At 38.0% G+C, this 72089-nt stretch overlaps 1 protein-coding gene across 1 annotated transcript; it reads right to left on the minus strand.

Moving 5' to 3' along the window:
* Nucleotides 1-2280: 2280 nt before the first annotated feature.
* LOC142858422 (killer cell immunoglobulin-like receptor 3DL1) lies at nucleotides 2281-34911 on the minus strand. Its single transcript, XM_075987635.1, has 13 exons — nucleotides 34624-34911; nucleotides 32041-32334; nucleotides 31245-31295; nucleotides 29906-30073; nucleotides 27553-27599; nucleotides 27332-27463; nucleotides 15605-15722; nucleotides 14331-14615; nucleotides 13705-14010; nucleotides 10864-11157; nucleotides 8856-8954; nucleotides 2908-3017; nucleotides 2281-2424 (listed from the first exon to the last, which is right to left on the minus strand). The coding sequence occupies exons 1-13, from the start codon at nucleotides 34838-34840 to the stop codon at nucleotides 2281-2283; spliced, it is 2265 nt and encodes a 754-aa protein (XP_075843750.1). The 5' UTR covers nucleotides 34841-34911.
* Between the last annotated feature and the right edge of the window lie 37178 nt (nucleotides 34912-72089).

The raw sequence follows: 72089 nt of genomic DNA on the forward strand, positions 1-72089 counted from the left end.
TTTTTGATTTTTTTTTACTGGCTAAAACTTTCAAGTTACATGCCATTCAAAAACCTCTCTGCTGCATTCTTGAAAGGAATTTAGATTAAAGATACTTAAAATAAAATTCCATCTTCTGAATTCTCATAGCCCCTGTACCTTTGACTCTTGGGAGGATTAAGCAAGACTACGCCAAGTTGAGGGTACTTAGCAATTTCCAGTTTCAAATCAACAGTCAGACAGAGGGACACACAAGCAAAGATGTATTTTACAATACTAGCATGGAAGTGCAAAAGAGAATAGAGGGGTAATGTTCTAGCTGATTATTTTTCACTTCACAAAAGTTGTAGTTATTTGGGAAGTGGAACTCTCATTTGAGAAAATGCATCCACATGATTTGTCTATAGGCAAGTCTGCTGGGCATTTTCTTGAGTCATAGTTGAAGAGATGGCTTAGACCACTGTGATGTGCCACTGCTTGGCAGGTCATCTGAAGTTGTATAATAAAGTAGGCTGAGCAAAGCATGAGGAATGATCCAATGTGATGAACTTTGTTCCATCTGCTTCAGTTGTTGCCTCCAGGTTCCTGGCCTTGGCTTCACTGAATGGATTGTGATCTGGGGTATGTTAGATATGTAATCCATATAGATACTTTGCACCGATTAGCTTTTGGTCAGGGTTTATCCCAGCAAGAGAAACCGTATCTAAAATTGCTACTCTGTACATAGATTGTGTGACTCTTTATTGTGAGATGTGAGCAGACATCTGTTGATCCCAGATAGGTCACCGATGACAGATGCAATAAATGATCCACCCAGGACTATTTTACTGAACTCAGGAGTTTATTAGGGTAGCTTACAGGATCATGGTTCTAAGGACAAGCATGCTTGTTTAGAGATTCAACACTCTGACAATTAATACATTCTAATAAAGCAGAGGCTTTTATTCATATCCCGACACCAGGCATACATCTAGAATTCCAAATGGCAGCTTTGAGATACCTCAGTCAGGTGATTTATAAAGGCAATGACCTAAAGTTATATTCTGTCTAGAAGAAAGCAGGTCATCTGGTACAAAGCAAGGTTTCATTTGTAGAAACAGAAAGAGCAGTTTTGTTAAAGTTGTACAAGACCAGTCAACTACAAAAAGAACTGTTAGCAGGCTTTAACATTCAAGTCCAATTTTGCTCTATAGTTCTCTTGAGCTCAGAAATTTTAAACTTTTAAAAGTAAAGTTAGCCATCCATGTGACACTAGCCATGGCCCTGTATGAGGAGATAATAATGGGAGCACGGGTGACTCAAAAGTGTCTGTACCTCCACACGCTTGTGAGAAAATGGGTGATGCTACAGGAAAGCGGCTCACCCGGTGCTCCCTCGCTGCCTTGCAGGTGGTTTGGTTAACTGGAGGGTCTTCTATGCTCTGCGATTGTTATTACTCATAAAATCTTAGGGGGGCACATTTAAGTTTTGTTTGTTTTAGGATCTTGCTGATACTTGTAAGGTTTTGTTTACCTCCTGAGCCTTAATGATTTTTCTTCCAAAAGACTTAGACTCAGAGGAACTAACTTCTCAGGTGCAGAGTAACAGACTTGGCAGAACTAGATGGTGCCTTACTTCAATCATATTTTTTAAAAAAACTTTTCTCAATAGAGGAGTCTACATTGAAAGATTAAAGAAACACATGGATGCATCTGATGAGAGACAACCATGACGAAGAGCATTTTGGATACACAGCACAGCATATGCTAAAGCCCTATGTTAAGTGCTGGACTCTGGAAGGACATTAGAAGGAGTATTGAAAAGCCAATATAGGATAACTGGGTTTGATTATGATCAAAATACAGATTCATATAAGAAAATGTCTTGAGACTCAATGTGTTGTATAGCATTATTACATATTCGTAATATATACTAATAAAAGAGTGAGTCTGTTGCTGATATGAAAGTGTGAGATACTCAAATGATTACAGCTTCAAGTAGGTCTAGAATGTACAGCTATTTAGGTTTTACAGGTTGGTAGACGTGAAAAGAAATAAATACCCATAGACTGAGGAAAAGGTTTTGATTTCTATCTAAGGAAAAGTGAGAGTCCTAATATTTTTAAATGAAAGAAAGCCACATTCAGATGCAGACCAGAATAATGATGGATGATCCTGAAGTTAGAGACCTCTGTTATGATTTCAATAATTGTTTCATTGCATCTGCTCGTTTGTGCTGCCAAAAGTGCTGTGGTCTCCACAGAAGAATTCTTCAGAACTTTCTTTGAGAACTCATGAGCTACAGATAATCTTTGTTCTTAGATTATTGTTTCATAACTACCATGTACACACTGATCTCTTTGCAAAATTCCTGGGGCTGCTCGGTATTGGGCATGGTCAATTGTTTGAATGTCCATTGTTCAAATTCTGTGTATGTCACCTCCAGCATTTCTTTTCTTTCATGTTCCTAGAAAGAGGTAAATGTTAAGTGATGTTGTATGCACATATTCTAGACAGTATGGGGGAATGTAGGACCCATCATATATGGAACAAGCTAGGTTCATGAGAATCTATTTCTTTCATGTTCTTTTAACTTCATACCCTTGGTCATTTATGACTGTAGTTTTTGGGGAGCAGAAGTAATTAAAGACACCTAAAAAGCACTTCTGCAAGCTCATTTCTAATACTGATGTTTTAATGAGAGATATGGTAAACTCCAAGGTGGCTCTTCTTCCCTAGAGCAGAATCAGCTGTTCTGCATCTCTATGTTCTAAGCCCCATCTTATCATTTGCTACGATACTCATTCTCATGTTAGTTTTTTGTCTTTCATAAGACCTTCTCCTAGATATTAGTCTGCTTTGATTGTGAATATACAGTGAAGAATTAGTCCCTACTTTGAAGGCTTAGGGAAAGAATAAGGACTTACCTTTTGTATTTGTAAAGCCCTACCTCAGTGGCCCTCTCCTGGCCTAAGTCAATGAAGATCACATACCTGTTTTCCTCCAAGTTCAGTTTCTCAGGCTCCTTAGATGTCTCTTTCTGGCTTCTTTTTAATATTCCTTTTGGCAGAGGTCCAAGAACAAATGATGAAGATGAGGAAGACAGCAATCATGAAAAGTGATAGTCTAATCAGAATATCCTGGAGTCCATGATTGTCTGATGAAAGATATGAATCAATAAGATGTCAGTTTTAGGATATCTGTAATAGAGTGCTTAATATTTAATGATAGATGGATAAGTAATGGACTATTAATCTTCAGGAATTTTTTTTGTTGAAGAACCTAGTATTCTTTTTTCTGCTAAATGCACACAGTATTAAAATGACATCTAATGAAATTTCTTTAGACTCTATATTAATGCATCTCTCAACCCTCAGCAGGGAACTTTATACTTGCAATAAGTCGTGATCAATACAGATACCCACAATTAGCCAAACTGCAGAGAATAAAAGACTGTAGAATTTTTGGCTCTAAATGGGACATTTATACCACTTCCACCTCTGTAATGTTCAGTGTTCATTGTTAAAAAGCTAGACCAAAAATGATGTTGATGATAACAACCAAGAAGAGTGTCTCCTGGACATAGGAGGGCAGTTGCATATATGAACTCATAAGCAATTGTGTCTACATGTACAAAATCATTATATACTCAAGTAAACCAAATTCCATCATGCCCTGGGAATGTGGACATGAAGTCTCAGCCCTAGCCAAGGAGCTGTAGGTTAATGATAGCTGCTATGAGGATCAGTTTCAAGAATGTTCATGTATGTAAATTAAACTTGCTTCAGTATTAGACCACATGTCCCCTAATTTTTGGTCATCATAAATTGAACTTAATGGACGAAAAGAGATAACAGAGTTGAGTGGGTAAATTCAGGAAGAGTTAAAAAAGAGGGTAAATTTGATCAAAGCTTAATATTCTCAAATAACTAATACAAATAAAATAAAATAAAAGAATCTAGAGGGCATATATTGGTGTGGGAAGTCCTTTTGCATATGTGTTGCTCTTATTGGTTAATGAATAAAGGTGTTTCACCCAGTAGCTTAACAGAATAGAGCAAGGTGGGAATTCCAAGCGGATAGAGGAGGGAAAAAGTCAGAGTCAGATAGAAGCCATGTAGCCACAGCAGGAGACAGACGCCTGATGCTAGCCGGAACCTCGCCAGTAAACCATGAGTCCATGATAAAATGTAAAGTAATAGAATTGGGTAAATTCAAGATGTAAGACACAGTTAGAAATATGCTAAGCTATTGACCAAACAGTTGCATTTAATATAGTTTCTGTGTAATTATTTAAGTCTGGGCAGCTGGGAAACAAACAAGCAGCCTCTAACTGCAATATATCATATAACTACGTGTTCTGTATTTTCTCATATGAAATTCTAAGAATAAATATAGAATGTACTATAAATGGTATAAATTGAGGCAAGGAGAAACCATCCAGAACACCTTGGGCTCTGTTACTATCTGTACTACAACATGCCTAATGGTTTAGCTACATGCTCCTATGGCTTCAGTGTATAAATCCAAGATAGGCAATCCTTAATTTCCATGAAGAACTGTGCAGGGGGAAAGGGCTGGTACAATTTCATCTCCAATCTCCATAATTTCTTAACCTTGACAGACTTCAATGAAAGGAAACCTCAATTCTTGCCTCATAATTAACTTCTATTTCATGTGATTGTGCATGAGTGTTCCTTTTCAGCAGCCTTATGCCACCGACAGAGAATAGGCAAGACACTATGTACAGGTCCTGTGTTCTGTTTCTTATCATAATATTTACACCATTGCTCAGCTAATATGCTTTGGAATTTATAAATCTATAACACCCCTGCACCAAACAATAATTCTCCAAAAAGAAAACATGAAGTCAAGACTATTCCATCACACACTGTGTTTGTTTACTATATTCCCTTCGTCTTGCTTTCTTAACACTTTAGACCCACTCACCCCTCCAGGATGAATAGAGTTAGAATTAGCACTTCACTGTTGGTAGGAAGGAAGTGAAATTACCCTTTCTGATCACTTAAAGGAGTCTCGTGTGAAAAAATTATAGATGGAGAGTCCCTAAAGATTTCATTGTGCCTCTAAATAACTTCTGATTTTGCAGAGTTTGAGAATCAAAGATATATGATGGGGCTAAGATTACAGAGCTGCAACGCCAGGACAAGGATGACTGGATAATTATTAGAACATAAGTGTCTCAAAAGTGACTGCCAGCTTGGGCGATGACTCATTAAAGCTGCATCCCTGGAGCTGTTACTGGAGGCTTGGTTCATTGGAGGGCCTCTTCTCAGCTATTTCTATTTCTCATAGAATTTTGGGGGAGGGCCCTTGTCAATTATGTATGTCTCAGGGTCTTTCTGAATTTTGTGAGATTTTGTTTACTTCCTGAGTCTTAATGAGTTCTCATCCAACATGCAATATTTAAATTTAGAGAAGCTAAAATTTCAACAGAATATTAATAGAAATCTGTGACAAAGAGGAGATGCCATGCCTCAATTACATCTTAGAAAATGTTTCTTAATAGAGGAGACGTCCACATTGAAATATTAAAGAAATATATAAAAGCTTCTGAGAGAAGACAAACAGCATTTGGTGTACAGAAGAGAATATGATAAAGGCCAGAGAAAAATGTAGAGCTAAATAAAAATCAATAAAAAGAGTGGGCTTCTTGAATGAAAACAGCTGGAGTGATAAAAAGTCAAGATAGGATAATTGGTGTGAATATGATTTAAAATACTGACATATAAGAAGTTGTCATGAGACATAATATGTTGTATGTCATTCTTTCATCCTGGAAATATATACTAATAAAAATAGCGAATTTATTGTTGATATGGAATTGTGAAACACTCATCATGTATATAGCCTCAATTAGGTTTAGAATTTGCAGGTACTCAGGTCATAAAGGAAGGCCAGAATGAAATAAAAAAGAGACCCCTGGACTAAGCAATAGATCTCATTTCTGTTGAGTGGGTAGTGAGCGCTATCACATTTTTAACTAAAGGAAAGTCACTTTGAGAGTCATATTGAAATAATGAAGGATGGTTCCAGAGTAGGAGACTTTTGTCCTCAGATTGCAGCTGTTATTTCACTTGTATTTATCAGACTATGCTGGAAAAATGGGTGTGGTCCCCACAGAAGATCTTTCTCTGAGAACTAATGGGGTGAAGAAGATCTTTCATTTCATCTTAACATTTCCTGACTTCCATGTACAGACTGGAATCTGGAAAATTCCTTGGAAATCTGGGAAATGGGAGTGGTCAATTGTTGTTTGAAGATTATTCGCTCAAATTCTAAGTATGCTATCTCCCACGTGTCTTGTCTTTCAGGGTCCTAGAGAGAGGTAAATATTAAGTGATACTCTATGTGTACAGTCTTGCAGAAATGAAGGAGTGTTAGACTGTTTCAAAGAGAAGACTCAGGAGGACCTACCTGTCTATTCAGTATTGTTTTCACTTCAGACTCTTGATCCAAGTTTGATGTATTTTCAGAGGACAGAAGTAATCAAACACACATAATAAAATACTTCCACACTATAATTTCAAATTCATATTTACTGTTGTCTGGGAGTCATCCTCCAGCAGCACAGGGCTTTGATAGGAATTCACAAAGTAGTTGAGGCTAGACTTTTCATTCTGAGGTGGGGTAAGGATGAAGGCACTCACAAATTCTCTTGATTTATTCTCTTTCTTTATTCTCTCTCTATTCTCCCTCTTATTTTTATGTTCTCTCTCATCATTCTCTCTCCTCTTATGTTGTTTTATAGTTTTTATATCCCAACAGACTCTTCAAGGAAGTACAAGAGTTAAAAGAGTTTCATTCTATTTATCAAGTATATAGGTAAAAACATGCCCCTCATATGATTAAACATTTTGTGTATTGCAGGTGAAAAAAATTATCCCAAGAGCCCACATACAGTCATACCCAAGCAACTTGTTATAGATTAATGATATGAGCAAGCAAGGTGTTTTTGTTAGGTACTGGCAGCCTGCATTTTGCAGTTACAAATCAAGGATCAATTACTCTATTACTTTTCATGGAAAAGTCATATAAGGAATCTTAAAGAAATCACAAACTTAAACTTTTAGATATGAAAAAGAATCAGTCACTTCTGCTTTAAATCTTTAGGGTACACAACCATTTACTAATAGTTTTTTATATCAGGAGAATGAGGAAAGAATTGGATATAAGGAATTAATCATTACCTTTGCTCATCAACCAAACCTAGCAAAAGGAGCACTTCAGCCAGTAATAATTGTGATGTTTTGTTCTTGTTCTCTGAACTAAAAGAGTTTTTCATTCAGCTATGTGCCTTTCTAAAACTTTAGATGGTCTTTTTGGGTTTTTCACCTCAATATTATTTAGCAAATACTTCTTAATCTAACTAAGTTTTATTTCTACTGCGAAGCACTCTGAGATCTGGGAACACATCTCCCAACATTAAGGTAAAAAGAATTTAAACTAGCTGGGCTACTGGGACTCAATTGTTAGTCATTAACTTGAGCTACAATCCATGCAGCTCCTTAGGTGAAACTGACAGACCCTGGCTGTGAAACATATCCTTGTATTTATTTTTATTCATCAAAACTCTGTGTAAGTTATTACTATTATTACCAAATTAGACAGTATATCTTAGGGAGGGATGGTCTTCTTGACAATCCACAGGTGAAAATGCCCAGTAGAATGGGATGTTTCCAAGAAATAAAGGCACTATATTACAGGCAGTGGAGATCTCCCCACATCCACTCACACCATGCTAGATATCAGATAAAGGACCACGGAAACATGTAAAGGCCCAGCCGAAGCAAAAAAAATATTCTGGAGTCCATAGTCTGATGGCCTTGCCTAAATGAGATTGGCTAATCAGAGGATTCCCTTCTGGTGGGCTGACACCTGGAACTTCAATTGTAACTTGCAGCTCTTCTATTAAGGACAATGGCTCAAAGTACTTAGGAGAGATATGGTAAAATCAAAGGTTGCTCACCTATGGCAGTTTGAATCAGATGTTCTGATTTTTTATCTCCACAGTTCTACCCTACTCAGGCTGAACTCTAGTAATTCTTTTTTTTTTTTAGCATAGTCTCTCTCTCTCTCTCTCTCTCTCTCTCTCTCTCTCTCTCTCTCTCAAAATCTCCTAGATATTAGTGTTTGCTTTGAATGTGAAGATGCAGAAGATGCAGTGAGGAATTAGTCAGTAGTCTGAGAACTGAGAGGAAGATGAAGGACTCTAGTTCCTCTCTCTAAAGTCCTTCCCACAAGAACATGCACTCGATTATGTTCATAACAGAATTGTTTGTCATAGCCAGAACCTGGAAACAACCTAAATGCCCCTACACTGAAGAATAGATAAGAAGAATGTGGTAAATTTGCCCAGTGGAGTATACTACAGAGAGGAGAAACAGAGTGACATCTTGAAATTTGCAGGCAAATGGAAGAATCTAGAAAACATCATATTGAGTGAGGTAACCCAGACCCAGAAAAATAAATATCATATGGACTCACTCATAACTGTCTTTGACATAAAACAAAGCAAACTAGCCTACAATTCACAATTCCAGAGAACCTATAAAACAATTAGGACCCTAAGAGAGACATACATGAATCTAATCTACATGGGAAGTAGAAAAAGACAAGATCTCCTGAGTAAATTGGGAGCATGGGGACCATGACAGAAGGTTAAAGGTGAGGGGAGAGGCAGGAAGGGGAGCAGAGAAACGTGTATAGTTCAATAAAATCAATAAAAAATGTAAAGAATTCCTGTAAGTCCTTCCTCAGTTTCCCTGTATTGGCCTAAGTACCCTTTTGTAAATGTAGAACACACACCTGTATTTCTCTGGTTTTGTTTTCTCACACCACTCAGATGACACTCACTGGCTTGTTTTAGGGACTTACTCTTTTTGGCAGAACAACAAGCATAAAGGAGGATGACAAAGAAGACAAGGATCATGGTCACTGATAGCCCAATTGACATATGCATGATTATGTGGTTATCTGGAAGGAGACATGAACCCCAAAAGAGGTAAATTATAGCATCCCCATTTTAATAGATTGCATAATTTTGATTGGAGATAGTTATTATAATATTTCTTTGTGATACGAGTTTTGATGGAGAACCTATTAGTAATATTCTGCTCAATGGAAACAGTATTTAACTGACTCCTAAAGACTTACTATTATACATAATGCATTTCTTAACTCTCAACAGTGGATTCCATATTTGTGATAGATGGTGATTAATTCAGATACTCACAACTGGGAAAGTTGTGGAGAATAAGAGACTATTGAATACTTGGCACTAAAAGAGATATTTACATCTCATATACTTCTCCAAATGTTCAGCATCACTGTGAAAGAGATGACGAAGAGGTTGCAAAAAAAAAAAGATCTGGATGATTATAAGGAAACTGTCTTTTGAACACTGATGTTAGCTTAATATGGGAACTTCAGAAGAGGGCAAGATAACATGCCCAAGAGCAGTGCAAGATCAAGGTAGACAAAATCCCAGCATGGAAAAGGGAGGTGGACATGAATCCCACCCCTAGTCAAGGGCCTAGGGGCAATTGGTAACTGTTGGCAGAAGGAGTGTCAGTTATAGCAGTGTTGTTGCTAGTAAGTTGACCATACACCAGCAGAAGTCCACACATGCAAGAATATATGGACATTCTGCCTGTGGCAGAAAACTGCAGGACACTGGGTAAAGGTCATGTGCTCATTATCTTAATCTGAGATTGATACCAGTGCTCAATTAATCTGGTTAACAACTTCTACATCTACAACACCCTTGAACCAAACTACTAATTTTTCCAAAAGGCTAAAGTAAAGTCTAGTATAGCCTGTAACAAGTAATATTTTTATAAAATTGTCCTTTCTGCTTGCTTACTTCCTTTTTTAGGCTCTATGGTCTTCTCTCCAGGAAAAACTGAGCTAGAAAGAGCACTTCATTGTTCCTGGAAGGGGGCTAAATCTGCTTTCCCTTTTACTTGTAGGAGATCTTGGGTACAGTTCCCATGCTGCTCCTAAAACCTTCTGGAGTTGCAGAGTTTAAGAATAAGAGAGAGGAGATGATGATGTTAAAACTACTGAGATGTGAGGAAGTCGAGTCAAAATATGAGCCCAAGAGCATTTGGTCCCCAAGTTTCCACAATAGAGAAGGGGAAAATTACTCACTAGTTTTGGAGTCTGATTCGGTGCATGAAGTGAAATTTCTTGATGAGTTTACTAGGGAAGAGGAGAGGGTTAAAGTTTATCAAAAGACTGTGCCTTCCCCATATACAAAATCCTTTAAATTAAGAGATTAAGCAGCACCCACTCCACCTCTTAGTGCAGAGCCTTTAGAATCATAGGATGCCATTATGTTTATTTCAAGTTGTGATGAGTCAATAGGAATACTGTGGAGAGATCTATGTGAGGGACAGATCAGGAGGCTGCTTCATCTGTGTTCTGTCCAAACTGATGGCAATCTTATCCTTAATGAGTCTGTCCTGACCTTTTTCTTATTCTCTATGGATACATACACATCCGAGTGTGGCTGACCAATCAAGATAAGGATTCTTTGAGAGGCTTCTTATCTATTACTTTGTAATTTTATATTCATTCTTAAACTCGATGTCTTTTTTAAAAAGTTCGAAAATAAAATATAATTGTATCTCTTTCCTTATTCTTCTCATCTCTTCAGAGCATCTCAGGTATCCTTCCTCCAGGCTTTTCCATACACTCTCTTATGCTGATAGCCTATTTGTCTTTGATTAATATTGTTTTATTTAGTAACACACACATATACACATATTGTATATATGTATATGTTACTGAGTCCCTCTATCGTCAGTAAATGGTTCTCAGACATGGTTTCTTCAGGATCTCCTTAGTCACAAGATATGAGATACATATAAGACTTTCTTACCTGAGACAGAAAGGAACAATGGGTCACTTGGGGATGACCACACATGGGAAGAGTTCCTGAAAGAACCATAGCATCTATACGTCTCTGCCTGGATCAAAGGAACAGGAAGGAAGTTGGCCTTGAATGTTCCACTGTGGCTTTGCTCTGCAGGCAACCCATGTCCCAGAGGCACTCCTTTTATGGACAGATGGAACAAGTCAAACTGTTGGTCAGAGGTGCAGGACAAGATCATGTTCTCTCCTGATGTCATCTCAGGTTGCCTCAGGGCAGACAGAGATGGTTTCTTGTATAAACCTAGAAGGAAGGAGGTAGAGACAGTCGAGGAACAGTTCCTTACCAGTGTTCAGTCACTCCTCAGTGTTCTCTCTTCCTGCTTCCATTTCTGTGATCTCTCTCTACCCCACATTTATCTCTGTCTTTTCTACCTCCCCTTGTCTTCCCATATCCCTCTTTTCTTCTAAATTACCTTACTCATCTCTGACTTCAATCCTATACCCACATATTTTATTTCAGTTCTCACTTTTAGACAGTTTCTGACTCTATATGCATTCGTTCATACCATTTTTCTTTTTAATTTGTTTTTATAAAACAGATATTTAATTTATGTAGCAATCAGATTCATTATGAAACATTCAAATATATTTTATATTTGTTTTCATTAAAAATTTGAAGTTAAGGGAGCCACCTTAGGGTTGGCAAGAGATTTGAACCTAGAGTGGCTCCCAGGAGCCCAAGACAATGTCCCCAGTTAGTTCCCTAGGCAGCTGAGGGTAGGGAACCTGAAATGACCCTATCCTATAACAATACTGACGAATATCTTGCATATCACCATAGAACCTTCATCTGGTGATGGATGGAGATAGAGACAGAGACCCACACTGGAGCACTGGACTGAGCTCCCAAGGTCCCAGTGAGGAGCAGAAGGAGGGAGAACATGAGCAAAGAAGTCAGGACCACGAGGGGTGCACCCACCCACTGAGACAGTTGAGCTGATCTATTGGGAGCTCCCCAAGGCCAGCTGGACTGTGACTGAAAAAGCATGGGATAAAACTGGAATCTCTGAACATGGCGAACAATGAGGGCTGATGAGAAGCCAAGGACGATGGCATGGGGTTTTGATCCTACTTAATGTTCTGGCTTTGTGGGAGCCTAGCCAGTTTGGATGTTCACCTTCCTAGATATGGATGGAGGGGGAAGGACCTTGGACTTTCCACAAGGCAGGGAACCCTGACTGCTCTTCAGATTGGAGAGGGAGGGGTAGAGGAGTGGGGGGAGGGGGAGAAGAGTGGGAGGAGGGAGAGGGAAATGAGAGGCTGGGAGGAGGCAGAAACTTTTTTCCTTTTTTTCAATAAAATAAAAAAATAATAAAAATAAATTATAATTACATCATTTTGTAACTTCTTTTTCTTTAAGTTTTGTTACATATGTTTATATATGTAATCTTGATCATATTTATGCTATCATTCTTTCTTCTCCATCAATTTCTTTTCCTTTCCTTTTCCCAATTGTTCTTCTTTATACTTTTAGTTTTTTCCAAATGTTTTGTCAATCAATGGGTTAATTAGAGGTACTTATTATTTTGTTTAATTAAGATATAAAACAACAAACTCCATTAAGGCATTCTCAAACAGTTCATTTTGTAAATTTTCTTCCCAATCACTTCCCTTATACCACCTTTGCTGGTCCTTTCTCCTCATATCCTCTTTCATGTTATGTGTATTTCCCATCCCACTTTGTTAATATTCTTCCTATTCTCATGGTTTGTTCCCAGTTTCATGACTTATAACTTATTAATCCCATGTATATCAAAAATGTAGACTCTGACTTCATTCTAATTAATTATTTTTATATCTTGTCCTTTCCCCCATATCTGTGTTAATGGATCTCTCTTTTCAAAGGACAGAATATTCCATGAATGTGTTTGTTTCCTTGGACAAAGGCCATGATGATATTCCCTCCCGTGTTTTTCCTAGTGTGTTTACTGCTCAAGAATAATCTACCATATGCCCCCTAATTTATGCTTTGAAATATCCAATATTTGCCATTATTTTTTATTTCTCAAATCTTCCTTTCAAGCTTAAGACTTTTTGCAGATTTTCTCTTCCCACACATGCCTTGCTTACTATTTCCTTAGTATTTGAATCTTTCTCTCAGTCTACCTGTTTGTATATATTTCCACGTCTCTGTATTATTTGGCTATGTATATCCAAGGGGGAACCACTGTAGGATTTTTTCACCCATCCTAGAATGTGTGAATGAATTTGGAACATGGGCTGACAACATTTTGGAAATGTAGAGAACAGACAGCGACTGGTGGTCTACTTAATTACCTAGGGTTATGCTATTCTTTGATGAATAGTTAGTCAAATACAAGAATGGAAGAACTCTCAAACTTGACAGAAATTATTTGGGTGCCATCTGTACCAAGACCTCAGCACCCATGAAGAAGCAACCCCAGTCAGCACATGAACACAGGTCAGACTTATATGTCTAGGTCTTCCTACAGGTGTCTTTTAGAGGAAGAAGCCAAACAAAATTCTGAACTTCTTGGCCTTTGAACATTAGTAGAAGGATGTCTTTGTTTCTGAGACATATCAATCTCACCAACCTGCCCCTTTCTCTTTATTTCTAGGTATGATTCCTTTGACATCCCTGCATCTGTGCTTTATGCTATGACCAATGGTTTGTTCTTGTACCTCTGTTTTCATCATCTATGTCCGCAATATAATTTCCAAGTCTGCCTTTTTCTAAGTTTCTCACATTCACCTTCTAGGACATGCTTTCTATATAATAACTGTTCTGCATTACAGAGAGGCTGGTGACCAGGGAGCACCCTCTTACCTGTGATCTTTATGTCAACAGGGTCACTGGATTCAGACCACTCATATGGTATTTGCTTGTAAGAACCATAGCATGTGTAAGTTCCAGTATGGTCAGTTGTCACAGGACCTATTGGGAAGTTGGCACGGGACCCCCCATGATGAGCTTCTGCAGAGAGCTGGTAAGAGTTCTTGATTACTCCCATTCTATGTGAAGTCAAAGTGAAAGTGTCAAACATAATTTCTGATAGGCACTTCAATGTCGCCTTCTCTCCTAATTTTACCAGGGGAGTTGGTAGGGCCAAGAGGAAAGGTTTCCTGTAGATTCCTAGAAATAAAGAGATTGTGATCATGAACCTGCTATCAATTCATGTATCCCAGAAATCCTATGCTATTTTCTCCCTTAATCTGTCCTTTCCATCAGTGTCCCAGTGTCCTTTTCATTTTTATGTTGGCTCATGCACAGCATCCTCCATCTTTCTATGACCATTTCCCACTTATTTGACACTGGTAACAGCACAATATTTTCCAATTTGATGTTTAGCATATTCCTTTATAATGCTGAGATTCTGATTAGAACTTGTTTTAAAAATTCTAGCATAGGGAGGTTTGGCAGAATGAAAAGGCACAGCAAACATGATCTCTGACCTGAAATTATGATCTTCAGAGGCTCACTGGGTGATGAGAGTTCATTATGGTATTGACCTTTATAACTATAGCATCTGTAGGTTCCTCCAGATTCTGGGGTCACAGGTCCCAAAACAAGACTTCTCTGGACCGTTCTTTTATAGACCTGAAGTTGAGGATCCTCATGCTCTTTGTAAAACATTACTGTATTAAACTTATCGTGAGTGTCACAAGTGAGGGTCACATTCTGTCCTCGAGGAACAACATGGCTTGGCCAGGCAGACAGTGAAGGTTTGGCATTAATTCCTGTAGAAAGATACACAGAATTAAATATTTAGTGATTCGCCTTCATTCTTGAGATCTGAGTTTCTGAATTTTACTTCTTCAGGGTCCATTATTTGACCTATTTCTCTGAATGAAAACGTCTCTGTTTCAATGTTAGAGCTTTAAAGGCTCAGGGGATTCAAGAGGTAAACAAACATTAATGTATTGGAGGGCTGAAACTTGCAAGATTCACCAGTGTCCCTTCCCACTCTATAGAAACTGTAAGTTACTTTTCCTGCCGAATTCTAAAAGGAGATATCCAAGACCCATTCAGCTGCCAGCAAGTTGTGCAGGGAGCTCCATGGTTTTGACTTTCATGAAAATCACCCATATTGAGGTGCGCTTTCAGTAATGCTTTTGGGTCATCCCTTGTTTCAGCGAATAAACCCTTATCCATACTGCTATTAGTGATCTCAGTAGACCCACTAGTTCAAAGGTTTGGACATTGATGCAATCATTGTTTGGTCTGTTCTGTGTTTCCTTTATGGAGTGACCAGAAATGCATGTGTTGTATCTTCCCAAGGAAAGTCTCAAACAAAACAATGTCATTTTCATGTCTTGTGTGTCACCCAACTACCATGTACATATGGAATATCTTTCTATGCTAAGATATGTTTATTGAGAATTTTGAATAAATATTAAATAATGAAGTAGATTTGGTCATGAAAAATGTAATCTAAGAGGAAATTATATCAGAGGACTTTTGAAAAATTCATTTGTGAGAAGACAGATTGGAATTATGGCCAACAAGTTAAAAGAAAAGGAATGCTTTTGACTCACCTTCACTGACTCTAGAAATTTAATAATACTGGATTAGAAATACATTGTGAATGTTATAGTTCTCAGGAGTGTGGAGAGTCAGCCTCTAGGACCACAGAAGTGAGAAATTGACAACAAAACAGGAGGAACAAAACAGGTACTACTCTGTCTCTTATGTTCTACTGTACAGAGCTTCATCACAGAGTTCATACCAGCACATGTTTCTACATTGAGTGACACGTTAGAGGCAGACATATAGTTTTTCAACCATTTCAAGGCTCCTTGCATGTGGAACATTGCAAAAATAGCATTGCTCTGCCTCTTGGGACACTAGATGATAAAAAGATTTGGACTCGTGATTGCCAGCCCATGAATCTTGGTCATTTTCTGTATCGACTTGGGAGATGTTTCTGAGGAAAGAGACAGTAGCAAAACACTGTGGTAAAGTCCATATAGACTCCAGACTATGTGGACATCTTGAAACACTGCTCAGGCAGAGACTTTTAAGTACCCCATGAAAAACTGTACATGATTGTGATAAATGGCCAGTAATTTACTGTATCAGGAAGCCCAGTTACCAAAAGCATCTGATCTCAAAACAGAGGAAGCAAGTTAGTGAAACATGGGAAACTAACATCAATGCTATCCTGTTCAGGGTTGCATCCAATTTACACAAATCTGTTCTCAGGTAAGAATTAATATAAAAGATCTATTAACATCCACAGAACATCTGCATGTGACAGAGATGAGGGTTCTCTTCAATATGAAGGTGTCTTTTTGTAAGAACTTGTGCATGAAAATCAGAGAAGTCAAACATGCCAGAAAATGGTGAGGCTCTGGTAGTAAAAACCGAGGAAAGGAAGATTTATAAATCTCACAACAGATAATTCACTGCAGTATTTTTAAAACAGTAACAGAATTATAAGATACCATCAATAAAGTTTTGGAGCTAGGTACATGACATAAGAGAAAATGTGGCATTTTTTATGGTTTATGTAATCTCACTCAGTAAAATATTTTCTAAGTCCATTTATTTGTCTGAAAATTTCATGGTTTCATTGTTACTTCCCAATGAATAGTATTACAGAGTGTGCATGTGACACATTTTTATTAGCCATTCATCATTTGAAATACAATTAGATAGTTTCCTTGTCTTAGTCCTTGAGAATAGAACAGCAAGAAACATGACTGGGGAAGTACCCATGGCATAGGGTATCAAGTTCTTCAGATGTATTCAAATGGGTAGAAATGATGCAAATATACTACTCAAGAAATTAAATAAAAGAACAATCTTTTATAAAAGAAAAAGATGGTATCTAACTATAAAAATTAAACTCTGATTAAAATCTTTTTTTTAAAGATTTATTTATTTGTTTATTATGTATACAGTATTCTTCCTGCAGGTCTCATTACAGATGGTTGTGAGCCACCATGTGGTTGCTGGGAATTGAACTCAGGACCTTTGGAAGAGCAGGCAATGCTCTTAACCTCTGAGCCATCTCTCCAGCCCCCTGATTAAAATCTTTTATAAAATTTGGAAGCAAATCATTGAACATCATAAAAAGTTTGGCAACATCCTTCTTAAACAAAATATGCAACTACTAAATTGGACAAACTTGTTGCCCAGTTTGATGTCTAAGGAGGTAAAGCTGTTTCTGCTATGTCTGACCTGCTGGATTCCTCCACTGGGACCCACGTTGTGAAAAGAGAAAACTGATTCCAGAAGTTTTCCTTGACTTTTACACTTGTGTCAGCAAATGTACACACACACACACACACACACACACACACACACACATGCACACACAAGAAAACATAAACACACAAGCACACACAAAAACATGAGTGTATGTATGTGCACATGGGTACACCACAAATACATGCAAAAATTTACTAAGTTAATAGATTGTCTCAATAGTACATATGATAAAATAGGAGGAAGAATGTGCTTAGATCAGGCTTTATATAATGATGGGTAAATGCAGAAATGAATGAAAATTCAATAAAAAAGTCAGGATTTTTTGAGTGACTCCCAATACCAAATTATCAGTCATAAAAATTCAAGAAAGAGTAAAGGAACACAGAGCTTCCCTTTGGTGTCTAGTGGATTGGAACTAGGATGATCTTACACAGCATGATGCATATAATTAAAATACATTGTATTAAATTATCAAAGAATCAGTAAAGTATTAACAAAAATACAGGAATAACAGCTAATAAAAATAAACAAAAAATGAAGAGAAGAATAGGAAACTCTTCAACTTGGAATAAAATGAACATGATTAGGTCCAAGAAGGTCAAATGACACAAAATAAATTCAACCCAAATAATTATGATCACAGAACATATTATTTTCATAAGAGATCCTGAAATCAAAACAATAAGAGAAATAAAGAACATATGAGGGACTTCCAATTACAGCTAATGGAAGACATACAGGCCACAAGAGGCCAGAATAATTATTCAATGAAGTGAGTGAAAAAAGAAAAACCCTGCCTATAAATGTCAGCAACACTGTCCTTCAGAGGTCAAGACAATGAATTTCTCAGAAAAACAGTAGCAGACAAGAGTTCATCATTATAAACACTGGAAATGCTGTGAAGATCTTCAAGCAGAAAGAAAGGCTGGTAATGAGTGACCTGACATCCTCATGTGGAGAAAGTAACAGTAGCTCAGTAAAGCAAGCAAAAATGAGATGTGTCAACAGTGTGCTGGTGATACACAAATTCTATCTGTAGCAAAGTTGTTTGAAGAAAAAATAACTTCAATAGCTTGTCAAGTGACACACATATTCAAAAAGTAATAAATTATAGCATCATAATATCAAAAATAAGTGGTGATGGTCAGGTGAGAGTGTAGAAAGGGGAAGACTATATTTTATTTAAAAGTATTGGTTATTCTTCAGGTGTTACGCACCACTCTTAATTTTTTTTTTAATTTTTCAAGACAGGGTTTGACTGTAGCTTTTAAGCCTGTCCTGAAACTAGCTCTTGTAGACCAGGCTGGCCTCTAACTCACAAAGATCTGCCTGCCTTTGCCTCCCAAATTAAATTGCCTACTGGAATTAAAGGCATGTGCCAACCACTGCCCAGCTATGTCCACTCTTTTAATCCCAGCACTTGGGTGGCAGAGACAGGTGAATATCTGAGTTCATGGGCAGCCTGGTCTTCAAAGTGAGTTCTAGGATAGTAAGAGCTACATAGAGAAACTCTGTCTTAAAAAACAAAAAAACAAAAATATTTGTGTGATTGAAATTGATGCCTAACTGAGCCAGGGGCAGTGTCCGGTACAATCTGGGACAGGACTGAGAGGTGTGTTTTCAAGGTCCTAACTTCACAGTTCAGGAGACTAACCAAAGAATCACTCACAGATTCCACCAGACAACACACCGTGATGCCTACTCTCCTGTTAGAATGAAACTTCTCTATTGGCACAGGTAGTAGTATCTCATGGCTGAGGCTGGACTCACCTGTTTGTGCCAATGTCCTCAGGAGTAGGATGAAGCCTGGAAAGAAAAAGCTCATGATGGATGATCTATCTCCTTCCAACAGCTTAGTGATCTGATAACCCTGTTTCTGTTGGGCCTCTGTACAATAGAGTCAGAGCTCACTTCATTATGATGAACTCATGTACTAGTATCAACCATCGAAGCCACTGTTTTTTCTGTGGAAAGATTCAGCCTCCCGTGAGATATTTCCACCCTGTTATTGCACCCCCTTCATTCCCAGCAGGACTCACCAGTACACATAAGATTTAGGTGCACAGACAGCATGGTGCTGCTTCAGTTGACAAGAGGCAAAGCCAGAATAAAACTTACAGGATGTTGCAGGAGGCTTGATGCAGCTACCTGACCACAGCACGGAAAGCTGATTAAGAAAGCATATCTGCCCAAGACAGTTTCTCTGTTGCCATGGCTATCCTGAGATGCCCTTTGGGGGCCACGTTGACTTTGAATTCAAAGATTTACCTTCTAGTGCTTTGATTAAAAATGTGTGTCCCCATTTGAGGGTTCATAAATTCTACCCCTTTTATGATGTTTTATGATTATCCTTCTAATGGTTTGCATATCTTGCTTTTTAAATCTGAGACTCAGTGCCTCCTTTGGTGTTCTGTGCAACATGTCCAATTCATAGTGTAACAGAAATCTTAATATGTCAATCAAAATGATTATTCTGCTAAAATTCCATTGTCAGGTTTGAATTATTCAATTTCTTTGCTTATTAGTTGTATATTTATTTAGAATAAAAATATTTCACTTATTTTATAAAATCAATGGAAGAAAGAAAATATAGTTTTCTTTCAACTGAAATTTGTATTAAAAATTAGCATTCATATTTAAAAAATATATTTTAAATCATGTGTAAACACTTTAAAAAATAACTGTCTATATACTTTTTTCTCTCTTGCCCAAGCCTATAGGTATTTTTATTTATCTTTATTTTTCTTTTAGTTTTTAAAATTAATTAATTTTAATAAGAAAGCAATCTATTTTTATTTGACAGATCAATTCCAGTACTGAGTCCCTCCCTTCCTTCCCTTACCTCAATCTATTCTCCCCAACCAAGACCCCCATCCACTCCTCAGAGAGGGTAATGAACATTGCTTTGTGTAAGGTCCAAGGCCCTCTCCACAATGTCTAGGCCGAGCAAAGTATCCATCCAAAGAAAATAGGCTCCAAAAAATCAATACAAGTATTAGGGATAAGTACTGGTGCCATTACCAGGGGCTCTTCAGTCTGCTCCAACCATACAACTGTCACCCATATTCAGAGGGACTAGTCCAAATCTATGTGGTTTCCTTCCCTGTTCATCTGGAGTTGGTAAACTCTCATTAGTTCAGGCAAACTGTTTGAGTGGGTGTCCCCACCATGGTCTTGACCTCTTTGCTCGTATTCTCACTTCTCCCACTCTTTTAATGGTCTTTGAGAGCTTCATCCAGGGCTCTGATGTAAGTCTCTGACTCCATTTTAATAAGTTTCTGGATGAAGGTTCTATGGTGATATTTAAGATATTCATCAATCTTACTACGGGGCAAGGCCAGTTCAGGCACCCTATACTCTATTGCCCAGGGTCTTAGTTGGGTGTTGAAGTAGGGGCTGCTTATCCTTCCTGGCTGCCTGGCTAGCTTAGACCTGATATAATCACATGGAAACTGTATTAATTAAATCACTGGTTGGCCCATTAGCTCTAGCTTCTTATTGGTTAACTCTTATATTAACCCTTTTCTAGTAATCTGTATATTGCCACAGTGGCTTATCAGCAAAGATTCCGCATGTCTGACTCTGGGGGCTCCATGGCAGTTGAATTTTGTCAAATGCTTTGTCAGCACCTAATTAAATGATCACATGTTTTTTTTTCTTTCAGTTTATTTATATGATGGATTATATTCATAGATTTTCATATGTTGAACCAGCCCTGCATATCTGGGATAAAGCCTACTTGATCATAATGGATGATTTTTTATGGAAGATTTTTTGATGTGTTCTTGGATTTGGTTTGCTACTATTTTATTGAGAATTTTTGCATCAATGTTCATGAGCGAGATTGGTCTGCAATTCTCTTTCTTGGTTGAGTCTCTGTGTGGTTATTATATCAGGGTAACTGTAGCTTCATAAAAAGAGTTTGGCAATGACTCTTCTGTCTTTATTATGTGGAACACATTAAGGAGTAGAGATATTAGCTTTTCTTGGAAGTTCTGGTAGAATTCTGCACTAAAACTATCTGGTCCTTGGCCAATTTTGGTTGGGAGGTTTTTGATGACAGCTTCTATTTCCTTGCAACTTATAGGTCTATTTAAATTGTTCACCTGGTCTTGATTTATTTTGCTATATGGTATTTATCTAAAAAATTTCTATTTCCTTTACATTTCCAATTTTGTGGCATACAGGCTTTTGTAGTAAGACCTAAGGTTTCTCTGAATTTCCTGTGTCTGTTGTTATGCCCACCTTTTCATTTCTGATCTTGTAAATTTGAGTGTTCTCTCTCTGCCGTTTGATTAGTTTGGATAGGGGTTTGTCAATCTTATTGATTTTCTCAAAGAACCAACTCTTTGTTTCATTGAATCTTAGGATTGTTTCTGTGTTTCTATATTGTTGATTTCAGCCCTCAGTTTGATTATTTCCAGTCTTCTACTCCTCCAGGGTGAGTCTGCTTCTTTTTTTCTAGGGCTTTCAGGTGTGCTGCTAAGTCTCTAATGTGAGCTTTCTCTGTTTTCTTTATGTGGGCACTTAGTGCTATGAACTTTTCTCTTAGCACTCCTTTCATAGTGTCCCATAGGTTTGGATATGTTGTGTCTTTATTTTCATTGAATTCAGGGAAGACTTGGATTTCTTTCTTTATTTCTTCCTTGACCCAGGGGTGGTTCAGTAGTTGACTATTCAGTTTCCATGAGTTTGTAGACTTTCTGGGGTTGGAATTGTTGTTAAATTCTAATTTTACTCCATGATGATCTGATAAGACTCCATTTTTTGTATCTGTGGAAGTTTGCTTTGTTACCAAGTATGCAATCCATTTTTGAGAAGGTTCCATGAGATGCTGAGAAGAAGGTATATTCTTTCCTATTTTGGTGGAATGTTCTATAGATGTCTGTTACATCTATTTTATTTATTACATCTGTTAGTTCTCTTATTTCTCTGTTAAGTTTCTGTCTGTTTGAAATGTCGATTGGTGAGAGAGGAGTGTTGAAATATCCTACTATTAGACTGTGTGGTTTGATGTGTACTTTGAGTTCTAGTAATGTTTCTTTTACATATTTGGGTGCTTTTATATTAAGGGTATAGATATTCAGGATTGAAACTTTATCCTGATGAATTGTTCCTGTTATGAGTATAAAGTTTTTTCTCCATCTCTTCAGATTGATTTTAGTTTGAAATTAATTTTGTTAGATATTAGGATAGCCGCAATGCTTGTTTCTTAGGTCCGTTTGATTGAAATACCTTTTCCAACCCTTTACTGTGAGGTAATGTCTGTCTTTGAGGTTGAGGTGTGTTTCTTGTAAACAGCAGAATGTTGGATCCTATTTTCATATCCATTCTCTTAACCTGTGCCTTTTTATAGGTGAATTGAGTCCATTGATATTAATTGATATTAATGACCAGTGTTTGTTAACTCCTGTTATTTTTTTGGTGGTAGTGTTTGTGTGTTTCTCTTCTTTGAGTTGTGTTGATGGAGAGTTGTCAGATGTCTGTGTTATTATGGGTGTTGTTGGCTTCCTTGGGTTGTGGTTTTTCTTCTAGTACTTTCTGTAAAGCTGGGTTTGTGGCTACAGATTGTTTAAATCTGTTTTTATCCTGGAATATCTTTTTTTCTTCATCAATGGTGAAAGAAAGCTTTGCTATGCATAGTAGTCTGGGCTTGCATCCATGGTCTCTTAGTGTCTTCAGCACATCTATCTAAGACCTTCTGGATTTTACGGTTTCCATTGAAAAGTCATGTGTAAATCTGATAGGTTTACCTTTATATGTTACTTGATGTTTTTCCTTTGCAGCTCTCAATATTCTTTTTTTATTCTGTATGTTTTGTGTTTTGATTATTATATGGCGATGGGATTTTTTTTCTAGTCTATTTGGTGTTCTATATACTTCTTGTACCTTCATAGGAATATCCTTTCTGTTTGGAAAGTTTTCTTCTATAATTTTATTGAATATATTTTCTGTGCCTTTGAGCTGTAATTCTTATCTTTCTTCTACCCCTATTATTCTTAGGTTTGGTCTTTTCATGGTGTCCCAGATTTCCTGAATGTTTTTTGTTAAGAATTTGTTGGATTTGATATTTTCTTTGATTAATGAGTCTATTTACTGTATAGTATCTTCATTGCCTGAGATTCTTTCTTCTATCTCTTGTATTCTGTTGCTTATACTTGTCTATGTAGTTCCTGTTTGTTTACCCAGATTTTCCATGTCCAGCCATCCCCTGGTTTGTGTTTTTGTTATTAGATCCATTTCGGTCTTCAAGTCTTGAACTGTTTTCTTTACCTGTTTGCTTGCTTTTTCTTGGTTTTCTTGGGTATCTTTGAGGGATTTATTAATTTCTTCCAACTTTTTGTTTGTCTTCTCTTCCATTTCTTTCAGGGAGTTTTTCACTTCCTGTTTAAGGGTCTCCATCATTTTCATAATGTTCCATTTAAAGTTGATTTCTTATACTTCTTCTGGGTTAGGATGTTCACGTCTTCCTGTTGCATGTTCACTGGAGTCTGGTGTTATCATGTTGTTTTTCAGGATGTTGGAGAAATTCTTGCATTGGTGCCTACCCATCTCTTCCTTCAAATGAGGCCAGCAGAATCTCAGCGTCTTGGTTCAGTCTTTGTTGTGGCTGACTATGTACTTAGGAGTTTTTCTTGGTCTGCCCTCTCTTAGGTCCTGTCAGCACTGTAACATGCTTTCAGATTTCCTCTCCTCTTAAGCAGGCTGTGATGTGGGATCCAAAGGCCCCCTCCATATCTGAATTCTGATTTTCTAACCACAGGATTTCTACAGCTTTTTTTTCACTACAGGCAAAAGGAACAGTTCATTTTTGAAAAGTTCTCAGTTGCTCTTGAGTGGACTCTTAGAAGAGAACAAGAATCCTTCAGACATGAAAGGAGTATTTTCTTCAATGCAATGTATAATGATGCTCAAACTCTTATTTCTTTTTTTCACCTGAAATTTCTTTTAATCTTTTCCTGGCAGCCTCTATTATGCAGCCCAATATAACCAGAACTCACTAAGATTGGATTCAAACTGAGTCCTTCTCCTTCATCTTGACAAATGTTAGAAATACAGATGTGCACAACCACACTTGGTTTTAACTTTTTAATTTCTGTTTAAATAAAGAAAATGTTTATTTGACCTACAGTTCCATTATTTGGGGTAAGCTACAGAAACAGACTCTCAAGTCAGATAATTGGTCACTTCAATCCATAGTTAGACAGGAGAGATCTAGATATGCATGTGTATTCTCAGCTTACTTTATTCAGTTCAGGATATCCTGCTTAGGAAATGGTGTCATTTCCTAAATAATGGGTATTTAATTAGTTATTAATTAAACTAAAGAGGGATAATTTCCCCAAATATGTCGAAAGGCCAACTCTCTCTGATTTAGACAAACTCTCGCTCAGACTCTGTTTTGAAGTGATTCTAGATTGTGGCAGGATGACCTTTAATACTAAAGTTTAAACTAGCAGAAATAGCAATCATATACCATTGCCTAAAATATTTAGAAACAAGTCTCACCATTTTATCTGGATACACAATTCCTGAAAATATACCTGAAGGACATTTAGTCATCAGCACACCATGGACACAGTTGCATATTCATGATTATTGACCCACTAGACAATCTCAGCTACTGTAGGTGCATATTTGTAATTTTTCTATCACATTCAGAGACCATCATTTCGTATCACTCCTTCATAACCTGTGGCTTTTACATTTGTTTCCCTTCCCCATTCAATTATGTTCCCTGATCCCTGGAGTATGTTGATGTAGACTTTACAAGAGAGCGATTTGTGGTATAGGAGTGAGCCTGAATATGATCTAAATACACGGCATTCTCATATGAAATTTCCTTAAACTTAAAAATCTTATACTAAGAAGAAAGCTTTCTGTTTTCTTATGGTAGTGTTTTTTCTTTCTCTCTGTCTCTCTCTCTGTCTCTCTCTCACACACATGCACACATCCACCCATAAACATACACACACACACACTCACACAAACACACTATGACAAATATATATGAAGACTCTTAATGAAACCAAGCACTTTGTGTGGTAACCTAAAAAGTTAATACAAAATTACAAAGTAAAAACACAATTCAAAATCTATTTTCCACATATAAGCATATGAATGCATTTTTAATTCTGAATCTGGTTTATTTTGTGCCATATAATGATTATTTCAAGTTATATCCATTTTTCCTAAAATGATCTACTTGATTTTTTTATTGCTAAAGATTTTTTTTGTCACTTGGACCTAAGAGCATCTGTCTTGTGCATTCTTGGAAGGGAACTTGTATTAAAAAGGCTTCAAATTAAATTCCATTTTCATGATGCTCACAGTTCCTGTAATCTTAGTCTTGAGGGGCAGAGATAGGAAGGTCACAATTTGGAGCATAACTATCAAGTCCTGATTCAAAACAGCAAATATCAGAAAGACAGACATAGAAACAAATATGAATCTCATAGTAAATGCAGGAAATGCAAACAATAACATATGGGATACGAGTTAAGATTTTGATAAGCGTGATGTAAGCTATAGTCACTTGACAAGTGGGAGTCTCAACTGAGAAAAGGCATCAATATGATTATCCAATAGGCAAGTCTATTGGGCATTTTCTTGATTCATGACTGATGTGGGAAGGCCTGTACCACTGTGAGTGGTAGCATTACTCTTGTGGTCACCCTAAATTGTGTAAGAAAGTAGACTGAACAGGCACGGGGAATAATTCAATGTGTGGTAAGACTTCATTACATCTGCTTCAGTTTCTGCCTCCAGGATGCTGCCTTGGCCTCTCGTGATAAATTGTATAAAATATGTAATCCAGCTGGGCAGTGGTTGCACACACCTTTAACCCCATCATTTGGGAGACAGAAGCAGGGAGATCTCTGTGAGCTGGAGGCTAGCCTGGTCTACAAGAGCTATTTCCAGGACAGCTAGGGCTGTTACACAGAGAACTCCTGTCTTAAAAAAACTAAAAAAGGAAAAAAAGATATATAATTCATATAGACCCTTTACCACATTTAGTTTTTGAATAAGGGGTATTATCATAATAACAGAAAACTTGTCTGTGATCATTGATATGAATGTGTGCATAGATTTTGCCTCTTTCTGGAAAGAGATGTGCAAACATCTATTCTTCTCAGATTGGTCACTAATGACATATCCAATAAATAATCCACTCAGGTCTATTTTACTGAACTGATGAGTTTAATAGGATTAACTGCAGGACAAGGGTGATTGGATAATTATTAGAACATAGGTGTCTCAAAAGTGACTGCCAGTTTGGGTGATGACTCATTAAAGCTGCATCCCTGGAGCTATCGACTGGCAGCTTGGTTCATTGGAGGGTCTCTTCTCAGCTATTTCTATTACTCATAGATCTTTGGGCGAGGGACCTTGTCAATTATGTATGTCTCAAAGCCTTTCTGCTTCTTGTGAGATTTTGCTTACTTCCTGAGTCTTAATGAGTTCTCATCCAACATGCAATATTTCAACTCAGAGGAGCTAAAATTTCAACAGAATATTAATGGAAATGTGTGAGAAAGAGGAGATGCCATGCCTCAGTTACATCTAGAAAATGATTCTTTATGGATGAGAAGTCCACATTGAAATATTAAAGAAATATACAGAGGTTTCTGGTGAGAGAAGACTTTGACAAACAGCATTTGGTGTACACAGAACAGTATATGATAAAGACCAGAGTTAAGAGTGGGCTTCTTAAACGGGAACAGCTGGAGTGGTAGAAAGTCAAGATAGGATAATTGGTGTGAATATGATTTAAATACACACACACACACAGTTTTCATGAGACATAGTATGTTGTATATCATTCTTACTTTCTGGAAATATATACTAATAAAATAGTTGATATGGAATTGTGAAATACTCATCATGCTTACAGCTTCAGTTAGGTCTTGAATTTACAGATACTCAGGTGGTAAAGGAAAGACAGAGTGAAACAAAATAGAGATCCCTGGACTAAGCAATAGAGCTGATTTCTGTTGAGTGGGTAGTGAGGGCTATCACATTTTTAACTAAAGGAAAGTCACTTTGAGAGTCATATTGGACTAATGAAGGATGGTTCCAGAGTAGGAGATTTTGCCCTCAGATTCCAGCTGTTATTTCACTTGTATTTATCAGACTATGCTGGAAAAATGGGTGTGGTTCCCCACAGAAGACATCCTTAGATCTTTCTCTGAGAACTAATGGGGTGAAGATCTTTCATCTCATCTTAATATTTCCTGACATCCATGTACACACTGGGATCTGTTGAAAATTCCTTGGGAATCTGGGAAATGGAAGTGGTCAGTTGTTGTTTGAAGATCATTGGCTCAAATTCTAAGTATTCCACCTCCAGCACTTCTTGTCTTTCAGGGTCCTAGAAAGAGGTAAATGTTAAGTGATGCTGTATGCACACAGAGAATGGAGTGTTAGACTGTACTGAAGAGAAGACTCAAGAGGACCTACCTGTCTATTCAGTATTGTTCTCATTTCAGACTCTTCATTCAAGTTTGCTGCATTTTTAGAGGACAGAAGTAATCAAACATACATAATAAAGTACTTCCACACTATAATTTCAAATTCATAGTTACTGCTGTCTCAGGAGGGGGCAGCCTCCAGCAGCACAGGCCTTTGATAGGAATCCATGGAGTTGGTGAGGCTAGATTTTTCTATCTGAGGTGGGTTAGGGAATAAAGCACTCACAAACTCTCTTGATGATTTCCTTCTGTATTCTCTCTCTCTTTATTCTCCTTTTTTTATTCTCTCTCTCTCATCATTCTCTCTCTCTCTCTCCTCTCATGTTGTTTTACAGTTTTTATTCTAACAGACTCTTCAAGGCATTACAAGAGTCAAAACAGTTGCCTTCCATTTCTCAAGTAAATGGCTATAGGTAAAAACATGTGCCTCATATGATTAAACATTTTATGTATTACAGGTGAAAAAAATTTTCCCAAGAATCCACATACACTCATACCCAAGCAACTTGTTATAGATTAATGATATGGGCAAGCAAGGTGTTTTTGTCAGGTATTATCCTGGCAGGCTGCATTTTGTTGTTACAAAGAAAGGACCAATTACTCTATTACTTTTCTTGAAAAAGTCATATAAGGAATCTTAAAGGAATCACAAAACTAAAACAATCATTCATTTCTACTTTTAATATTTAGGGTACACAGCTATTTTATTAATACTTTTTTATATCAGGAGATTGAGGGCAAAAATGGATCTAAAAATGGATCATTACCTTTGCTTATCAGCCAAACATAGCAAAGAGCCCTTCAGCCAGTAATTATTGTTTTGTTTTTTTCTTGTTCTCTGAACTTAAAGAGTTCTTCATTCAACTATGTGCCTTTCTAAAACTTTAGATGGTCTTCTGGGGTTTTTCACCTCAACATTATTTAACAAACACTTCTTAGTCTAACTAAGTTTTATTTCTGCTGTGAAGCACTCTGAGATCTGTGAACACATCTCCCAACATTAAGATTAAAAGAATTTATGCTAACTGGGCTATTAGGACTCAATTGTTAGTCATTAACTTGAGTTACAATCCATGCAGTTCCTTAGATGAGATTCACAGAACCTGACTATGAAACATGTCCTTGCATTTATTTTTCATCAAAACTCTGTATAAGTTATCATTATTATTATCAAATTAGACAGTACAGCTTAGGGAGGGGAGATTTGACAATTCACAGGTGAAAATGCCCAGCAGAATGGGATGCTTCCAAGAGATAAAGACACTATAATACAGGCAGTGGAGATCTCTCCCTGTGCACTCACACTATGTGAGATACCAGAGAAAGAGCGACAGCAAACATGTAAAGGCCAAGCAGAAGCAAAAGACATTCTGGTGTCTATAGTCTGATGGCCTTGCCTAAGTGAGATTGGCTTATAAGAGGATTCCCATCTGGTGGGCTAACACCTGGAACTTTAATTGCAACTTGCAGCTCTTCTATTAAGGACAATGGCACAATGTACTAATGAGAGATATGGCAAAATCAAAGGTTGCTCACTTATGGCAGTTTGGAATCAGATGTGCTGATTTTCTATGTTCACATTTCTGTCCTACTCAGGCTGAACCCTAGTAATTATTTTTTAGAATAGGCTTTATCCTTCTCTCCCCCATCTTGTAAAATCTTTTCCTAGAAATTAGTGTTTGCTTTGGATGTGAAGATGCAGAGATGCTGTGAGAAATTAGTCAATAGTCTGAGAACTGAGAGGAAGATGAAGGACTCTAGTTCCTCTCTCCAAAGTCCTTCCCACAAGGATATGTGCACAACTATGTTCATAGCAGCATTGTTTGTCATAGCCAGAACCTAGAAACAACCCAAATGCCCCTAGACTGAAGAGTAGATAAGAAAAATGTGGTACATTTACACAGTGGAGTACTACACAGAGGAGAAAAAATAGTGACATCTTGAAATTTGCATGCAAATGGATGGATCTAGAAAACATCATATTGAGTGAGGTAACCCAGACCAGAAAGACAAATATCATATGTACTCACTCTTAAGTGTTTTTAGACAGAAAGCAAAGAAAACCAGCCTACAATTCACAGAGAACCTAGAAAACAACAAGTACCCTAACAGAGACATACATGGATCTAATCTACATGGGAAGTAGAAAAAGATAAGATATCCTGAATAAATTACGAGCATGGGGATTGTGAAAAAGGGTTTAAGGGGAGGGGAGAGGAAGAGAGGGGAGCAGAGAAAAATGTATAGCTCAATAAATCAACAAAAAGTGTAAAAATCTAAAAGTCCTTCCTCAGTTTCCCTGTAATGGTCCAAGCATCCTTTTGTAAATGTAGAAGACATACCTGTATTTCTCTGGTTTTGTTTTCTCACACTACTCAGATGACACTCATTGGCTTTGTTTTGAGACTTACTCCTTTTGGTAGAACAACAAGCATAAAGGAGGATGACAGAGAAGACAAGGATCATGGTCACTGATAGCCCAATCAACATATGCATGATCCTGTGGTTATCTGGAGGGAGACATGAACCCCCATAAGAGGTAAATCTTAGGATCCCCATTTTTTATAAATTTCATAATACTTATTGATTGAAGATAATTATTATAATATTTCTTTATGACAGTCTTGATGTAGAACCTACTAGTAATATTCTGCTAAATGAAAATAGTATTAAACTGACTCCTAAAGACTTACTGTTATACATAATGCATTTCTCAACTCTCAACAGTGGAGTTTATATTTGTGATAGATAGTGATTAATTTAGATACCCACAAGTGGGCAAATTGTGGCGAATAAGAGACTATAGAATACTTGGCCCTAAATGAGATGTTTACATCTCATATTCTTCTCCAAATGTTCAGCATCATTGTAAAAGAGATGGAAGAAGAGATTGCAAAAAGAAGCTTTGAATAACTATAAGAAAACTGTCTTCTGTACACTGAGGACAGCTTAATATGGGAACTTCACAAGAGGGCAAGATAACAAGCCCAAGAGCAGTGCAAGGTGAAGCTAGACAAAATCCCAGCATGGAGAGGGGAGGTGGACATGAAGTCCCACCCCTAGTCAAAAGGCTATAGGTAATTGATAACTGTTGGCAAAGGTGCATCAGTTATAGCACTGTTGTTGCTAGTAAGTTGTCCATGCACCAGCAGAAGTCCACACATGCAAGAATATATGGACATTCTGCCCATGGGAGAAAACTGCAGGACACTGGGTAAAGGTCATGTGCTCATTATCTTAATCTGAGATTGATACCATTGCCCACTTAATCTGGTTAGCAACTTTTACATCTACAACACTCTTGAACCAAACTACTAATTTCCCAAAGGGCAAAAGTCAAACCAAGTCTATTCTATCACAGGTAATAATTTTATAAAATCATTCTTCTCTTCAAAATTAGACCAATCTGCGTGCTAAGCTTCTTTCCAGGAGGAACTGAACTAGAACGAGCAGTTCATTGTCCCTGGCAAGGACTAAAATCTGCTCTCCTTTCCACTTGTAGCAGATGTCAGGTACAGTTCCCATGCTGCTCCTAAAATCTTATGATGTTGCAGAGTTTAAGAATCAGAGAGGAGATGATGATGTTAAGACTACTGAGTCATGAGGAAACTGAGCAAACACATGGATGCAAGTTTTTGGTCCCCAAGTTCCCACAATACAGAAGCAGAATCATTTACTCACTAGTTTTAGAGTCTGGTTCTCTGGACAAAGTGCAATTCCTTGATGAGTTTACTAGGGAAGGGGACAGGAGAATGAGAAAATCATCAAGAGGCTATCTGTCTTTCCCTTGTGGACAGTCTTTTAAATTTGGACAGTAACCAGCACCCACTCCATCTCTTAGGGCTGAGCCATTAGAATTATAGGATGCAATTTGCTTTAAGGTGTTGACTTTGGTTTAAGTTGTAATGAGTCAATAGGAATACTGTGGAGAGACCTATGTGAGGGAGAGCTCAGTAGAGCTGCTCCATCTCTGACCTGCCCAAACTGATTTTTTTAACCTTATCCCCAATAACTCTGTCCTGACCTTTTTCTATTCTTCCTGGGTGCATACATATCCCAGCATGATTGCCCAAGCAGGAAAAGATTGTTTGGGTGGCTCTTTGTATATTATTTTGTAATCTTATGTCCATTTTCAAAATCCATGTCTTTTTAGAAAAAATATTAAATGAGATATAATTATCTGTCTTTCTTTTTCCCTTGTTTGTCTTCAGCCCATCCCAGGAAACCTTACTCCAAGCTTTTCCTTACATTCCCTTAAGTGGTAATCTCTTTTTCTTTGTATAACACACAACACATGTATTATGCACATGTCTGCTATATGTGTGTGTGTGTGTGTGTGTGTGTGTGTATCTTATTACAAAATGACTGTCAGCAACCCTTTCTTTTAGCTGCATAAGATACCTTTTCTCAATTAGTAGGATGGTTCTCAGACATGGCTTTAGGATTTCATTAGTCACGAGGCATGAGATTCTCTTACCTGTGACAGGAATGTACAAGGGGTCACTTGGGGACGACCACACATGAGAGAAATTCCTGAAAGAGCCATAGCATCTATAGGTCCCTTTCTTGATCACAGGATCAAGAAGGAAGATGGCCTTGGATATCCCACTGTGGCTCTTGACTGCAGGAAGCCCATGTCCCTGAGGTACCCCTTCCCTGGACAAATGGAACATTTCGAACTGATGGTCAGAGGTGCAGGACAAGGTCATGTTCTCTCCTGACATCACCACAGGACACATCAAGGCTGACAGAGAAGGTTTCTTGTATAAACCTGGAAGAAAAGAGACAGAGGGGCAGTTTTTTTTAGCAGCATTTAGGGCTTATTTATTTTTCAGTGTTCTCTCTCCTTCCATGTCTGTGTTATCTCTATCTCTTTCCCTGTATGTCTCCATATCTCCCTGCCTCTCTTTCTTTCGTTTGCTCTCTCTTCCTCTTTTCTTCTACATTATCATAATGAATCTCTGATCTCATCACAGCACACAAACATTTACCACCAATTTTTGTTTTGGACAGTTTATGTGTCTAGCCACATAGGTTCATTCCCTTTGTTTTGTAAAGTATGTTTTTATTAACATATATTAATAATATATCCCAATTAAATTAGTTATTAAATATTCATATATATAATGTATTTTCATAGGTTTTTAAAAATATTTTTTAATTTCCAAAATTAAATAGTTACACTATTTTACATCCTTTTTAATTGTTCTTACATAAATCTATATATTTATATGTTTATTTTTTATTTTCTTTCAAATTCCACTAATCCTATTACTTTTTGTTGTTGGTCTTCATTTTGCTTTCTTTTATTCCGGATGTTTGTTAAATCAATGGGTGTATTTAAAGTTAATTATTTTGCTTTAAATAGCAGACAAAGTAATGGACTTCATTTTCACATTCTCATACATTTGCTTTGTTCATTTTCTCCCCACTCCCCTCCCCTATACCAACTTTTTGGTCCTTTCCCTCCCCATTTACTCTTTCATAGCATATGTATTCTACATCTTTCCCCATCCCTCTTTTAATCTCCTTCACTTCTCATGGTCCATTTCCAATTTAGTGACCTCTAACTCTCCCATTCTATGTATTTTAAAAACTTAGACTCTAACTTCATTCTAAGTTATCTATTTTCTATCTTATCTCTTTTTACATATCTGTGTTAATTAATCTCTTTACAATCCACAGAATATTCCAGGAATGCATTTGCTTTGAACAGGAGCCATGATGATCTTCCCTCCCTTGTGCCTATAGTATGTATACAGTTCACGTGTGATCTTTCATCTGCTTCCTTATCTTTGTTTTGAAATATCTAATATCTGATTTTATTTATCAATCTCTACTTTCAAATTTCTATGCAGGCTTAAGTTTTTTTTGCAGGTTTGCACCTCCTAAACATGCTATGCTTACTATTTCCTCAGCAATCTTTAGCTCTATCTCTGAGTCTTCCTCTCAGTTTCCCTTTTATGACTCACTCTGTGAAAATATAAATATATATTTTCTGCTTTATGTGAATCAGGTTAGCAGTACGCGCACCCTGTAGTATTTTTTAGAATCCAAGAATGTTTGAATAACTTTACAACACAAACTAAAAACAGTTTAGAGATGTTATGAACAGATGGAGATTGCTGATTTACTCAGTTATCCAGGGTTAAGCTTGGAGCATGGTTAATAAAAACCCAGAGACAGATATTGGGGTTCAATTTGAAGATCAGAGAAGAACAGTCAGTCACTGGCTCTTACCTCTTCCTCAGTCCAAAAAATGACAATCCTGCCTCCAACAATTCTCACAATGAGACTGTGAGTGAGAGCTGTCTCCTCCCATCTTATATTCCTCTCTAGTGCTGGGATTAACAGCATGCACCATTACCACCCTGTTTCTATGGCAAACTAATGTGGCTACTGGGATGTATGTCACCACTGCCTTGTCTGTAAGGCTGACTAGTGCTGCTGTTTTACTCTCTGATCTTCAGGCAAGATTTATTTATCAAAATACAAATAAAATATCACTACAAAGCTATTCTGGGTTGTATATGGGTCAAATATAAAAAGTGTAGTCTGGGATGTATAATACAAATACAAAAAGTGTAAAAGTGTCAACTAGGAAGAAAAATGTACGGATGCCATCCATTCTTAGGCCTCAGGACTCAACCGCTGGATCCATTAAGAATTTAAACTTATGTCAGACACATGATTCATTTCTCTCTTCTGGCAAACTTCTTGTCTCTCCAAGGTAGAGGGCAGACAAAGTTCTGAACTATATAGGACTTTGAACATAAGTAGAAGTATGTCATTGAATCTAATTCATATCAAGCTTGCCTACTTGCCACTTTCTTTTTATCTCTATTTATGACTCATTTGACCTCCCTGTATCTGTGCTTTATGTTATAACCAATGGTTTGTTCTCGTGTCTCTGTCTTCATTGTCTATGTCAGTAATATACTCACCAAGGCTTCTTTTCTCTAAGTTTTCCACATTCATCTCCCTTGTGACATCTCAAGACTTCCAGTCTAGACAATATATGTTCTGTCTCACAGATAATGAGCAGGTAACAACCTCTTACCTGTGATATTTATGTCAATAGGGTCACTGGATTCAGACCACTCATATGGTGTTTCATGGAAAGAACCATAGCATGTGTAAATCCCAGCATGTTCAGGTGTCACAGGACCTATTGAGAAGTTGGCATGGGATCCCCCAAGATGAAATTCTGCAGTCAGCTGGTAAGAGTCCTTGATTATTCCCTTTCTATTTGACATCAAAGTGAAAGTGTCAAACATAATCTTTGAATGGCACTGCAGTGTCGCCTTCTCTCCTAGTTTTACCTGAGGAGCTTGTAGGGCCAAGAGGAAAGGCTTCCTGTAGATTTCTAAAAATAAAGAGATTGTAAGTCTTAACCTGACCCAAATCTATGAATCAAAGGAAACATGGTTTTCCCATTTAACCTGTCCTTCCTGTCAGTGTCCCAGTGCCCTTGCCTGTGTTTATACCACCTTTGTACACAGACTTCTCTGTCTTTCTGTGCCCATTTTCCATTTATTTGGCTCTAGGAACAACACAATATATTTCCACTGGCTTGTGGTGAGAATGTGTCCTTTGAACCTTTCTTACATAGACCCTATTGTATTTTTCCATGATTGGTGAGTGCAGGAAATATGACAAACTTCACACCAGGCTGCTTTATGTGTCCTTTTGATGCTACTGTGAATAAAGCATAATCCTTGACAGGATAAAGGAATTATTATTGAGAGTATTTAATCTGGAAATTCTTCTGGTACTCTCTATGGTTCAAACATCTGTAAGTCATTCCGGATCCAGTATCACAAGCATTGCTTCCTCCCAACATGTTGATATATTAGCATCCTGACTCTTCTCTCAGCACATTTCCTCTCTGCTTCTTAATTCATCCTTACACAGGCTCCTGTATTAGTTTCCAATTACTACCATAGCAAATTACCACAAAGGTGATTCTTAAAAAGATTACAAAAGTTCTGTAGATAAGAATTCTGAAAAGCCCAAATGGCATAAACCAGGTATTTTCAGGGCTATGTTAGTGGCCAAAGCAGCAGAGAGTATCCATTTCTTTTTGCCTTCATCATCTAAGACATCATGCATTCCTTGGCACTTAGGATCTTCCTCCACGTCAAAGTTAGTGATATTGTGTCTTGGCCATAATTTTTTGTTTTGTTCAGCACTGAATTTGTACTTAATTTTTAATATCCATCCTTGTAGTTCTATGGACCCAGGATAATTCAGGATAGTCTCCCGACCTGATATCTACTTGTTAAGTTCTGAGTTCCATCTTCAAGCCCAATTTCTCCTTGAATCTTTTAACACTCAGGAAAACTTTGGGCCTAGAAAATGCATGTCCTAATGTCTCGTATTATACCCAAAGCATTTCTGTTTCTTTCTGTTAAATATTCCTTTATAAATACAAGCCTCTGTCTAACACTCTTCCTGAAAATTTCAGGATTGGAAGATTTGGGGGTTATGTAAAGACACTCCAAACATCACCTCTGACCTGAAATTATGATCTTCAGAGGGTCACTGTATGCTGTAAGTTCATTTGGGTATTGAATTTTAAAACCATAACATCTGTAGGTTCCTCCATATGCTGCTGTCACAGGACCCAAGACAAGCTTTCTCTGGAACACTCCCTCATGGACATGTTGGTTAGGATCCCCATGTTCTTTGTGTAGCCCGAATATGTAAGACTCATTATAAAAGTCACATCGAAGTTCCACATACTGTCCTTGAGGAACAACATGGCTTGGCCAGGCAGACAGTGAAGGCTTATCATGACTTCCTGCATAAAGATGCACAAATAAAAAAAAATTAATGATTCCCCTTCATCTATGAGAACTGAGCCTCCAATTTTCACTTCATTGGGATCCTTTGTACAAAAATTTCTCTGAATTGAAACATCCTCGTTTGAATGTGTGAGGTTGAAAGGCTCAGGGGACTCAGGAATTAAACAAACACCCTATGTACCAGAAAGCAGAAAATTGCAAGATTCATCAGTGCCACTTCCTACTTTCTATAGTAATAGTGAGCTATCTGGGTCTGCTAAATTCAAGATGTTTACTGCCTGAAAGTTGTGTAGAGAGCTCCAGGTTTTGGCGTTTATGATAATCACCCGTATTGAGGTGTGATTTAAGTAATGCTTTTGAGCCATTCCTTGCTTTTCCATATAACTCCTCATGCATGGTGCTGTTAGTAACCTCAGTAAACTGACAAATTCAACTATTTGGGCTGTGTGATCTGTCCTGGGTTTCATTCATGTGGTGAGCACGTTTGTTAAGTATTGTATCTTCCCAAGGAAAATACCAAACACATTAGTGTCATTTTCATTTAATGGGTGTTCCCCAACTACCATAAATATACAGTATATCTTTCTATGCTAAGATCTGTTAACTGAGAAATTTGTGTAAGTCTTAAATAACAAAATAGATTTGGTCATAAAAATTGTAATATATCAGATGACTAGAGGAAAAGATTTATTTGTGAGATTAAAGATAGGCAATGTGGTCACAAAGATATCAGAAGAGGAATACTCTTACACTGTCTCTAGAACTCTACAAATACTCAGATTAGAATTACATTGTAAATATTTCAGACCTCAGGGGTGAAGGTGAGCTGGCACATAGGACCACAGAACTGAGAATCAGCAACAAAAGAGGAAGAATGACTCTTGTACAGAACTTCATTCACAGAAGTTATATAGGATCATGATTTTACACTAAAACTGATAAATTAGAGGCAAACACACACACACACACACACACACACACACACACTTTCTCCACCATTTAAAGGCTCCTTGTATATGAAACATTGAGATTATAGCATTGCTCTGGCGTTTGGTTTGCTTGATTTGGTCTCATGATTGCCAGTTCATGAATCTTGTCATTGTTATGTATTCACATGGTGGATGTTTATGATGAAAGTGGCAATAACAAAACACTGCAGTGAAGACCATATAGACTCTAGCCAGTGTGGATATCTTACGATACTGCTCATGCAGAAGCAGTGATGGAACACAGTGAAAAACTGTCCCTTATTGTGTAGTGCAACTAATAAAATTACTGAAACAGAAAGCCAAGCTACCCACAAGCATCTGATATCAAAACAGTGGAGGCAAGCTAGTCAAACAAACAAAATCGACACCATGGTCATCTGGTACAGGTTTGCAATGAATTTTCTCAACTCCATTCTCAGGTTATATGAAATAGTAAAAGTCTATTTACAACCAAGAACTTTGGCATATGATAGAGAAAGTGGTTCTCTTTAATATGCAGGTGTCTCTGTGTAAGAATTTAAGTATGAAAATCAGAGCAGTAAAATGTGGCAGAGAATTATAGTGAGGCTCTGGTAGCAAACACACAGAAAAGGAAGACCTGTGAAGCCCATGAATATTCATGATAGTATTTTTAATGGATTAACAGATTTATAAGAAACTGTGAATATTCCTTTTTAGCTCTTAATATGTTTTCTTTATTCTGTATGTTTAGTGTTTTGTATGTTTGTTAGTAAGGGGACTTTTTTTGATCCAGCCTATTTGGTATTCTGTAAGCTTCTTGTATCTTCACATGTATATCTTTCTTTAGGTTGGGAAAGATTTCTTCTATGATTTTGTTGAATTTATTTTCTGTGTTTTGATTTAGACTTCTCCTTGTTCTAAGGTGTGGTCTTTCCATCGTGTCCCACATTTCCTGACTATCAAAACAACTCTGAGATTCTATCTTACACCTCTAAGAATGGCCAAGATAAAAAAAAAACACTGATGAGAGCTTATGATTGAGAGGATGTGTGGTAAAGGGAACACTCCTCCACTTTTGGTGGGAGTGCAAACTGATATTGCCACTTTGAATACCAGTATGGTGATTTCTCAGGAAATACAAAAAAAGCCTTCCTCAAGACCCAGCAATACCACTTTTGGTAACTACCCAAAGGATATTCAATCATACCACAAGGTCATGAGCTCAATTGTGTTCATAGCAGCATTATTTGTCATAACCAGAACTTGGAAAAAAAACCTAAATGCCCCTCGACCAAAAAATGGATAAAGAAGATATGGTATATTTACACAATGGAGTACTACACAGAGGAGAAACATAATGACATTTTGAAATTTGCAGGCAAATAGATGGATCTAGAAAACATCATGAGTGAGGTAACCCAGACCCAAAAAGACAAATACAATATGTACTTACTCATAAGTGATTTATAGACATAAAGCAAAGAAAAAACAGTCTATACAATTCACAACCCCAGAGAACCTAGACAACAAAGAGAACTCTAAGAGAGGCACAAACGGAAGTAATCTACATTGAGGTACAAAAAAACAAGATCTCCCAAATAAATGGAAATGTGTGTATCATGGGGGAAGGTAGAAAGCGAGGGAGGAGGAAGGGAAGTGGAGAAAAATATATAGCTCAATAAAACAATAAAAATAAAAAAGAAACTATGAATAAAGATTTAGAGCTAGGGACCACAAATGAGAGAAAATATGACATCTTTTTTTCTAGGTTTGTGTTACCTCACTCAGTATAATACTTTCTAGTTCCATGTATTTTTTTCTGAAAATTTTATGGTTTCATTGTTACTTACCACTGAACAGTAAGTAGTACAGAATGTACTTGTGACATATTTTTGTTATCCATTCATCAACTTAAAAACATTCAGTCTTTTTCCTTGTCCTCGGCATTGAGAGTAGAATAGCAAATAACATGAGCGAGAAAGCATCCATGGCATAGTGTGTCAGGTTCTTTGGGTATATTTCAATGGGCAGAAATAATGAAAATATAGTTTTCCTTCATGAAATTACCAAGAAATTAAATTTAAGAGGAAAAATCTTTTATAAAAACATATATTGTAACTAAAAAAGAACATCTGCCCAAAATATTTTATGAATTTTGAAAATGAAATAATTGAATAACATAAAAATTTTGGCAAAATTCATCTTGCATTAAGTACACAACTACTGAATTGGAAAAATGCATGGACCATCTTGATGTCTAAGGAGATAAATATTCTTGTTGCCATGCCTTACTGTCTGGATTTGATTGTTTATATGATGAAAGGAGAAGACTGATTCCAGAAACTTGTCCTCTTACCTCCACACTTGTGCCATAGTGCATGTACACCACACGTGTGTGCGCACACACATGTACATATGTATACCCAAACATATGAGTGCACATGAATATGGTGCACCTCAAAAATGCAAAATTTCATAAAGTTAATGCGATGTTTACATATTATCCTTGATAGAGAAGGAGAATGAGTGAGCTTAGATAAAGCATATAATATAGTATAATGAGTAAATACAGAAACAGAATGAAAATAAAATAAAGAAGAATGACAGGCGGCTTTGATATTATCCAAATACCAAATTATCAGTAATAAAAATACCAGCAAGTGTAAAGGAATGTAGATCTTTTCTTGGGTGTGTAGGGGAAACAGTGAAACTACCTTGAGTTTGGGCAGGGCATTGAATACAATTAAAATACATTGTATAAAATTACCAAAGATTTAGTAAAATGTTAAGAAAAGACAGGAATGACAGGTATAGAACACTTTTAAACTTGGAATAAAATGAACAAGATGAGATCCCAGAAAGTCAACTGACAAAAAAAGAAATTCGACCCAAATAATCATGATCACAGAACACATTATTATTATAAGAGATCCTGAAATCAGAATGATAAAAGAAGCAAAGAAAATGCAAGAGACATCCAGTACAGCTAATGGCCAAGTTCTGAGCAAAGACCTAAAAGCCACAAGAGATCAGCATGATGGAATCAATGAAATAAGTGTAACAAAGAAAATGTCTGCCTCCAAAAGTCAGCAACACTGTCATTCAGAAATACAAATAATTTTTTAAAAAGAAATAGTAGCATACAGAGTCAATCACCATAAGCACACTAAACATTATAGACTCCTTCAGATTGAAAGAAAAGGCTGCTATTAAGTTACATAAAACATCTTCGTGTAGAGAATGTAAAAATAGCTCACTAAAAACAAGCCAAAATAAAAGGTGGCAATATTATGCAGGTGGTACACAAGTTCTATCAGTAGCATAGGTGTTTGAAGACAAAAATAATATCTTCAGTAATCTGTCAGGTGACAAGCATATTTGAACATCACAAATTACAATATAAAAATCTCAAAATATGTGGAGGTGATCAGGTGGAGAGTATAGCACAAGGGAAGATTATCTTTTATTTAAAATGTTGATTATCCTCCGTGTTTTATGACCCACTCCTTTAATTATAGCACTTGCATTAGAGAAGCAGGTAAATATCTGAGTACATGGTCAGCCTGGTCTACACAAAGTGATTTCTAGGATAGTCAGGGCCACACAGAGAAACCCTGTGTTGAATAACAAAAAAAGAGTTTATTTGATTAATGCTTATGCCTAACTCAAGCAAAGGCAGAGTTGGGAGTATCTCAGAGAGAACTGAGATGCAGGTTTCTAGGATTATAACTTTAAAGTTCAGAAGACTTACCAAGAAGTCCCTCATAGAAACTACTCTCCAAAACCCCATAATACAGGCTTTCCTCTTAGAATGAAACTTAACTATCGTAATGGTTTTAAGGATGTACTTACCTGCTTGTGCCAAAGGAGTCAGGAGTAGGATGAAGCCTGGAAAGAAAAGCTCAAGATGGAAGATCTACCCCCTTCCAATATCCTGGTCTCCCATCCCCATTGTAGAATCTCGGTACAGTAGAATCAGAGGTCACTTCGTTTTTTTTTCTTTTTAATTTTAAATTTTTTTTTTTGAGACTGGATTTCTCCGTGTAATAACCCTAGCCGTGCTGAAAATAACTCTTGTAGACCAGGCTGACCTCAAATTTACAGAGATCCACCTGCCTCTGTTTCTCTAGTGCTGGGATTAAAGGTGTGCGCCGCCACCACCACTGTAGAGGCACAATTCCACCTTCTCTGATGGTCAGAGAGTTAGGAGACTGACAGGCATAAAGGTGTGCACCACCACCACTCTATAGGCCGAAGAATGCAGGTCCATTTCCACCTTCTCCGATGGTCAGAGAGTTAGGAGACTGACAGGCACAGTTAAAGGTGTGCACCACCATGACCAGGACCCAGAGTTCACTTTGTTAAAATGAACTAATGCATCATTATCCACCATAGAAGCTAGTGTTTCTGCTATCGATGGATCCAATCTCCCAGGACAATATTCCCACCCTGTAACTCCACACCCTTCATTCCCAGCAGGACTCACCAATACACACAAGGTTTAGGAGCACAGAGAGCATGGTGCTTCTCTAACTGACAAGGGGCAGAGCCAGCATAAAACTTACAGGATGTCGTGAGAGTCTTGTAGTATCTACCTGACCACAGCACGGAAAACTGATTAACAGAGCACATCGCCTTCACCCCATGTTTATTACTTTTTTCTAGACATAATTCTCTCTGTAGCCCTGGCTAGCTTGAAATGCATTTTGTAGAGAAGGCTGGGTTTGAATTCAAAGATATACTTGAGAGTGCCCCAAAAATGCTTAGATTAAAAGTGTATGTCTACATAGGACGGTTCACACCACCCCCCTTTACCATAGCCTGGAAGTAATGCAGATTCTTGGAATTTGTTCAGTCATCTTAGCTCTTCAGACACACAATTTACCATGACTACAACTGAGTTGCATCCTGGACACATCAACTTTTACTCAAATAATCAATTTGATTATTGCACTAAGAGTGTGCATGTTGTTGCTTTTTAAATCTAAGACTCAATGGCTCCTCTGGTGTTCTGTAGAAAATGTCTAATGAGCATTACTCTTGTTATAACAACAATCCTAATGTGTTGATCAAAATGTTTATGCTGGTAATAATCCAATGTTGAGTTATAATTATTCAATATTTTTCTTGATTGATTGTATAGATTTTACAATAATAAAATTACATTTATTTTCAAAAATCAGAGAAGTAATATTTTTGCCTTAATTGAAATTTGTTTTACGATATAGCATTCATATTGTTTAAAAATTATTTTAAATTAATGTGACTATGTGCATGTGAGTGTTGTTTCCTTGTACAGCCAGAAAAGCACATGGATGGGCTGCCCTGGAGCTGGAGTCACAGGCAATTGTGAGCCTCCTGGTGTAGGCATAGGGAACTGAGGTTATGTCCTCTGCAAGTTTGGAACATACTCTTAACCTCTGAGTGATCTCTCCAGTCCTATACCCCTACAATTCTTTACCTAAAATCCCAGATACATCTTTATTATATTATATTGTCTCACTTCCTTTTTGAATGGTTAACATAAAAATCTTTGAGAATGTTTAATATGTTTAATTTGAAAGTTGTTTTATATTTTTCTGATATTTTTAATTTACAAGTCTCATTTCTGGCTCCATAGCACTTTTTCTTTATTTCTGTAAGACTTATTAAATAAATGACAATGAACCGAGATAAGAAACTTCAATATTCTTATGATGTATTTCTAGAAAAATCTGTCAGAGTCCAAGAAGTTGCAAAACACTGCAAAGAAATGAAAATATTTGAAACAGAACTGACTATTGGCCACACAAACTTGAGAGTGTAGTATGCACTTATAGTGTTTATTATCTGCTATATTTTATCATATGGTTAGACTTTTTTCTTAAATAATACTCTATATTTCTAAAGTTAAAATTTTATTAATATATTTTTCATATAAAGTGTAATACCATTTCTCCCTCCCTTACTCTTCTAAATGTCTCTTGTTTTCATCTTTTGTTCTCTTAAATTCATCTTTATTTTTAGTTACCTTTATATATGTACACACACACAATGACACACATATATTTGTCCTTCTAAATATATGAATGTGATATAATTAGTATAATACTATTTATTTCTCTATAATTTTAGAGGTGACTTGTGGTGGACTTCTTGACCGGTGACGGAAGAACGACCACCACACCAGGATTCCACTCAGATCACGCTTTACTGGAGTGCCCTTGATTGATGGGGAGCAGGAAAGGAGGGGGCAGGAAAGTGAGGGACAGGGAGCAAAGGGGCAGGGAGCGCAGGGGAGAGGCAGCAGGAAGCGAAGGGGAGCAGGAAGCAAAGGGAAGGGGGTGCACTTAGGCAGCCGCTTAAATAGGGAATTGGCACACGGGTCGCCCTGTGATTGGCTGCCACCAACAGTGACACCAGACTGCATCGGGATAGGCTCAAGAATCCGCATCCACCGGGCATGCGGGAAGCAGGGACACGCAGCTCTCAGAGGAATAGCCAAATATGGAGTTGTTTGTAACAAACAAGACAGGATGTCGGCGCCATCTTGTAATGGCTATCCTGTCCGGCTCACTACAGTGACTATATTTCTAGGAGATGTAGTCTCATAGCAAACTTTCTGTTATCTTGGTTCTTACAATCTTTCTTCCCTGTCTTTCATAATGTTTCTTGAACCTTAGATGTAGGAGTTCTGTTACTGATAGATCAGCTATGATTGGACCTCTAACAATCTCCTGTTATCTGTATATTTATTGGTTTCTGTTTTTTAATAGTGTTTGTCTAAGGCTATAGGAATTTTTTTGAATAGTTGTAAGAGCTATATTCATCTGTGAGTACAAGGACAAATATTTATATATTTAGATTGCAATTAGGAATTCAGTTTATTTAGTAATAATGACACTAGCCCTGGATAGTTAGTTAGATTTCTAGAACTAGGCAATGTTCCTTGTATGAAAGACCTTAAATCCAATTAGATAACTATTATCTACAACTAAGATGTATGTTCCCCTATTGGGCCCTTAGGATTATAGTGCTATGCTGGACCTGAAGAGAACAAATAAAGCTTTAAAACTTCATCTTCAGAAATGCTGAAGCATCAGCAATAGCTTTCCTGTTATGCTTCTTTATGATAAATGGTTCAAAGTGTTCACAATGATTAGCTTTAAAAATAATTACTTGTGTATTAGAGAGAAGGCTCAGGGATTGATAAGCCTGCCATGTAATTGAGAAAGAAAAAACAATAAATGTTACATCAGAATTTAACAAGACAAAGAAATGTGAAGAAAAGCCCAAGAGAAGGCACAAGAATCAAAGATCCACTCATTTGCACACACATGAATCCCACTGAAAACCCTAAGTTGGAGGTCATAACATATATTCAGAAGACACTTTGAGGCTCTGTGCATGCTATTCTCCAGTCCCTGAGTTCATTTGAACTTTAATCATGATGGTTTAAAGCTGTGGTTCTCAACCTCCAGGGTGGAACACCTAGAGATCCTTTCACTTGAGCTGCATATCAGATATCCTGCATATCAGATATTTATATCACAATCCATAACAGTGTCAAAATTAGTTATATAGTAGTAATGAAAACAATTTTATGTTTTGTGGTAACCACAACATGAGGAACATGTTACAGCATTAGAAAGGTTGAGAGTCAAAGGTTTAGAGTGTCTTGGTAACTTGGTGTCCTCTGTTCTCTTTGGCTCTTCTTCTTCCTCTGGGTTCATGGAGCTCTATCAGGGGTGATGGAGGCACCTATTTAGGACTGAGTGTTGAGACACTCATCTGAGTGTAGGAGAATGCCAATAGCAGTTATTTCATTGCTACATTTAAAGGACAGTAGTATTGCTTATACCAAACTCCATGGAATAACTGGTCTCTGAGTCTGGGACCCAAGTAGTGTTAGATGCAGGTTCTATCTTGTATAGTGGTCCTTAAAACAAACCAGACATTGGTTGGTTACTCTAACAAACTTGTATGAACAAATCCCTAGCATATCTTGTAGCCACAATACCAATGTACATCCAAGACTTTGAGGCTAGGTTCTTGTTTATGCTTAATAGTAGTGTGCAAAATACCTTTGTGTACCTAAGATGGTAGAATGTAGGAATGAATGGTCTATGTAGGCACCAAATCTATTTGTCAAGGTTCAATGAGTTGTGTTATGTTTAACATTAGAGATTTGCTGTCAGTTTGTGGAGAACAATGTATAGTTTTGGTTATAGCCTTGGTTGTTGGGATTTTCATGGGACCCTTTTGGTTAACATCTCAATTATATGTTACCCATTCTGATGGGGAACCTTTTTCAGCCAATGGTCTTTGAGAGGCTGGACCAACTCAGTGCATGGCTTTGGGTACCAAAAAGTCATGGTCCCACCTACTGGCAACTCTTCTTCCCACATGCCACACCTGGATGTTGGACCCAGTTTCTATTTCCTCATCATAATTTGTGAGCTTCTCTTTTAATAAAAAACATTAGTAAACCCTATTTAGAGCTAGTGTGGGATTATTTGATTTACTTCCCCCCCCCATTTGATGCATTCTACTTCATCTGGCACCCTCAATGTGGGAACAAGTCCATGTTTACAGGGACCATGCTCCCGACCATCCTAGGCATGTTTCTCACCTATCTGTGGCCCACTGTCACTGCTAAGGAACCTGAGTTTTCAAGCCCAAAGCTTGCAAGCCACATGCCGTTGCTTCTGCAACCAGCAATCCCTGCTGCATTACTTCCCCTGGTGGTGCACAGTTCACAGTTCTTCACTGACTGAAAGCTTTGCGCTTCCTTTTATTCTGTCCACCAACTCTCAGAATCACTTTGATTGTCATTAACAACTGCTCTTAATTTGTTAAACAAAGCATATTTTTCAATATTTAAGTAGGTGACAGTGTGTGTGCACTAAACCAGAGTGGGGCCAAATTAGAGATGCTGTTTGTGTCTCTTTTCTGCATTCATCCACTATGCGGCTACAACTGTGACACCTGATGGCCAATAAAGATGATTACAGCTACTCCAGTTACCTAATTAACTAAGCCAGGTAAGATTTGAGAGTAATATTATGACATAATATTACTTTTCTGGAATTTAGTAACTATTTTGCTTATGTTATTCTGCAAGGCTTACGTGAATTTTCTTATATATCCATTTATTTGATTTTGGAAATTAGCTTTGTTTTTCATATTATATCTTTAAGAAAATGGTTTGATAACAGAGCCACGAATGAGGCACTTTTTATAAATAATACAGTCTTTACAGACTTATACTGAACAGCCAACTGAAAAAATACTGTTGAAAAGAAAACAAAATCTAATCAATGTTGAATGGTGTTGAGAACTTATCAGAAAGAATTCATGCTGTTGAATTTAACAACTGGAATCTGTTGGAAAGTTATGATAGGTTAACAAATAATGTATATCTGCAGGAAAGCAATATGCATGCCATGAAAAATATGTCCAAAGATAAAATGTTATCTTTACTGGACAAACTTCATATGTTGGAATCATATGTGCAGAATAAGGACCAGAAGCTAAATGAATCAATGAGGGCATTAGAACAGAACACTGGACAGGAGATTTAGGCTTTATAAAAGATAGTGGTAAAAAGATTTAAAAAGATTGAGACTATTATCAAAACTGATGAGCAGGGAGAGAAGGTACAAGGACAGGTTTCAGCCTCACCAGTATGTGCCAGAGTCTGGGATGATTTTCCCAGAGATTTACTGCTTATCCAGTAATGTCTTCTGAGAAGCCCATCTGGCATCATATATTCTAAGGTAGTCAAATAATATAAATGACATGCTATATGTATGAGAAATCTAAAGGAAATTAAGAAGCAATAATATCTTATGGCTTTCACTCACCATTTGTTAGGGAAATGGTAAAAACATTGGCTTCAAGCAGTAAGGCTACCCCACACGACTGACTTTAGTTAATCTCAGTGGTCCTAGAAGATGGACCCCAACTGTTATGGAAATGCTATTGGTGAGAAGAGACAAAAACTTTAGAAAAACAGGGAAAAGTAAAAGGACTTGAGACTTCCCAAAATCAAATTCTTAGTGGGGGCTATTACTCTGATCATCAGGAAAAGGTTTTCAATGATGAACTCACCTTGTCCCTATGTAGCAGAGCAGTTTTAAATGCATGGGACAGGATTTAGAAACTAGGAAAGAGAATTGAATTGTATACCAGGGTTAAACAGAACCAGAGAGAATACTTTAGTGACTTTTTACAAAGAGTAAATAAGGTTGTACAAGTAAGAGTAACAGATCCAGAAGATAGATGAGTATTTATTGAATCTCTGGATTTTGAAAAATGCCAACTTAGAATGAAAAAAAGTACTTGGGCCTTTAAAGGTCATATCAGGACCAACAGATGAATGAACCATGCATACGATGAATGTTGAGACATTTGACAATAGTACTGAGGTAGGGGAAGCAATTTCCAATGGTATGAGGAGACACCAAAATGCCAAATGTTTTATTTTTTTTTGTGTTTTTTTTTATTGAGAAAAGGAGAAAAAAACAAGTTTCCACCTCCTCCCAGCCTCCCATTTCCCTCCCCCTCCTCCCATCCTTCTCCCCCTCCTCCCACCCTTCTCCCCCTCACCCCACTCCTTTCCCCCTCCCTCTCCAGTCCAAAGAGCTGTCAGGGTTCCCTGCCCTGTAGTAAGTCCTAGGTCCTCCTCCCTCTGTCCATATCTAGGAAGGTGAACATCCAAACTGGCTATGCTCCCACAAAGCCAGCACATTACATAGGATCAAAACCCCGTGCCATTGTCCTTTGCGTCTCATCAGCCCTCATTGTTCGCCATGTTCAGAGAGTCTAGTTTTATCCCATGCATTTTCAGTCACAGTCCAGCTGGCCTTGGTGAGCTCCCAATAGATCAGCTCCACTGTCTCAGTGGGTGGGTGCACCCCTCATGGTCCCGACTTCTTTGCTCATGTTCTCACTCCTTCTGCTCCTCATTGGGACCTTGGGAGCTCAGTCCAGTGCTCCAGTGTGGGTCTCTGTCTCTATCTCCATCCATCACCAGATGAAGGTTCTATGATGATATGCAAGATATTCGTCAGTATTGCTCTAGGCTAGGGTCATTTCAGGTTCCCTATCTTCAGCTGCCCAAGGAACTAACTGGGGACCTCGGCTTGGGCACCTGGGAGCTCCTCTAGGGTCAGGTCTCTTGCCAAACCTAAAGTGGCTCCCTTAACTAAGAATTGTGGTTCCGTGCTCCCCTGTCCAACCTTCCTTTATCCCAATCCTCCTGTTTCCCCAAGGCCCTACCTCCTTCCCTTCTAACTTTTCTCTCCCCATCACCCCTTATCCCCATCCCACCCCACCCCCAAGATCCCAATTTTCTCCCCGGCAGTTTTGTCTACTTCCCTTAGCCAAGAGGATAACTATATGTTTTTCTTTGGGTACCCCTTCTTACTTAGCTTCTTTAGATTCACCTATTGTAGACTCTGTGACCCTTATTTATGGCTAGAAACCAATTATGAGTGAGTACATCCCATGTTCATCTTTTTGGGTCTGGGATACCTCACTCAGGATAGTGTTTTCTATTTCCATCCATTTGCATGCAAAATTCGAGAAGTCATTGTTTTTTTACCGCAGCGTAGTACTCTAATGTGTATATATTCCATACTTTCTTCATCCATTCTTCCATTGAAGGGCATCTAGGTTGTTTCCAGGTTCTGGCTATTACAAATAATACTGCTGTGAACATAGTTGAACAAATGCTTTTGTCATATGATAGGGCATCTCTTGGGTATATTCCCAAGAGTGGTATTGCTGGGTCCAGTGGTAGGTTGGTCCCGAATTTCCTGAGAAACCGAAACACTGACTTCCACAGTGGTTGCACAAGATTGCATTCCCACCAGCAATGGATGAGGGTACCCCTTCCTCCACAGCCTCTCCAGCAGAGGCTATCCTTGGTGTTTTTGACTTTAGTCATTCTGACAGGTGTAAGATGATATCTCAAAGTTGTTTTGATTTGCATTTCCCTGATTGCTAAGGAAGTTGAGCACGACCTTAAGTGTCTTTTGACCATTTGAACTTCTTCTGTTGAGAATTCTCTGTTCAGTTCAGTGCCCCATTTTTTAATTGGGTTAATTAGCATTTTAAAGTCTAGTTTCTTGAGTTCTTTATATATTTTGGAGATCAGAAACTCAAAGCCATCCCGCTTAACTCAGGAACCCGACAAGGCTGTCCACTCTCGCCATACCTCTTCAATATAGTGCTTGAAGTTCTAGCAATAGCCATAAGACAACATAATGGGATCAAGGGGATTCGAATTGGAAAGGAAGAAGTTAAACTTTCGTTATTCACAGATGATATGATAGTGTACTTAAGCGGCCCCCAAAACTCCACCAAAGAACTTTTACAGCTGATAAACAGCTTTAGTAATGTGGCAGGATACAAGATCAAATCCAAAAAATCAATCACCCTCTTATACACAAAGGATATGGAAGCAGAGAGGGAAATCAGAGAAGCTTCACCATTCACGATAGCCACAAACAGCATAAAATATCTTGGGGTAAATCTAACCAAAGAAGTGAAAGATCTATTTGACAAGAACTTTAAGGCATTGAAGAAAGAAATTGAAGAGGATACCAAAAAATGGATGGACCTCCCTTGCTCTTGGATTGGGAGGATCAATGTAGTAAAAATGGCAATTCTACCAAAGGCAATTTATAGATTCAATGCAATCCCCATCAAGATCCCATCAAAATTCTTCACAGATCTGGAGAGGACAATAATGAACTTTATATGGAAAAACAAAAAAACCAGGATAGCCAAAGCAATCCTATACAATAAAGGATCTTCTGGAGGCATTACCATCCCTGACTTCAAACTCTATTATGAGCTACAGTAATGAAAACAGTGTGGTACTGGCATAAAAACAGAGAAGTCGACCAATGGAATCGTATAGATGACCCGGATTTTAACCCACAAACCTATGAACACCTCATTTTTGATAAAGGAGCTAAAAGTTTACAATGGAAGAAAGAAAGCATCTTCAACAAATGGTGCTGGCACAACTGGATGTCAACCTGTAGAAGAATGAAAATAGACCCATATCTATCACCGTGCACAAAACTCAAGTCCAAATGGATTAAAGACCTCACTATCAGTCAGAACACATTGAACCTAATAGAAGAGAAAGTGGGAAATACCCTACAACAGATGGGCACAGGCGATCGCTTCCTATGTATAACCCCAGAAGCACAGACATTAAGGGCAACATTGAATAAATGGGACCTACTAAAACTGAGAAGCTTCTGTAAAGCAAAGGACACTGTCACTAAGACACAAAGGCAACCCACTGACTGGGAGAAGATCTTCACCAACCCCGCAACAAATGTTTTAATTTTGGTAGAATAGGACATCTGAGAAGGGACTGTAGGCAAAGAATTCTTAGACATAATGTCTCCCCTGAGAATGGCAAGATTAGATGGTCTCAATCATCTGGAATATGTAGGAGATGTGACAAAGACTGACATTGGACCAATGAAAGTAGATCAATAAAAGACAGCCAAGAAAACCTGATACCATCAGGAAACTCCTTGTGGGGCCTATCAAATGGGTCTAGTCATTCCCAGTCACTGTGGAGAACATGTTTCACCAAAAAATTGAAAAAAATCCAGTGCCTACTGTCAAAAAACATACTTCTCTTGATGATGGAATAGATATGGAGGATGAATCAAAAACTCCTGTAGGAAATAGAAAATGCATATTTTGGCAGACATATATAAATGATCAAAGACAAAAGCTAAGAGTACATATAAATAATGCATAAGAGAGATTACTAAATATGGGTGCAGACATAAGTATTATTATTCCAGAATCTTGGTATCCAAATTAGCCTCTTCAAGAGCCAATTTGATTCCTAGAAATTGGAATCATTTCTCAAATGAAACAAAGCATGAGATGGGTTGAATGCCTATGGCCAGAAGGAGAGAAAGGAAAGGAGAAGCTGTATGTAGTTAATATTTCAGTGAATTTATGGTGTCATTATCTGTTGCAGCAATGGACTACCCAGATTAACCTTCCTGCAGTCCCAAAGACTCATGTTTCTGGGAAGGATAGTATAAGGTATTGTAAACAAAGGTCACCAGCCACTCAGGCTATACAAAAACACAAGGCAATTCGCAAAACTTCAGAGGTACTAACAGCCCTACCTTTAAAATGGTTAACTGAGAAAGCAGTCTGGCTTAAACAATGGGCTCTAACAGAAGAAAAACTGCAGGCTTTAGAACAGCTGGTACAGGAGCAACTAGATGCTCACCATATTGAACAATCAACTAGCCCTTGGAATTCTCCTGTTTTCATTGTTAAAAAGAAATCTGGAAAATGGAGATTGGTGACAGATCTAAGAACTGTCAGCAAGGTAATTTAACCTATGGGTCCTCTACATTCTAGAATTCCTCTGCTTTCTCTATTGCCAAAAGGGGTGAGAGTTATTGACTTAAAAGATTGTTTCTTCACTATACATTTACAAATGAAGGACTGAGAAAAATTTGCCTTCACAGTGCCTACTTATAATAATTCTCAGCCTACTTGGAGATTTCAGTGGCCGTTCCACTTGCAAGGAATGCTCAATAACTCCACCCTGTGCCAACACTTTGTAAGTCAGTCATTGAAAATAATAAGTAAGCAATTTTGTAAGTCTATGATTTAGCATTGCATGGATGAATTTTACTCTCTTAATCAAATGCAGATTCTTTAGAAAAAGTGTTTGAAGTAAAGAAAGTTTTGAATAAATGGGGAATCCAAATTGTTCCTGAAAAAATACAGAGAGGAGATTCTGCTAATTACTTAGGTTATAAAATAAATTTACAGAAAATAGGAACACAAAAGGCACAAATTACGAGAGACTGATTGTGGACTCTTAATGACTTTCAAAGATTGTTAGGAGAAATTTACAGTCTATGACCAGCTTTTGGGATAACACCTGATCTAATAATTCATTTAAACAAAACCTTAGTGGTGACAATGACTTTTAAATAGTCCCAGGGAATTAATAGCTGAAGGTGAAATAAAATTGACTGTCATTGAAAAGAAATTACAGGAGGCACATGTGGGTAGGGTGAATCCAAATCTTAATTTATTCTAGTCATATTACTTTCCAGAATTTTCCCTAAAGGAATTTCAATGCAGTGGGCTGATATTATCTGAAAATGGATCTTTTTTAGCATATAAAAGAAGTAAAAAATTAAAAACATGTAGAAAATGTCTCTGAATTAATTATAAAAGGAATATTGAGACTTTGTCAAATAGCAGGTATAGACCCAGCACTGATTTTAGTGCCTTTTACTACAAATGAAATTAAAAAAAATATGGGAAGAGAATGTAGCCTGGCAAAGAACTTGTGCTAAAGTTTAAGGGCAGATTAATAGCAATTATCCTAAAAGCAACAGAATTATCCTTATGAAGAGAACTACTTGGATTCTTCCCTAAAGTGGATGTGACACATCAATAACTGTAGTCTTAACGTTTTGTACTGATGCAAATAAATCAGGAAAGGAATGTTTCAAATCATAAGATTTAAGTAAGGTGGAACAAAGCCCTTATAATTCTGTCCAAAATGCAGAGCTATATTCATTCTATTTTCATGGTACTGAGAGATTTTAAAGAACCTTTCAATATTGTTACTGATTTACAATATGCAGAAAGAGTTGTCTTTCGTATTGAAACCACTGAATTTATACCAGTTCATACAGAATGAACTTCATTGTTAATTAGGGTTAAAGATATAATCAAGAATAGGCTTTGTCCCATATACATATCACACATATGATTCTATATGGGTCTGCCAGGTCCTCTAGCACAAGATAATGCAGAAATTTATCGATTGTTGATTGGAAGTGTGTTGAGGCCTTAGAATTTCATAAAAACAACATGTCAATACCAAATTTTAAAGAAAGAGTTTTTTATTACAGGGCAACAAACTAAAGAAATAATAAAGAGATGTCCTCCTTCTTCTTTCTATAACCAAATTCTGTTACCTACAGGAAGTAACCCAAAAGGTACTCAAAGAAATGAAATCTGGCAGATGAATGTGTTCCACTCTACAGAGTTTGGAAAATTAAACATATACACAAACCACTAATACTTATTCAGACTTTCAATGGGCAATGCCTTAATCTCAGAAAAGGCTGATTTAATGATCACACATTTATTAGAAGCTATGGTTATCATGGTTATGTCTGTACAAGTAAAGACAGATAATGGTCCAGCATATGACTCTAAGAAAATGAAATAGTTTTTTGCTTATTGCAATATAAAGCATATTACAGGTATAACAAATAATTCTACAGGTCAAGTAGTTATATAAAGTTCAAATTGAACCATAAAGAATATGTTAATCAAACCTGGATGGAAAATACTCCCAGAAATAGATTGCACAATACCTTATTAACCTTAAATGCTAATGGGAACGGACAAGGGCAGCAGACAGACACTAGATAATAGAAAAGCTTCTGAATTAAATCAATTGGTGAATTTCAATGACATGGTGACCTCAGAATGGAAACCAGAAGATGTGTCACATTGAGGAAAGGGTTTTGCCCTTATTCCCACAGTTGAAAAAAGCTATAGGTACCATCAAAATTAATAAAGATTCAATCTGAAAAGGAGAAACCTTTTGAGAAAGAGAGATGACAGCTCGCCCACAGAGGTTACAATCATGTATGTAGTAAGAAAACCACATAAGGGTTAGGGCAAGGTTCTGTTCTTGTTTCTGCTGGAAAATATATATCTTCAAAAAGTCAAAAGACCCTTGACATTTGGATGCCTAAAGAGGACAAAATAACTGTCCAGAAATATCACCAAGCAAAGAGGAATATGACTTAGGAGGACAGGTCATCTGAGGGTAAATTTTCATATACATATGCTTTGGAGTTGGACAATTTCTATCCTTTTCTAAATTTGAGCATGTTGTTAAAAGAAAAATTCAGAGTTTCTTTCTCATGTCAAGAGCCATCTGGTATGGTACAGAAAGAAGAAAGCTTTTAGGAAAAATTTTACTTTTCTCCATATTTATTTTATTTATATCATATCTTTCATTGAATATATGTCTATATGAATAATGTTTAAGTTTTACACAATGAACAGTAGAATTTCCTTCAGTAATATTTGAATTTCCAAGAAGAAGATGGATCTCCACAACCATGACTCCACTTGGTTGATTTGACATCATGATCCTGATAGTGCTACTCTAAGTCCAGTTTGGGGTACCTGCTGCTGAAGATGGTTCCAACTTGGTTAGATGAAATGGTGCACATTCTTACAATAATATGGCCAGAACTCCAAGTGAGAACTTCAGAAAAAAAACCCTGTTGAATACTTAGAGACAATTTTCAATTATACCAGACAGTAATCTTGAAACATAACCATCATTTAATTTTATAGGATCCCATAGAAAGAACATTGTCCTCATGACAGCTGGAATTAATTTTAAAGGACAACAGCCGAACAAAGTCTGTCCTCAGGGTTAGGGACATCATTTAGGGGTAGATTATTACTGGTATAAGTTTGGAGTTGGGGTGAAAATTGTGTAGACTAAGAGATCTCTTTGAAAAATGGGAAAATTGAATGTGATAATAGGTAGATTTGTGTGAACCTGCTCACATTAATAATAATAATAGTGAATAATAGAGTGAATACTTGTAAGCTATTATTTATTGGCGGTTTACATTGGTATAGATTTATAGATTCTTGCATATTGATACAAATTCAAATTATATTTGTTATATTGAATATGATCCTATTTCTGTTTACAATATTCATACACTTAAGCAAAATTATTTTGTCAAATTATATGCATTCATGTTTCTACCGCTGTTTAATATATTTTGTTTATTGATACAATTTTAGGATATATTTATCATATTGCATTATACATTTCTACTTCTGATCAAGATACTTGTTCATTGTTTACGTTTTGAGGTCATTGTCCTCATTTGCTACAGTTGTTTAAAGATGTTTAATATTCTAATAAGAAGTCTTAGACTTTAAGTTATACAGGTACTAAGTTTTATAGGCCAATAGTCATCCTTGTTTCTCATACTTAGACTAATCAGGTTCTTTAAATACATAGAGATTGTATTCTGCATAGACAGATAGACTTCAACTGCTTCAAGGAACTGTAGACCATGGTATTTAAATAACTTAGTGGTCTGTTGATGTCAGACACCATTGCTCCTGACAGCACTGATCTATTCCTGCGATAATGTTGAGTACTGAATACAATATACTCCACTTGGAGCTTGTTTTATTCATGGCAAAACTGGCCTTTCAGTAAGGAACTGCCCATGCATTGACCACTGACAAAATGCATGGTGTCCATACTGGAAAGCAGGATACAAGAAAAAAGACAGTCAAACCTTGCCAAGATAGCATAATACAGTTTTGAAGAATTTTCTTGCCTCTGAGAATGGTCTGTCAGTTACTCTATGCCTTAGCCAAAGTTGATTGCTTCAACATTGCAAATGAGTCTTTGGGCTCAGGTAGCCAGTTGTCTCTGTCATCTACTGCACAGTTTGGAAGCTGCTTGATTGCACTTCTTGACTACTGAAATAATATTATCTCCCTTCTCAGGCCTTCAATGGGGTTGAATATTAGATTGTTATAGTTCCTTTCTTCTTATGATTTAGCTAACTCATTTCTAATAAAAGACTTAGACTCCTTAGGATAGAATAATGCTTGAAAAATTTAGCATATTTTCATTGTTTAATATTGTTTATATTAGTTGTAATTCTAATTTTTATACCTGATGTCTGTTCTTACTGTATATGCTTTTGTATTGGGCTTGGAACTCTTCTATTTAGACAAAAGAGGAACATGATGGGAAATCTCCTTCAGCCAATGGCCTTTGAGAGACAGTTTGGGGAATGGCTTTGTGTACTAAAATGTTGCAATCCTGCCTGCTCTCTGCTCTTCTTCCCATGTACCACACCTGAATGTCGGACCTCATTCTCATATCCTCGTTGTGATCTGTTAGTTTCGCTTTTAACAAAAAAAACCATTAGTATACCCTATTTGGAGTTAGTGTGGGATTATTTGATTTGTGTTTTTTCCATTTGGCATTTTCTGCTTCACCATTCCCAGTGCTGGAAGTTTCTTTTGGTGACAAAAGATATCCTGTTCAAATATTTCAATTGAGACAATTTCACTTAGCTCTAGCTATCAAATGTATGTCTATATATTCACAAGGCATTTTTTTCAAATTAATCACAGTCTTGAGGGTCCCCATTAAGTTTTCAGTACCTCAGTCTCTCCTTTTCAAGAGATCAACAAACACCATGAAAGCCAGACAGATTGTAGTAGATGGAATAGAAGCAAGGAAACCCCACACTTTGAGACCCTGTTATAGCCATCTCTACAGAATGCTAAGGAGATTAAATTATCATTGCCTGCCCCTAAAATCAGCTAGTCTTGTATAAAGAGTTGGTCTAGCTTTTGTGGGTGCCCTTCTTTCTTGGTAGCTCAGTTTCACTTTAGTAATGTCCTATGTGGTTATGATGCTGATAAGACTCAGCCCAGCTTAGCTTCCTGTCCATGTTTTTGCACAACAGATATTTGTGATAAAGTAGATTGGCCACAGGATGTGTGTGGTCTGAGTTCCCGACTACACATTTCTATATTTGTTACTCCAAAGGCAAAAAGAAAAATGCCTTCATGAAACACTTATTTCTCTGATGTTCTTGGGTGGACAGAAAAGACCGAGAGTTCTCTCTATATTTCTGACCCTTAGGGGGCTTTACCTCAAAGAATTTACTGTGGAGGTCAAATTCCTACCTCTCTTTTCACCTAAATTTTTTATACTGTTTTTCTTGTTAGTGTTCATCGTGCAACCAGAATTCACTTATGAAGAACAGACTGTTCTCAAAATCAAGTTCCTTCTTCACCAGCCTGCTCAATGCTGGTTATATGTGCAATGTGATAATGCATATTATCACACTTATATTTAACTATTTTTATTTTTAAGAAATTTCAGTTACATTTCCATCATTATGGATGAATTACAGAGACAGTCACTCAGGAATCACAATTGCCCACATTGTGTTCATAGTTAAAAATCTGAGCACAAGGAACACATGCTTATTCTCAGCTTGTTTTCTTCGCTTTAAACATTTGAGGACATCTTGCTTAGGGAATGTTGCTACTCCATATGTAGTGACCAGGTCTTCTCACACCACTTAAACTAAACAGGAAAATTTCCTTCCAGACAGGCTAATAGGACAACTCTCTGTAATTTAGACAAACTCTCAGACTCTATCTTGAACTGAGTATAGATAATAGCAAGTTGGCATTTAAATTAAAAAATCACAGTAGCAGAAATAACAAAACTCCATTGCCTAAAATTTTTAGAAACAATCTACTTTATCTAATTATGTAAACCAATCTTGAGAATATACAATGATATTCCTTTAGTCATCAACACATCATGGATATAGTTGCATTTTCATGTTTATTGATCCATTAGTTAATCACAGCTGCTGTGAATTCATGTGTGTAATAGCCACGTCATTTTCAAAGACCAGACTCAGCCAGCATTCCTTTGCTTCCTTTAGTTCCTATGTCGTTCATTCACCCTCTGTTATTATGTGTGCTGAGGCTTGGAATGGGTAATGTAGGTGTTCCCAGATGGCTGTTTGTCTCTATATACTGTTTTAGACCTCTTGGGCTCAAGTGTCTGAGGAAAAGCTGAATTTTCTGTTAGAAGTCTTTAGATCACAGCCTTCCCTGTTCCTGTTCTGATTTCCTGTCATATGGATTTACTACCTACCATTCTTCATCCTTCATCCTCTTTATACTGCTTTCTTCTCTATATTACATCTGTCTCCACAAGTTTCAGGGAGGGATCATCCTAAATGATAAAGCTTTTGTTTTCTCTCTCCTCTCTCTCTAACCTACACATACAAACACACACACATAAAATGACACATATGTGTAAATATGCCATAAGGAAAACCAATACTTTGTTTGTTGACTCCAAAATTTAAAAAAATAAAAATATAGAACCATAATTTTTAATCTAGCCTCCATATATTAAAGTGTGCAGTAATTACCTTTCTTATTCTGTCCTATTATGATAAACATAATGAATTCCAGTTACATTCATTTTCATGAAAATGTTTTATTTAACTTTTCTCTATGATTGCATGTTAGGAGCACAAAGGTCCTTGTGCCTTCCACCCACTAGGGAAGTCAGAAAAGTTAACTGCTCATGATTTTCTTTTCAAAGAAACAGATGTTTAACCTGTACCCCCCCAGAATTCTGGGAATTAGAAGTGATTAATAGCCTGGTGATCTTTAATATCTGAAGATTCAGATCATATCAGTCTCTCACAAGAAGGACCAGAGTAAGTTAATAGTCTATATAATCTCCATGTTATCTGAAAGAACAGATAATATCAGCTCCCATAACCAGGAACACAGATACCTAATTGTCTAGATGACCTTTACTTTTTCTATATATCCAGGAGATTCCTCAGGGTCCCTCAAAAAGGAATAGTGGTGCTTAATAACAGACCAAATGACCTGTAAACTACTTTTATGAATGAGCCTACATCAGATCCTTCCTTAGGCCCATAAAGTAATACAGGAAGTTTATCTGCATAGTATACATTCTTGAAAGAAATAACATATACTTGAGTTTTATTTTAATGATATTTTCTTTGCACTTTGGATTTTGTTATACCTGGGAGCCTCCACCCCCAAACTGCACTGTTTAAATATGTTTAAAATTAACTGCTTAGGGTTAAACTACCAAAGTTTGAACCAGTGTGACTAAACAAGTCATGCTAAACTGTATTTCCTGCTTGCTTCTCACAGTTTGTTACTCTGCAATCAATAGCATTTGCAGGGATACCCACAGCCAGCAAGCAATGTGAGGGACTCAATACTCAGAGAAGATAAGAAAAAGTTTCTTTGAATAGAAATTAAGGGATCTAGCCCCTCACACAAGGCAGGGCCATAAGTAAGAATAGAATTAACATGGGTTCTAATCAGTCCTAAGAGACAAAGAATTTTGCAGAATTATTAGGTGTTTGCAAAGATCCAAACTAAAAGTTATAAAGTATTCAGCTCTATAGCTTTACTCATTTAGGAAACAGTGTATAGACACTTACAAAAGGAAGATAAGAAGTCTCTCAATTATTTTGCAAGCCAGAGTACAGTAATATTTTGCTAGTATCATCTTAGGAAGAACAAACACAAAAGAAAAAAAGAAGAGTGGAAGAGAAAGGTGGGAGGGAGAAAATTTTCTGCTAGACTCATCTTGGTAGTTTTCAGCAGGGTGAAAGAAGTGGATATTGCATATCTTTGGATTACGGTCAACACACCCATTCAGCACTTGCCATCCCAACCCATCTGAGTGGAAATCAAACTCCTCCTGCTTTCCTGCCTTTTCAGAATTCCAGGTCCAGACAAGCCTGGAGTCTGGAAAGACTTCTAAGGCAAAATTTAAATTCCACGGACAAATGTGTACTTCTCTGCCACAGAGCATGACCTGTGTCCTGTCTGTCCTAGAGCTTATTTTTCTGTTTGTTTGTTTTATTTTTGTGTTTGCTTTTTGTTGCTTTTTTAATTATAGTATGAATATACTTTATCCAAAATCAAGTGTTCATAGGATTGAGGGTTAAAATCCAGGTCTTCTATTCAATTCCATTGGGCAACTTCTCTGTTTTTATGGCAATACCAAGTTGTTTTCAATACTGTAGCTCTGTAATAGAGTTTGAAGTCAGGGATGGTAATGCCTTCAGAAGTTCCTTTATTGTATAAGATTGTTTAGGCTATCCTGGGTTTTCTGTTTTTCCATATAAAGTTGATCATTGTCCTCTCAAGATCTGTGAAGAATTTTGATGGGACCTTGATGGGGATTGCATTGAATCTATAGATTGCCTTTGGTAGAATTGCCATTTTTACTATGTTGATCCTCCCAATCCAAGAGCAAGGGAGATCCTTCCATTTTCTGGTATCCTCTTCAGTTTCTTTCTTCAAAGACTTAAAGTTCTTTTCAAATAGATCTTTCATTTCCTTGGTTAGAGTTACTCCAAGATATTTTATGCTATTTGTGGCTATTGTGAAAGGTGATGCTATTGTGATTTCCTTCTCTGCTTCCTTATCCTTTTTGTATAGGAGGGCAACTGATTTTTTGGAGATGATCTTGTATCCTGCCATGCTACTAAAGGTGTTAATCAGCTGTAGGAGTTCTTTGGTGGAGTTTTTGGGGTCGCTTATGTAGACTATCATATCATCTGCAAATAACAAAAGTTTGACTTCTTCCTTTCCAATATGAATCCCCTGGATCTTCTTATTTTGTCTTATTGCTATTGCTAGAACTTCAAGCACTATCTTGAAGAGGTATCGAGAGAGTGGACAGCTTGTCGTGTTCCTCATTTTAGTGGGATGGCTTTGAGTTTCTCTCCATTTAATTTGATGTTAGCTGTCAGTTTGCTGTAAATAACTTTTATTATATTTAGGTATGACACTTGTATCCCTAATCTCTTCAAGACCTTTATCATAAAGGGATGTTGAATTTTGTCAAATGCTTTTTCAGCATCTAATGACATGACCATATGTTTTTTTTCTTTCAGTTTATTTATATGATGGATTGCATTGATAGATTTTCGTATGTTGAACCAGCCCTTCATCTCTGGGATGAAGCCTACTTGATCATAATGGATAATTTTTCTAATGTGTTCTTGGATTTGGTTTGCCAGTATTTTAGTGAGAATTTTTGCGTTAATGTTCATGAGTGAGATTGGCCTGTAATTCTCTTTCTTGGTTGGGTCTTTGCATGGTTTTGTTATCAGGGTAACTGTAGCTTCATAAAAGGAAGTTGACAATGACTATTCTGTTTCTATATTGTGAAATACATTAAGGAGTATAAGTATTAAGTCTTCTTGAAAGTTCTGGTAGAATTATGCATTGAAACCATCTTGTCCTGGGCTTTTTTTTGGTAGGGAGGTTAGTTTAATTCTTCGCGACTAACAGGTCTATTTAAATTGTTCACCTGGTCCTGGTTTAACTTTGCTATATGGTACTTATCAAAAAAAAAATGTCAATTTCTTTTACATTTTCTATTTTTTTTGGCATACAGGCTTTTGTAGTAAGATCTAATGATTTTCTGAATTTCCTCTGTGTCTGTGATTATGTCCCCCTTTTCATTTCTGATCTTATTAATTTGCGTGTTCTCTCTCTGCCCTTTGATTAGTTTGGGATAGGGGTTTATCAATCTTGTTGATTTTCTCCAAGAATCATCTTTTTGTTTCATTGATTCTTTGGATTGTTTTCTGTATTTCTATTTTGTTGATTTCAGCCCTCATTTTGATTATTTCCAGTCTTCTACTCCTCCTACGTGAGTCTGCTTCTTTTTTTCTAGAGCTTTCAGTGTGCTGTTAAGACTCCAATGTGTCCTTTCTCCATTTTCTACTCCAATTATTCTTAGGTTTGGTCTTTTTATTGTGTCCCATATTTCCTGAATGTTTTGTGATGAGAGTTTGTTGGACTTGCTGTTTTCTTTGATCAGTGCGTTTATTTTCTCTATGTTATCCTCAGAATCTGAGATTCTTTATTCTATCTCTTGTATTCTGCTGTTTATGCTTGTTTCTGTAGTCTCTATTCATTTACCTAGATTTTCTGTATCCAGCCGGCCCTCGGTTTGTGTTTTCTTGCTTGTCTCCATTTCAGTTTTCAAGTCTTGAACTGTTTCCATTATCTGTTTGATTGTTTTTCCTTGGTTTCCTTTGGATATCATTCATGAATTTACTCAATTCTTCAAACTTTTTGTCATTCTTCCCATCCATTTCTTTAAGGGAGTTTCTCTCCTCCTGTTTAAGGGCCTCTAACACTTTCATAAAGTCAATTTTTTTTCTATTTCTTCTTGATTAAGGTGCTCAAGTCCTCCTGTTGTAAATTTGCTTGGTTCTGGTTTTTGCATGTTGTTTTTTTAGATTGTTGGGTGAATTCTTGCATTGGAGCCTGCCCATCTCTTCCTCCAAATGCTCCCCTATGGATCTTCTTTTACAAGATCGGGTCTCCTTGCCCACTGATGGATCTTCTGGTACCAAGATCAGGTCTCCTTGCTGGCCAGGTAGCTTACAAACAAAAGGCCTACCTTGTTTTCTGCAGGCAGGCTATTGAGACAAAGGGACTCCCACCAGCCCGGTTGCCCTCACGACTCAGTCCCAGTGCCCAAACAAACTGAGCTGGGTGATGTTATGGGCCTGAAGAGGGGAGGGAGTCAGAAGGGAGGGGTTTTCTGGTTGCAAGCTGGGTGGTCTAGGAAGAGAGAGGCAGTAGCTGGGGATTATAGCCCCTGAAGGAAGACCAGGAAGTTTAGGGGATGAGGAATGTCTGTGCTTCCTGTCCCGGGCTACTGCCATGGGTCGGGAACTCACTCACCCCACTGATGGCTCTTCTGGAACCTAGATCAGACCTCCTTGCTGGCCAGGTAGCTCTCAGCAAAGGGCCTACCTTGCTTGCTGCAGGCAGGCTATTGAGACAAAGGGAGTCTTTTACATTCTTCATTGAGACATCAACTGTAATTCAGATAGATCAGCCTTTATGTGTTACTTTGATGTGGGAGTCCCCTTTGTGTTCTGACATTACTATTATGAATAAAGAAACTTTCTTGGCCTGTTGATAGGGCAGAACTTAGGTAGGCAGGGAAGACAGAACTGAATGCTGGGAGAAAGGAGGGCAGAGCCAGAGAGACACCATGGAGCCGCCAGAGTCAGACATGCCAAATCTTTGCTGGTAAGCCACTGCCACGTGGCGCTACACAGATTGCTAGAAATGGGGTAAATTAAGATGTAAGAGTTAGCCAATAAAATGCTAGAGCTAATGGCCAAGCAGTGTCTTAATTAATATAGTTTCTGTGTGGTTATTTCCGGGCTAAGCTAACAGGGCAGCCGGGAGCTGGGCCACAGAAGAAACAAGCGTGGCCTCCTCCTATATTGCTTGGCCTTTTTCCTTTGCAGCTATTAATATTCTTTCTTTATTCTGTATGAATAATGTTTTGATTATTATTTGGCAATAGGACTTTTTTGGTCTACTTAATTTGGTTTCTGTAAGCTTCTTATACCTTTCTAGGCATGTCCTACTTTAGTTTGGGAAAGTTTTCTTCTATAGTTTTCTGTGCCTTTGAGCTGTATTTCTTCTCTTTTTTATATCTTTATTCTTAGGTTTTGTCATTTAATGGTGCTCAAGATTTTCTGGATATATTATGTTAGGACCTTTTTGGATTTAACATTTTCTTTGACTGATGAATCTATTTCCTCTATCATATCTTCAATGTCTGAGACTCTCTCTTCCTTCTCTTGTATTCTGTTGATGATGCTTTTGCACCTGAAGTTTTTGTTTGTTTACCCAGATTTTCCATTTCCAGAACTCCCTCAGTTTGTGTTTTCTTGAGTGTTTCTATTTCAATTTTCTAGCCTTGAACCATTTCCTTGATCTGTGTTTTCCTTGACTTTTAAAAAAGGGTTTATTTATTCTTTCCAATTTTTTGGTCCTTTTCACAATTTTTTTTTAAAAAAATTATTTCTCCTTAAAGCCTCTACAAATCTCATGAAGTTTTTTTTTTAAATTCATTTTCTTTGCTTCTGCTGAGTTGGAATGGTCACTGTTGCTGTTGTAGGATCAGTGGGTTCTGGTGGTACTGTATTCCACTTTCTGTTCTTGAAGTTATCCTTACACTAATGTTTATGCTTCTAGGTTGGGGATGATTATAACTTCTGGGTGTTAATTCTAGTGTTGTCTTTGTTGAATTGGTGCTTTTCTTTATATTCTATTTTCTTTATTGTCTTATGATAAGAGTGGACATATTTTCTTGTCACTGCCATGCCTTCAGGTCCAGTAAGGTGTCTCAGGTAAGGTTCGTGGAGACTTGGGTGCCTAGATCCAACATATTGTCCTGTTCTTCTATCTGGTACAGACTGTATTTGTGCCTATAGAATTTTCTGGAGTAGCTTGGAAGAGATGGCTTTAAGTAGAATGATGAGGTAGGTGGGGTTTGATGGAAGAGTGGGTCTTGGGGAAACAGAATCCAGTGAGTGGTGGTCCATCCTGCAGGTCGGTCTCTTACCTGCTTGTTGGCTATTGAGTACAGCAGCAGAGCACAGGATCTCCATTAGAGTTTGGGGGCATGACTCAGTTGCCTTTCTAGTGCTGAGATAGGATGGGAAGGTGCATGGGATTGCCCTGGATCTTAGGGTCTGGAGTTTGGGGCAGTTCAATTGGGAGGCTAGTCACTCACCTGTTCTTCAAACTAGTGTGTGATGTACCTATGCCTGGAGTTGGAGAGAAAGGGAGAGGATTGTAGTGAGCCGGACAGGATCGCCATTACAAGATGGCACCGACATCCTGTCTTGTTGGTATTAAACAACTCCATATTTGGCTATGGCTTTGAGAGCTGCGCGTCCCCACTTCCCGCATGCACGGTGGATGAGGATCCTTGAGCCTATCCCGATGTAGTCTGGTGTCAGCTGTTGGTGGCAGCCAATCACAGGGCGACCCGTGTGCCAATTCCCTATTTAAGCGGCTGCCTAAGTGCGCCCCTTCCCTTCGCTTCCTGCTGCCTCTCCCCTTCGCTCCCTGCCCCTCCACTTCCCGTCCCTCGTTTTCCTGCCCTCTCGTTCCCTGCTCCCCATCAATCAAGGGCACTCCAGTAAAGCGTGATCTGAGTGGAATCCTGGTGTGGTGGTCGTTCTTCCATCATCAGTCTAGAAGTCCGCCACAGCTGGTGCCGAAAACCCGGGAACTTCAGTCGCCAGGCGAAGGGCCGAAGAGGATTCTGAACTCAACACGCAGAGTAGCGACGTCGGTAAGTTTTTCCCAGTATGCTGGTTTCATTCTCCCCAAGTATGCTGTTTGCAGGAGTGGGTTCTTGGGTGTTTGGTCTCGTGTTCGTGGCGTTTGTAGCGTTGGTACTGGCCTGCTGTCTCTGGTTGCACTGCCGTAAGTCTGGCCGCAACCTCAGAGCAGGGAACAACGTGGACGTTCCGAGAGAGGGGCGAAAGGCCCGCATTAAACACAAGAACAGTTTTTCAGATTCAGATTCAAAGGGAGGAAACTTGGATAGGCCTGAAAGTAAAAAGGTAAAAGAAAAGTATCCTGATACAATTCTCTCTAAAAGGGAGGCTAATGAGAAGAGGGGAGGTCCCCTCTATCCAGCGCTCAAGGAATTTGCGGGCCTGGATCGGTCTGGGAGGAGTTAGACCCTCAGGAGGAGGAAGAACTGGAGAAAGCCGCCTCTGGCAATCTTAATGTGTCATCCTATGATAGGCTTGGTAGAGATCTGGCCGCTAAACAAGATATGCTAAGGAAGGGAATTATATTCTTCTGGTTCGAGTTACCAAGGCCTCTGGATTTTGTAGAATGTGAACAGCTGCAGCTCCAAGGCCAAGTAGCACGGAGGGTCTGCAAAGCTGCAAACACAGGACCTGCCTTGAGGACCCACAAGGCTAGAACGCTAGGCCACTCCCAGCGTGGGCCTCAGGGCATAGAAGTGCAGCAGGACCGTGGTAAGGCTCACCAGCTTAAACAGTCGGGCCCAGCCGCTCTGCTCAGCCACACCTCCAAGCAAGGCTGAGCGGCTGAGTGTATGTTCTTGTGGTTAAACAACTTATTTAGGCCCCAAAGGGGTATTGCTAAGTTTTGAGGTAGATATTTGCCTAATTTTAAATAAATAGACATAGTGGGAGGCTCCCAGTGCTGGGGAAACTCTCACAGGGGTCTAGGGATGGCGCGGCCCCCGCATGGTTCGCTGGAGACCATCCTTGCTGAGGTCATGTGCATGTGGCCTTGGTTGGCGGGGGAGGAGTTCAACCCCGAGTACCAGGAGAAAAAATTTTTGAAAAAAGAGGCCACAGCCCAGTGGTCCGGTAGGGTCATAAATTCCAAAAAATCCACTGGTGGTCGCAGGGGGACTCCCTGACTTGGGACCACTCCCAAGGTCGTAATCGGTTAGTTCCTAAAACACAGCAAGCTGATAATCACTAGGAGGAAACTCACTGATTGTTATCAGGATTGCAGTCTTGCTTTGTCTTCAGCTGGTTTCTAGGGCAGGTTCGCTGAAGCGGCTAGCCCTGGATTTTTGGTTCTTCTCTTCCTGCTGGGAGAGTCTGGTTTGTTCAGGTTTTTCAATACGATCTGCGATCCAAAGATGACTCTGTCGGTTTACACTTCCAGCAATGGAGTTTTTTCTTTAACCACATTTTCTTAAGCATAAATTGTTAGCAATAATTTTTAATCTTGGTCATTTTTACAAGGATAAGATAAAATCTCAGAGTTTTGGTTTACATTTGTCTGATGGCTAAAGGATGTTATGTTTAAAAATTTTTTAGATGTCTTTCAGTCATTTTTAGGTTTGTCTGTTGAGAGTTTTCAGTTTAGGTCTGTAACAAATATTTTTATTGGATTAATTTTTAATAACTTATTTCCTGAGTTCTTCATATATTTTTGGAATGGATTTATGATAAGTAAAGATCTTTTCCCACTATATAGCCTTGTTATACAAAAGTTTCTCAATTCAGGAGATATAATTTATGGTTTCTCACAATGTTTATGCCACTGAGGCTGTGTTTGAGATGTGGCAAAGTGTGCTTCAAAAATTTTTCTCTGTGAGGTTCAACATAATTTTTATATGCTAAGGCCTTTGGCTCATTTAAACTTAAGTTTTGTACATAAAGATGGATATAGGTCTATTTTCATTTTTCTACATGTTGGGGTCAATCCTAGAGGGTTACAACCTAACGCGTTATGGCAAATGGATGTTACCTATCTGCCTGATTTTGGCAAATTAAAATATTTACATGTATCAATGGATACCTTTTCTGGCATTATTCATGCCACGCCCCTAGCGGGAGAAAAGGTAACTCATGTAAAAACACATTGTCTTAAGGCCTGGGCTGCCTGGGGAAAACCCCTATGCCTGAAGACAGACAATGGCCCGGCATATACCTCCCATGGATTTCATGCCTTTTGTGCACAGCTCCAAGTGACCCACATTACGGGTCTTCCATACAATCCACAAGGACAAGATATTGTGGAGAGAGCCAAAAGAAATATTAAAGAAATTCTACAAAAACAAAAAGGGGGAATAGCTGAATCTGCTTCCCCCAGGGAAAGAATCTCCCTTGCTCTCTTCACACTTAACTTTTTAAACCTGAATGAGTCGGGTACTGCAGCAGCTGAAAAGCATGCAGCAGGCCCTATGGAACAAAAGGAATATATGATATGAAAAGATGTATTGGATAACAAATGGTATGGACCGGATCTTGTGGTGGCAAGATCCAGGGGAGCTGTATGTGTTTTTCCACAGGGCTAAGAGGCTCCACTTTGGGTTCCGAGCCGGCTGACATGCATGATCAAGGAAGTTCCTCAGGATGAGGCTGAGTATCTGGAGAAAGTTCCTACAGACATCCCTGATGACGTGGATCCAGGGGAAGGCGGAGCACTGAAGGGGAATCCTGTCAGCCTTCCCAAAGGCGATTCCTGTTCAGCATAATGCCACAGTTTTCCCCAGATTTTTACCACCAATAGAAACCTTGATTTAGCATTTTTAATGTATAAGTCTAAAGTGGCCCTTTTAGGAGAAGCATGTAACATTACAGAGAAAGGGTCCCTGTGCTTTCATTTGCGTGGGCATGTTTTTTTGGCAAGCTGCCTGGGTGGCTGTGTGTTGTGCCTGTGGTTGGTTTGCTGCCTTCAAGCCCAGACCAATAGGGATAAGGCTATATTGGGATAAGGTTATAATCTCTCAGGCATTAGCTACCCTGGAGTGTGGCTCCTTCCCCCAGATATGGTTGTCAGCACTAAGAGATGCTTAGGGCTTCCATCATGCACAGCCTTTGCACCCCATGGGATCTGTTGATCCATTGCACTTGGGTAGGTGTGCGGATGTAGGTTCCTCCTGCACAGCCTTTGCACCCCATGGGATCTGTTGATCCATTGCACTTGGGAAGGTGTGTGGTTGTAGGCTCCTGCGACACAGCCTTTGCACCCCCGGGGTTCCTCGAGTACCCATTGCACAGGGGAAGGTGTGTCCATGGAAAATATCTTCCATCCTAGATCGACCAACACATCATGAGGTGGGGGTCAGATTGGATGACATTAGTCCTGTGCTCATTGCTTACAAACAATAAGGGGGAACTGTAGTGAGCCAGACTGGATCGCCATTACAAGATGGCACCGACATCCTGTCTTGTTGGTATTAAACAACTCCATATTTAGCTATGACTTTGAGAGCTGCGCGTCCCCACTTCCCGCATGTGCAGTGGATGAGGATCCTTGAGCCTATCCCGATGCAGTCTGGTGTCAGCTGTTGGTGGCAGCCAATCACAGGGCGACCCGTGTGCCAATTCCCTATTTAAGCGGCTGCCTAAGTGCGCCCCTTCCCTTCGCTTCCTGCTGCCTCTCCCGTTCGCTCCCTGCCCCTCCACTTCCCGTCCCTCGTTTTCCTGCCCTCTCGTTCCCTGCTCCCCATCAATCAAGGGCACTCCAGTAAAGCATGATCTGAGTGGAATCCTGATGTGGTGGTCGTTCTTCCATCGTTGGTCGAGAAGTCCACCACAGAGGATGAGGTGGGAGAGGTTATATGATGGGATTGGAACTGGGGGAACAGAGTCTAGTGGGTGTTGGTTCAGGAAGACCTATGAAGTCCATGACAATTAATTTACAGCGGCATTTTAATGAAGTGTCAGAGCTATAAGAAACTGTGGCTAGAGATTTAGAGCTAGGAACCACAGATGAGACTAAAAACACAGCATTTTCCTTTCTGTGTCTGTGTTACCCCACTCAGTACAATATGTCCAGGTTGCATCCATTTACTGGCATATTTCATAGTTTCATTATTCTTTACAACTTACTAGCATTCCACAGTGTACACGTGACACATTTTCATTATCCATTAACCAGATGAAGGGCATTAAGGTTGTTTCATTGTGGTAGAAATTGTGACTAGAAAAGCAATGAATCCTAGTAGGCAAGCATCCATGGCATAGGATATCAGTTTATTTAGATATATGCCAAGGGGTTAGAAATGATGCAAATAAAGCACTCCTTTATAAAAGTCTCAAATAAACAAAATTAAAATTATAAGAATCTTTTAAAATTACATGATCTAACTATGGAAAAGAGGATAAAACTGATTCTCACAGATTGCTTTCTGACTTATACTTGTGCCATGACACACATACATACACACACACACAACACACACACACCTGTAGAGACACATACAGATCATTTCCATGCTAAAGTTTTCAAAATGTACATATACAGACACACACATACAAACACACACTCACCCTAAATACATACAAAAATTTAAAACGTGTACAAACTCAGAGAGGCACACACATACCAAATAAATGCAAAAAATTAAAAATTAATATGATGTTTCAATATTATATTTGATAAAATAGGAGAACCAAAGAGTTTTGCTCAAACATTATCTAATCTGATGGGAGAATAGAGAAACCCAGTGAAAACACAGTGAAGAATGACTGAGTTTAAAATAACACCATAATGTCAAATTTTAAATCATACATATTCAAGAAAGTATGATGGAACATGGGGTTTGATGTGGGAGTGTCATATATCAATCTGTTGATTTCATTGGTTAAGTAATAAAGAAACTGCTTGGCTGGCCCTCATAGGTTAAAACATAGGTTGGAGGAGTAAACAGAACAGAATGCTGGGAGGAAGAGGAAGTGAGATAAAAAGCCTCAGACAGAGACGCCATGCTCCGATCTCCCAGACAGATGCGATTCAGCTCTGACCCAAGATGGACGTAGGCTAGAATCTTCCCGGTAAGCGCACCTTGGGGTGCAACACAGATGATTAGAAATGGGCTAAATTAATATGTGAGAATTAGCCTAGAAGAGGCTAGACAGAAATGGGCCAAGCAGTGTTTAAATGAATACAGTTTGTGTGTTGTTATTTCGGGCATAAGCTAGCAGGCGGCCGGGGTGCTGGGGATGCAGCCCCACCGCTCCTATTACTACAAATGGCGCCCAGACATGTGGCTGACTGAGTCCACAGAAAGCCTGAGAAAGCTTGGAAAAGAATAGAGTAAAGCATATTTCTTGTGGCAATTTCTTGGGTCTGCTCTGCTTGCTAGAGGCAAGCAAACACTCTCATCTAAGAGAGGCTTCCTGACTCAGTTTCAGCTGCAAAACCCTGCAGCTCTTAAGAGGTCCTGCCAAGAAACACTTAAACGGTGTTGATGAAAAGCTGAATGCATGCTTTTCGGTTTTCAGCAGTAGTAAGAAAAAAAAGCTGCGCTGTTTAAAAATGCTGGCTTTGTGGGCTGTTCTTCCAGGGCAAACTCTGACTCTTTTACACAGGCGGTTCATGCGGTTTACAAGCACAGGCTGCTGAAGCTTGCTTGCTGGCAGGAACATTGAAACACTGTAGACTTGTGGCACTGAACGCGGCTCTGGCCGGTACCTCAGCCACAAGGTTGGAATGGCAGAAAGCTAAGGAATGGGCTACATCTAGCCGGCAAAGCCATGGCTTTAGTCCTACTGATATTGCTTGGTACGTTAAAAACTCATGTGGTCAGAAAAACAGAGATACAGTAAAGAGAGCGTCAAAGACAAAGAAAAAATTTAAATGATTTACAGTGTTAAAATATATGCAGACTAAAAGTTAAAATTCTTAAAGTAAAAAACAAAAATAAGGAAGAAAGAGAGTAGTTGGGTGTGGTAGTATACACCTTTAATCCCAGCACTTGGGAGGCAGAGGGAGATTGACCTCTGTGGCTTCAAGGTGTGGTAGCACATGCCTTTAATCCCAGTGCCTAGAAGGCAGAGACAAACAGATCTCTGTGAGTTCAAGGTATAGTAGTGTACACCTTTAATCCCAATGCCTGGAAGGCAGAGACAGGTGGATCTCTGAGAGTTCAAGGACAGCCTGGTCTACAGAGTTATTCTAGGTCAAAGATAAGAGAACCTGTCTCAAAAAGCAAAAAGTTAAAAGTAAAAATAAATGAAATAAAGGTTAAAACAAAGCTGTACAAAGATGGAAAATAGACAGAGAATTTTGATATTGTATGCTATTATGCTTTCTTTAAATTGTTTGAATGCTGAGGAAGGAGCAACAGATGCCAAAAGATATTTGTTTATAAATGCTGCTGAACTAATCCAATGTAGAGATTTTGAAAATACCTTGACTTTAAAATTTGGATCTAAGGATATGATACTTTGGAAAGGAGTTTCTTATTTTGTTTTCACAGAGGATGAGACCCTGTTCATTTCTTCTATTCCGATATGGTATGATGGGCCATGCCCTCCTGAAGGGTTGCTGTGAACATCTTCAAAAAATTGCTTCGCTCAACTGCCAACTGAGATGAAACTAGCACACAGGTTATACCATGAAAGACCTAATTAACGACGCCCCCATTCAGCAGGAAGCAGTTTGCAGAGAAAAAACTGCGCCCATGTTCCCAAATATGGTTTATAAACGTTCTTTTACATTTAAAGGTGGATATGATATAGATATGAATAATTTGTATTAGTATAGATTTTGCTTTATTGATAGAGATTTACGGTCAATTTTGTTATATGTATATGCATATTTCTGCTATTGATTAAGATATTGTGATTGTGTAGTTCATTAAAAAATGTAATGTATAATTAAGAAATATAGGTTAATGGATAATCATCAGTAATATTCAAGCTTGTAGTCATGTTAGTTAGATTTTCTAGATATATAGAGATACATTTCAGTTAGATAGACATTCTTCAAATCTTTCAAAGACTGCAGAATATGGC

The sequence above is a fragment of the Microtus pennsylvanicus genome, chromosome 1 (genome assembly GCF_037038515.1).
Source record: "Microtus pennsylvanicus isolate mMicPen1 chromosome 1, mMicPen1.hap1, whole genome shotgun sequence".
NCBI lineage: Eukaryota > Metazoa > Chordata > Mammalia > Rodentia > Cricetidae > Microtus > Microtus pennsylvanicus.

Excerpts from the sequence above, each read along its gene's own strand:
- LOC142858422 (XM_075987635.1), bottom strand. The coding sequence starts at position 34,840 with ATGTTTGACACTTTCACTTTGATGTCAAATAGAAAGGGAATAATCAAG. Across the intron at positions 30,074-31,244 it reads AGAACCAGACTCTAAAACTA|ATAACCACAGGATCATGCAT; the intron begins GTGAGTAAATGA and ends GTCTCCCTCCAG. Across the intron at positions 11,158-13,704 it reads TGTTGACATAAAGATCACAG|GTTTATACAAGAAACCATCT; the intron begins GTAAGAGGGTGC and ends CCTTCCTTCTAG.